Source organism: Populus alba, chromosome 6 (assembly GCF_005239225.2).
Source record: "Populus alba chromosome 6, ASM523922v2, whole genome shotgun sequence".
Lineage (NCBI taxonomy): Eukaryota > Viridiplantae > Streptophyta > Magnoliopsida > Malpighiales > Salicaceae > Populus > Populus alba.
This window is the reverse complement of record NC_133289.1, coordinates 7176228-7247329: the sequence shown is the minus strand read 5'-3', so window position 1 is coordinate 7247329 and position 71102 is coordinate 7176228. Positions and strand designations below refer to the sequence as shown.

The 71102-nt window shown below is 33.8% G+C and overlaps 7 protein-coding genes across 9 annotated transcripts; 4 read left to right on the top strand and 3 right to left on the bottom strand.

The window, feature by feature from the left end:
* The first annotated feature begins 10729 nt into the window (after positions 1-10729).
* Positions 10730-13639, top strand: LOC118053388 (suppressor of disruption of TFIIS). 2 transcript variants are annotated; one of them, XM_035064634.2, is made up of 9 exons: positions 10730-10885; positions 11775-11850; positions 11937-12002; positions 12090-12187; positions 12284-12321; positions 12444-12531; positions 12626-12973; positions 13084-13149; positions 13285-13639. In XM_035064634.2, the coding sequence occupies exons 2-9, from the start codon at positions 11790-11792 to the stop codon at positions 13435-13437; spliced, it is 918 nt and encodes a 305-aa protein (XP_034920525.1). In that variant the 5' UTR covers positions 10730-10885; positions 11775-11789; the 3' UTR covers positions 13438-13639. The 2 variants fall into 2 exon arrangements, with proteins under 2 accessions (XP_034920525.1, XP_034920527.1); XM_035064636.2 differs by lacking the exon at positions 10730-10885 and adding an exon at positions 10959-11204.
* A 2298-nt stretch (positions 13640-15937) lies between these two features.
* Positions 15938-19063, top strand: LOC118053387 (uncharacterized protein At5g02240). Its single transcript, XM_035064632.2, has 7 exons — positions 15938-16295; positions 17083-17351; positions 17444-17480; positions 17570-17667; positions 17880-17941; positions 18517-18640; positions 18784-19063. The coding sequence occupies exons 1-7, from the start codon at positions 16034-16036 to the stop codon at positions 18901-18903; spliced, it is 972 nt and encodes a 323-aa protein (XP_034920523.1). The 5' UTR covers positions 15938-16033; the 3' UTR covers positions 18904-19063.
* Positions 19064-30134: 11071 nt separating this feature from the next.
* LOC118053386 (scarecrow-like protein 9) lies at positions 30135-33421 on the bottom strand. 2 transcript variants are annotated; one of them, XM_035064631.2, is made up of 2 exons: positions 30566-33421; positions 30135-30410 (listed from the first exon to the last, which is right to left on the bottom strand). In XM_035064631.2, the coding sequence occupies exon 1, from the start codon at positions 32875-32877 to the stop codon at positions 30628-30630; it is 2250 nt and encodes a 749-aa protein (XP_034920522.1). In that variant the 5' UTR covers positions 32878-33421; the 3' UTR covers positions 30135-30410; positions 30566-30627. The 2 variants fall into 2 exon arrangements, with proteins under 2 accessions (XP_034920522.1, XP_034920521.1); XM_035064630.2 differs by having other exon boundaries at positions 30135-30475; positions 30566-33409.
* A 4512-nt stretch (positions 33422-37933) lies between these two features.
* On the bottom strand, positions 37934-42776 carry LOC118053385 (telomere repeat-binding protein 2). The gene is given in 11 exon segments (XM_073409675.1): positions 37934-38451; positions 38769-38832; positions 38924-39238; positions 39351-39534; positions 39537-39588; positions 39969-40048; positions 40155-40217; positions 40331-40522; positions 40594-40643; positions 40757-41568; positions 41659-42776. Coding segments are annotated over 11 exon segments (2040 nt in total). The 5' UTR covers positions 41740-42776; the 3' UTR covers positions 37934-38304.
* Positions 42777-47767: 4991 nt separating this feature from the next.
* LOC118053384 (oxysterol-binding protein-related protein 3B) lies at positions 47768-55374 on the bottom strand. Its single transcript, XM_035064625.2, has 10 exons — positions 54970-55374; positions 54381-54474; positions 53542-53658; positions 53386-53458; positions 53170-53288; positions 52877-52998; positions 51528-51704; positions 50918-51062; positions 48394-48572; positions 47768-48180 (listed from the first exon to the last, which is right to left on the bottom strand). Exons 1-10 carry the CDS (start codon positions 55089-55091, stop codon positions 47934-47936), a joined length of 1395 nt encoding a protein of 464 aa, XP_034920516.1. The 5' UTR covers positions 55092-55374; the 3' UTR covers positions 47768-47933.
* Positions 55375-59669: 4295 nt separating this feature from the next.
* Positions 59670-63577, top strand: LOC118053383 (RHOMBOID-like protein 1). The gene is made up of 6 exons (XM_035064624.2): positions 59670-60205; positions 60353-60516; positions 61766-61929; positions 62039-62298; positions 62613-62739; positions 63197-63577. Exons 1-6 carry the CDS (start codon positions 59844-59846, stop codon positions 63317-63319), a joined length of 1200 nt encoding a protein of 399 aa, XP_034920515.1. The 5' UTR covers positions 59670-59843; the 3' UTR covers positions 63320-63577.
* Positions 63382-70279, top strand: LOC118053382 (ribonuclease II, chloroplastic/mitochondrial). The gene is made up of 15 exons (XM_035064623.2): positions 63382-63505; positions 63610-64108; positions 64221-64374; positions 64463-64576; positions 64656-64733; positions 64817-64948; positions 65692-65913; positions 66113-66295; positions 66465-66527; positions 66641-66747; positions 66839-66988; positions 67569-67728; positions 68350-68745; positions 68913-69137; positions 69500-70279. The coding sequence occupies exons 2-15, from the start codon at positions 63825-63827 to the stop codon at positions 69620-69622; spliced, it is 2391 nt and encodes a 796-aa protein (XP_034920514.1). The 5' UTR covers positions 63382-63505; positions 63610-63824; the 3' UTR covers positions 69623-70279.
* The last annotated feature ends 823 nt before the right edge of the window (positions 70280-71102 follow it).

Here is a 71102-nt window from a genome sequence, read left to right as displayed (position 1 = left end):
CCCAGAATGACAGACATAGAAATAACAAGGGTCAGCCTTGCCACGATATCGTCGTTGTATCATCGTAGAATCCCATTTGAGTGAATTATAACAGCAGCTAAAAAAGATAAGTGTTTCACTTTGTAAATTATACAGTGGCTATTAGTTTGTTCATGGTTGGCAAGATCAGTTGACTTTATTTTAGGGGCAGGGAGATTTTTTCACAGGAGTCGTTGATCATGACGACAAAAGACAGGGTTAAATCATTACTTTATTGCCCAGCAAAAAACATTAAACTTTCATCAAGGGGCTTTCTCGTCTTCGGATTCAATTTTACAATAGTTAAATTACATTATTAATCTTGAAATTTAAAAAGCTTTGTTTTTGCTTTAGGGGTTATTTTATCTTTTGTATTTGGTTACTTTATAGTTATTAAATGTCATTAGGGGTGGGTAGTAGAGTAATTTTGTAAATAAACAAATAATAATAATAATAATAAAGTTGGAAGAGAGGGAACAATGTTTATGGGTTTCTAACGGCGCATGTGTCTCTATCTAATAGCCAAAACTTTGGTTCCAAGAAGGTGGTCAAAGCATATTAAATGAGATTTGTTATCCTTAAGATTTCATCCATTTTCTCTTTACTATACTTTTTTTTATTTAAAATAATTTATGAAATTAATTATTTCTTTCAAATCCATCCCTATTCTTTTTATTATAATTTTTTTATTTAGAATAATTTATGAAATTAAGGATATGTTTTCAATTTCATCCCTAATAGATGTTTTTATTTATTAGATTTGACTCTGGTCCTTTTTATTACTATTTGTTTTATTTTAGATGGTTTTTTTTTAATTTCACCATTCTTGAGTTATTTTCCTATTAATCTATTTTTATTTTTATTTTGTATTTTTTTCCTTGCAAGGTTTTTTCCTATTAAATCTAATTTTATGAAATTAAAATTTTTTTAAAAAAAATATTTTTAAAATGTAAAAGTAAACATGTTTAAAATGCATCGCTAATTCCAAAATAAAAAAAAAATTATATTACCTTTTAAATAAGAGGGCTAAAGAAGGATCCTGTGATACAAGTCAGAGAGTGATAGGCCCCATGAATTAACATATAAAAGACCCTTTAAATAAGAGGGCTAAAGAAAGAAGGAAGGATCCTATGATACAAGTAAGAGAGTGGTAGGCCCCATGAATTAACATATAAAAGAAATGTGATATCATTGTATTAGCTGGTTTCGTGCTTTTGCTGCGGGACCATTCATCACTACTCCATGAGAAAAGTTTTTTAAGGAAAAGTTTTGTTGATTATTCAACTTTAAGGAAACCGCAAGGAATCAAGTGGTGAAGCGAACCGATCAAACAACAACAATTCACCGAGGGAGGAGGAATTTGTCAAAATCAAACTTATTAATCTCGGTTGAATTCATGATTTAGTTCAAGATCTATATTAAAATTGAACAAGTTCACTTAGATGTATTGATTTTAAATTTAAAAAAAATTATAAAAAAAATTATTTTAATATTTTTATATAATATCAAGTTTTAATCGGATTAACCAGATTGCAAATTAATTTAATCAAATGATTGAGTTAAATTAAATTAATTTTAAATTTAATTTTTTTTCTAAACTTGAGTTGAGTGAAGAGCTGGGTTAGTCAAATCTCAAATCTACCCATGCAGCCAGGCCAAATTTTATATCTATGAGCAAGGTCAAAAGGCACCAAGCTGAGGAGGTGCAACGTGAAAACAAAAAAAAAAAAAAATCCAAACACAAGTTAAGAAAGGAACAGAGAGAGCTAACCGTGTCAAATAAGGGTGTGAGCAAAACAACTACAAGTTCCAAAAGAAAACAACGAGGAAATCATTAGAATAGCATAAAGGGAAGCCAAGTAAGGAATCAATTGAAGAGGAATCAGATCACAGAAAGGGGAGCAAGCCGCCAAATAGAATTTAACACTAGTCATGTGATATTTTCTATATATATATATATAAACAATACATGCAGTGTCAACGCATTTTATAGTTTAAAAAATTAAAATATAAAATTAAAATATATATGCATATATGTATTCAAGTAAATCAAAAATTATAATGTGAATAAATAAATAAAAAGTCATTAACGATAGTTAAAAATATAATTAAAAAATAGATATAAACCAAGATATTTAATCTTGAAAGATGGTTCATTTATCCGGTTATATTTACTAAATTTTTTTATTACAATAATTTTTTTATTCAAGCAAACAATATAAATTAAATTAATTAAATAAAATAAAAAGAAATAAAAACATCAAAAAGACTGCATATATTAGAAATGTTATTTGAAAAAAAAAATTTCAAATTTTCAAAAATAAAATTCATCCATACAAAAGATTAAAAAAAATTATAAATGAATCAGAAAAACTCAGCCTTTAATTTTATTTTTTTTATTTGCAACCCCAAATGTTTTTTGAAAAACAAACAAACAATGCATCTTTTTTTATCCAAAACCCTGTTTGTCAAGCGTTTTTTTACCCTAAACATTTATAAAACATTGTAAGAACCATGATAAGTATATCTATCACCTCAAATAACTAAAAAAAATACCTCAAAAAAAAAAATTCAACCAGAGCTCAAATATAGTTTTTCAAAAACTTTAAAAGTTTTTTTTTTTTTTTAAATATCTAATATGAACTCCTCTCATCAAAAGGAACCATTTGACACAAATATTATCCGTTTTTGGTGGCCTAAATTGATGTCATGACACTTTTTCTCTATTTATGGCCTGAATCTATGTGACCTCTCTCTTTCTTCTTTGAACTAGGGACTAAAAATAACAAAAATAAATTTTTGTATCAAATTGAATTACAAAAAAATATTGAGACGCTGAAATTGTATAATTTATGTAATTTTTCAAGTTCAAGGATCTAAGTGCATCTTTTAAAAAACTTATGGCATGCCACTCATGTTTGGTGCCTTTTTCATTCTAGTTCTTCTTTCAATATCGCCCTTTCATAAGAAATCAAAATTAATTGATCTTCAATTAGAACTATCATTAGAAAAAAAAAAAGGCTGATGAACATATTGAAAAAATAAGAAATTTTGCATAGCCTATCCACAGTAGTGTGAGAGGATGAACAATGAAGCTTGTACAGTGAAAAAATCACGCCTTTTAGAGTTATACTAACTATTTAACCCACATTTTACTTCAGGTTATATTGTTTTTTTTTTTCAAAAAAAAAAAAACCAGGAATGTAAGTTGTTTTAATGTGTTTTTTAACATAAAAAAATTTAAAATGTAAATCAGAAAGCTTATGCAAGCATCTAATTAAATAAATAGATAACCATTTATGTAAATAAATGAAAAAAAATGCTAACAATAACCAAAAGATAAATTAAAAAAAAAAATTAAGAGATGAAAAGATATTTAATCATACAAAAGAGACAATCACCCGATTGTGTTTACTATATTTATTTACTTAAATCAATAAAAGATAAATTTACACCCCAAAAAAACTCGTGACTAAAAGATAAACACAAATGAAATTCACTAAATAAACCCATGCTCTAAAAACAATTATACAAGGTCAAACACATCAACGATATTATTTAAAAATAAATATTTTTATTTTGAAAAATAAACATCATTTGTATAAAACCAAAAAAAAATATAGAAATAAATTAGAATAATATCTAGAAAAATCAAACACAAACAACACAATTATATATATAAAAAACTTATATTAAAAAATGACATGCAAAACATGTGACTTGGATTATGAGATTAGGACAAACCCATATAAAAAATTTTAAGTTAACACAAAACCAATATTTAAAGAAAAATACAGGATGATAAGATCATAAAAGCTGAATCCCCAACAAATCAAATGTCAAAAGATAAAATCATGAAGAAAAAACAAATCAATTACGAAAAAGCATCTAAAGAAAATGAGGGCAAAAAAATAATTTATTAGAGAGCAAATAAAAATTTGATTTGACTCAAGTTTTGTAGTGGGCCATAAATTTTTGTTAAGAAAAAAACTTAAGTACTGAGACTATTTCGATATGTTTGTTTACATAATAAAACTTATAAGTGTAAATCAAAAAGTTTATCCATATATCTAATATTCATCTATGTAAATAAAATAAAATAAAGTCATTAATAATAACTAAAAGAGAAAGTGAAAAAATTGAGAAATAGACGTAGATTAAGATATTTAATCTCGTAAAATGAGATATTTACATGCTTGTGATAATAGAAATAAAAACACATTGAAACTTATAAGATTAACAAAATAAATAGAAATTAAAAGAATTAAAACTAAATTTAAAATGAAAATTAATTGAAATTAAATGTTTAGGGAAAAATGAAGTGAAATTAAAGGTTTAGGGATGGAATAAAAAAAAATTAATTAAAAAATAGATTAAAAGAATTATTAGGGATGGAATTGAAAAAAAAAAAAACAAATCAATCAAGAAAATGACTCAAGACAAAACAAATAGAAATTAAAAGAATAAGAATCAAATTTGATAAAAATAAAAATCGAATAACCTAGGATGAAATAGAGAATAAAATCAAATTAGAAATAATCAATGTAATTAAAAAATTACAATTAAGAGAAAAGGGATTAAATCAAAAGAAAAAGAAAATTGAAAGGCTAGTTTAATTTTTTGCATGGTTAGCATGCAACCTGAAAAGGAAAGAAAAGGAAAAGAAAACAAGAGGAAAAGCAAATTGGTGTCAAACCTAACTAAACCACCACACATGTGCCACCTAAAAAGAAAGAAGATATCAAGACAAATAAAATGATATGATAGAAACACAATTACCACCATTAGAGTCAATCGCACGCACCACCCCTAGACGGCGGAGCAACTGACGCGTGCCTCGCATTATCTTTTTTTTATTATTATTATTTTTTACAAAATTGAAAATGTTCTTAGGACAAAATAATAATAATAATAAAAACATTATGAAATTACAACCAAGCTTATGCAACCAAAGGGTAATGGAATAGTTATATTATTGAATGAGAAACAACATTACTATAAGGCCCTCAACCAAAAGTTACGACTATTTACCTTTTAAGGTCAATATTGTAATTTGACTATTAAAATCAATGTAAAATTATTATAACACCCTCATAACCCTTGAAAATAACAAATAAACCAATAGAAAAAGATAACAATACTCTATCTCAAGCCTTCAAAGCTGGAAAATTCTACTCTACAAGTTCAAAGTAGAATGTATCCATAATGCATATACAATTAAAACTCCACACAGTTTAGAGTTTTATATAATACGTACCTAGTTATACTTAATAGTTAATAAGACGTCGAGTAAATGAACCAATAATAAATGAGGAGGAGATCATAACATAGCAATGGCAAAATAACCGGCCCAACAAGTTAATTTACTTAATATATATTTTTAAAAAATATACAAACAAATGATGGAATTTTTGTTCAAGAGTGCAGCTCAAACTTAAATATCTCCAATAAAAAAAAAAAAAAAACAGTCAACAAAACAACAGGAAAGGAGCGGAATGGTCGTAACGTAGATGAAACACAAACACAAAATAATTAATGGTTAAAAAAAATCCAACCGAGCTGAAGGTCAAACAGGAAGTGAGAACGCAGACGAAAGGAAAACGTGCTTGGAAAAAGACAACCATCGAAATCAATGCTTGAAAAAGCGCGTGTAAAACACACAAATCGAGATAAATAATAATAATAATAATAATTGATGTTGCCCAATGCCCCATTTTAAAAAAGGCAGAGAAGGGAGATCCATGGTATGGGGGGTTGAAAAAATAAAAGAAAACGACGACGGACGGAGGGATAGGGAAGACGTAAGGAAAAACATTAAAAGATAAGAGAAAATGACAAATTAACAGTCCGATTAGAAAACTTGACAGAGTAAATAAAACGGTGATGCAAAAACAAAAATAGAAACACTTAGATTAAAAAACTCGAACTAAGAATGTCATCAAGCCATCTTATTTATATAGAAGCATACTTAGTACAGTGCATGCAATGATATTTCTTGTTACTATATTCTAAAATCTCAAATTAATAAATAGTGTTATTTACAGGCACATAACATTATTGGTCATCAGCTGGAACTTATCAAGGGAATATATATATAATGAAGTGGGGCATACTTTGCTCTATATCTATATGCCAGAAACTATGGACAGAGAAACCTTTCACTAGATAATAGATATTTCCAAGTCCATGGCATTAAATATAGATCACACTCTTGCTCCACAATACGTCTAGTCGTCTACCATCCGAAAAAGTTGTGGGAGAAACCAATCCTGTGAGGCCAGGCTCGCGCATGTATGTACAGTTATTTTATCCATGTTTTTCCAAAATTCACAAATAAAATTAGACAGGAAAAATATTTTTAAATTTATAAATATCTAATATAATAAAAAAATAACAACTTTCAATCATAACAAAAAGACTAGCATGTATATATATAAACTTAAACGTTTAGAACCTTAACCTTAAAACTTTCAATCATAATAAAATAAAGTGAATTTTAGCTCAAAACTCATTTTATTTAGAATCTTTCCTTTCTAAAAACTTAAACGTTTTTCAAATCTAATTTTAATTTATTAACTTCTCACGTTGTAAAAAAAAAAAAAACAATTACATGATTCATAACTTGTGTCTGAATCTAATTTTAACACCTTAACTTTCCACGTTATAAACAAAGAAAAACAACCAGACAACTCGTAAGTTACTCCTTGACCTCTCTCATAGTTTGAATAAATGTATAGCTTTATTAGCAATAAAAGTATGTAGTTTTAAGAGTTAATAAATGTCCCTGACACAATAGCTTGCTTTTAAAAAAACCGCACAAAATGGTTTGTCAGCAGTTGTCGAAGCACTCAAAACGTGAAAAACATAATTAAAATATGGAAAAGTTTTATTATCTCATGTTCTTCTTGTTGTTTGATTGCCTAAATCACAACATCGAGGATCTCTCTCCGTTGCTGTAGCTTTCTCCGTCAACCGCCCTCACCTAACAAAAGCTAACCCCATTAGAAGCCAAAATACGAATTTGACGAGGCACAGGATGCGGTCATGAGTTTAATTTAATTAATCAATATTATGAGAAACATTAACAAAAGAATGGTCATAGTCATGGCCAGCCCAGGGGTTTGGAATTATTGAGGGAAAGAGTTGGAAATGGTTCCGTCAAAAGACCCCCCAGCCCACCACTCCTCCATTTATAAATATGCTCCTTTCATGTAACTATCTACTCTATAATTTAAGGATATATATATATATATATATATATATATATATGCCAATTTGGGCAACATCACTGTAAGATCGCTCTAGCCTCTATGTATTTCCCATCTCTAGGCTATTTAATTTCATACCTCCAGCCCATTGAATAAATAAGATTAGTTTGTCGTGTCATAATGCACACTAGGCGAGGCTGCCGGTTATATTTATTACCGGCGGCACGGACTCCAATTATACATTATTCATTGTATTTTATATATCAAATTACCTGGAAATTTTGAAACAAAGGCACTCTAGAACAATGCGTTTTCTACGATATTACAACCACCCAAACTTTCGGTACTGTTGTCATGCAATCAAGTATTATATAAACTTCTATATGCCAGCCAGCCAGCCAGCCACCCAGTCCCGGATAGGAATCTTGCATGCTTTGACATGCATCCAGCTAATATTTAATTAATTACCCTTTGATTTTTTTGATTTTTTTGATTGAAGAGTTTACATTCCTGTTCAAAATTGTAACAATACGTGCCTTCTAAGAACTTCCCAGCTATGTTGCTCCAAAATTAACCTTCGTCTCGGAGATACCATAGCAGGTAATCATGCAATAATTGAGAAACAAATTGCGTGAGTGATTTCTTGTCTTTGCATTCATTTATAGGAGCCACCAGCTAGCATCATAATTATAAAGTCTTGGATGAAAGCCAGACGAAGAGAGATGCAGACACGTCACCCGTTATTGCTTGAGGGATTAGTGTTAGAAATTTTGATTGAAAGATAAGCTCAATCACATGTCACTATCTAGTTTAATTATATGCATTAATTAGAGAATTAATGTCAAAGACACCAAAATTAAAGTTTATTAGACAAATCCTACATATATGCTTTAATTAAACTAGTTTTATCCATGATGTTTTTCTTTTTGAAAATTGATTGAGAAGTATTGATTGATCATGTATTGCGCCACAAAATGTTATTAACATGGGAAGGAATGCTTAACACTCTAATAGCTTGATTAGAGCATCTTTGTTAAAGAATATCTTATCTTAGAATAGTATTTATACAGATTAACGAGGAATCATTTTTATTCATGAATATAAATTATCAAGTTATAAATCCATATTCATCTAGTACTACCTTAATTTTTTTGTTTATTTGTGGTGGCTAATGTATCTAAAATTCGTTTTGAAAATGTAATATAAATGGTTTTTTTAAGTCTTTTTTTTAAAAAAATATTTTTAAAATTTTATTTTCAGTATCAATATATTAAAATAATTAAAAAACTCAAAAATTCATTAAAAAATAGGATTTAACACAATCACCACCACCACCCATGTAGAACACAAAATCTCCTTTAGATGGAATCATTGATTGGGGGGGGGGTGATAACGAGAATTCAACCAGCCACGTGTCACTCACCCAATGGAATCCTAAGCTCTTTTATCCTTTGGTGAAAGGAAAGAGTCATCTTGAGTGTACGCACACACGACCTCCAATGTAGAAGCATTAGGACACACACACACACACACACACACACACACACACACACACCGCAACTTCCCAGTAGATGCATATGATTGTCGTGTCGTGTTTGGGGGTTGAACCCAGAAGTAGCATTTTACGGGCTTTTAAGAGACAGACGAAAAATGGAACCACAGACTTTTGTTAAAAAAAACCAAAACACAGAGGATGATGGTCGTATTCACATCTCTTAACTGCTGTACAGCACTACACAAGTGTTGTATAGCCTAATAAATACAGCACTCCTTGGACAAAAAAAATAATCTAAAATTAAATAAAGCACCTCCCTAGTCCCTATAACTTCTTATGAACAAAAATTAAGAACTGCTACTGCTATTCTTTTTAGGTCAAAGTGTCTCCACGAGAATTATTCCCTTCCTTTTCCTGCCCTTTTGTACAGCTGTGATCCCTAAAATAATCTACTATTTTGGCACGTGATAAATTAGTTACAGCATTCGTAGTGAAATATTGGGGTTCCTTTTTAAAAAAAAAAAATTTGGGAACTAGCATACCTCTAAAAAGAATGATGTGAGAAAACAGCACGTTGTTAAGAATAGCGAAATCCAATAAATTACTACTGTTAATGCAACTCCAAAAAATGTTATTTTTTTTAAAATATACATGTTTTTTTAATTAAAAAAAACTAGGATTATTTTATTTTTAATACTAATACATTTAAATTTATTCTTTAATTTACTAAATTAATTCATAAATATTATAATTATCAATTAAAATAATTATCAATAAAATTAAAATTATATATATATTCCCATAATTTTATTGATAATTATTAATTAATTAAGAAATCATGGGTTTGGCAGGTTTGAAAAATTTTATTTCGATCTTTTTTTAATTTTATCATTCTATATTGAATTATTTATGATGAGCTTCATATATTTTTTCTTGATTTGTTTTTTTATTAGGTTATACCAGTCTTACAATCCGAGTCACAACTGTGATAGACTAACTTAAATTGATTCAAGTCAGGGTTTTGTCCTGTTTTTATTGATTTTTTTTAAATTTATTCTTTAATATTGAGTTGGCTAAAAATCAAACATTATATTTTTTTTTAACTTTCTTTCTATGGAATATCCTAATCTCATTATCTGATTTGCGTATTTGATATGTTAACTTGGATTTACTAATATTGTATTTTATCCTTTTTTAATGGTTAAATATTTTTTTTATTTAATTTTATCCTTTAATATTATGTTGATAAATATTATATATATATATATATATATTCTTAGATTAATTAAAAATGTATTTTTAGATGTTATTTTAGAAATTATTTTTGTGTATGCCATCATGATTAGTTTTTATATTTCAATTTATTTACAATGATCGTTTTTTTTTTATCACATAATTGAAAGAAATGAACTGAAACTAGTCAATTATATAAACCGGAATTGTATATTTTTTTTCCTTCTAAAAACATGCTAGTGGTGTCTAAATATTATATTTTCCGTTAAGAACATTAACATTTTTGGCCTAGCCTATGGTTAACATTTTTTAGGATGACAACTGGTTATCTTGCAAAATTATTTATGCCCATTTGTGAAGGAAGCCAGAAGCTTATAGTAGTATTTTAAAGATTTTTAATCTAGAAGCTTCTATTATAATGTATTAAGAATGAGGTAATGGCAAGGCAATCCCTTTCTTGATTTCCCGGTTACATTTTAGAATTAATATTTAAAAGAATAAATTTGTTTGAAATCAAATTTATTTTTCGATATCCTTGAAAAAAATGAAAAGAAGAAGAAGAAGAGAGGGTTTAACTTGAAAAACCGAGAAAATGCTACCCTGCACGCGGTATTAGGTTTCTGTTCTTAAGTTCGTAACCAAAAGAACTACTATCTTCTAATGTCGGAGCCGTGAAGCCTTCTCCTTCTTTGAAATGCAGAAAGTACAACTACCTTTCAAATGATTACTCTATTTTTTTTTTGGGATTAAATTAATCAAAAATCAATTTAAAAATACAATCAAAGAGAGAGGAGGCAATGGGGTTTTCCTATATAAACCCGTCTCTGCTCTTCTTCTTCCTCCCCCTCTTCCTCCTCTCATCTCTCGCTTCTTAATCTCTCTCTGTTCCATTTGCTCTTCTTCTCATTACAACCAGAAATTTCATACAGAGGTATGATAATGACATTCCTCAGTCTTAGTCTTCCTTTCTTTGCTTCTCTTTAAGATTCTGGCATCTCACTGATGGAATTTTAACTTTCATTTGACATGAGCCTCTTGTATTTCTTCTTGTTTAAGAACCCCAGAATTCTGGGTTGATGTTTGTTGATTTTAGGAAGAATTTTATTTTCATGATTTCGTAACAATCCACATTTTTCTTCCCTCCAAGACTGATAACATACCAAATATCAAAGAACTGGTTTTGGTTTCACAATGAGTGCTGTGATCTTGAAAAGCTGTGAACTTTCTTGCGATTTTTCAGTTCTTTTCCGGTAACCCTTTCTAATAGAGTCACTTTTTCTTATTTTCTAGCATTTGTTTTTTAACTCAATGGCTCTCTGTGAACCGCGTAGACTGTTAATTCAACTCTTAAGAAAGTAGTATGAGTTGCACGTTTTTATCAAGTGTGATGAAAGGGTTACAGCATATGAAGTTGGCTATAAAATTTGTGATCAGGAGGACTTTATGCCTTTTCAGTGTCAATGGTTTTATGCGGTTGCCACAGAACTTCTAGCCTAATTTACTAGTCCACTCACTCATCATTCATGTATATCCTGTTCTTGTGGTTGTGTAATGTCCACTCATGAACTTGACAAGGATTTATTATCTCATCTACTTGGGATTGGACATGGACTTGACCACCCATCCAGAGTCTTGACTAGACCCTTCTTTCAATACGTGTGGTGCTCAAAGGAGTTGATAAGGACCTTAAAAAGTTTCCCCAGGCCATAACCAATGAGAATTTATAATTTGAGATTTAAATTGAATCTTCATCTTAGCTTGAGCAGGTTTAAGATATCGTGGAGGTTAGTACTCACAACTTTCTATTGTGTGTTTTAAAGGTTTCTTGGATAAAAATGGAGTACGACGAACGCTACTTGCAGGCACAAACGCCAAAATATAGCTGCCTTCTGTTTGGTAAGCCTTTCATTTCTGGACATTTGGTTTACAGAGTCTAACATGTCCTGAGAGCATCTAATTGACTAGCTTGCTTGGAATTGCAGATCTAGATGATACCCTTTATCCCCTTAGTTCCGGCATCGCAGCTGCATGTGGCAAGAATATTAAAGGTAAAGTTTCAGGATTGTTTATTCTGGATGCTACCGCCTTTTCTTTAGTCAGGATATCTTAATTCTAACATCGGTGTCCTTCCGTAGATTATATGGTCGAAAGGCTGGGCATAGAGGAGAGCAAACTCACTGAGTTGGGTAACCTTCTGTACAAGAATTATGGGACAACAATGGCTGGCCTCAGGGTATGGGATTTGAACTTCTTATCTCCTCATTACATCCCTCTTAAATCTGAGAGGACCGTTTTAATGGAATGCTTTTGGGTGGTTCCTGTTTTGCAGGCAATTGGCTATGACTTTGACTATGACGAGTACCACAGGTAGCAACATCCTTCTTTTTCTGTTTTTATTGACAACAGGTCTTATTGATTGAAATAGATTCTGCCTAGCAAAAATGTGCATTCGATACGGTTGATTAACCGGTAATTTTCGTGTCTGCCAGTTACGTCCATGGAAGATTGCCTTATGAGAACCTAAAACCAGACCCTGTTCTAAGAGGTCTCTTGCTTAGCTTGCCAATTCGAAAAGTCGTAAGTATTTCATCGTCGTCGTCATCAGTTAATTAGCATTTCAGAGGCAAGCCATTTCCTTACGAGATCCCTCTCAATATTTTGTGCAAAACAGATCTTTACAAATGCAGACAAAGTACATGCTCGTAAAGTTCTTAGAAAGCTTGGCTTAGAAGACTGTTTTGAAGGGATCATTTGCTTTGAGACTCTGAATCCTACCCATAAGAACACTGTTTCTGATGATGAGGATGACATAGAATTTGTAGGGTCAGTTGTTACTCCCTCTGCAACTAATGGCTCTTGCACAACAACAACTAGTGCGCCTGAAATTTTTGACATTGTTGGACATTTTGCTCAACCAAACCCCAACTCGGTATTACCGAAGACACCTATTGTCTGCAAACCATCTGAGGCTGCCATCGAACGCGCTCTCAAGATAGCCAATATTAATCCCCAGAGAACTGTAAGTAACAGTTTTCAAGAATCAAAAGTTTTGATCTTACGGGTTTATTATTGATGTGGTAATTTACTAATAATGTCATAAATCTCTGTTTTTTTTTTTTTTTTCCCCAGCTGTTCTTTGATGATAGTGTCCGGAATATACAGGCTGGAAAACGTGTGGGTCTCCAGACTGTTCTGGTAAGTCCTTGAAACTGATCATCAATACAGGTTATTCATTGCTCGAGTATCTGACACTGCAACTAAATTGTTTTTATTCACCTCTCTAACTTAATAATTGAGTTTGATTCGTGTAATTTGGTTAAACGAATGCAGGTTGGCTCTTCGCAGAGAGTTAAAGGTGCAGACTTTGCATTAGAAAGCATTCACAACATCAGGCAAGCACTGCCAGAGCTTTGGGAAACTGACATTAAAGCAGAAGTTGGTTATCCTGGCAAGGTTACAGTGGAGACACCTGTCACAGCTTAGATTAGATGTATGCTGTCCTTATTAGACAGAGAAAAGAAGGAAAACAAAGATGTGGGATCATCTTACGAGCCTCATTTCTCTATCTCATGTTTAAATGATGTAGATGTTTCGTTCTTATCATAAATTTGTTAATAAAAGAAGTGGGAGGGTGGGGATGCCTCTTTTCTTGGCTGTCCTTAAGTGCCACACATGCCACTGTCAATCGTCTCTCCTCTCTTTTTGGACGCCTTCATCACAGAAGCCATATTTAATTTTCAACCATTAATTCAAGCTTGGAACTCTATGCTTATCGTGCAAGAATAATAAAATAAAAAGGCCGTTAGGTGCAGTTTTATCCATACATGATCTAGTAACAGATACTATGCTCAAGATACCGCTGGAACAAGACTTTGTTTAACTAGTTTAGTGCCAGTTAAGATATGGGTTTCTCGCATTATTCAAAGACTTCCGATAAGATAGATCAGAAGAAACAAGAAACTTGTGAAGCTTTTAGGCGAAGCAAGCTTAAGGAGTTGAGTTTCTAATGACAGCAATTTGCATCCTTGTATGAGCGGATGGTCCACTGATTTTGTGAAGTTGCTACAGAACAAATTCAAGCTGGCAACGACCTTGATGCTGTAAAGATGCAACCAAACAGGATTCAAGTAGCCACGGATATGCTGGATGGTCCTCCATTAATTGTGTAAAGCACCAAATTTTGGTGTAATATTCATGGTGTTAAAGAACCATCTCAACCCAGTAACTTAAACTGTTAGGTAAGTTTTCAAGATATGATTTGGTTTATATTATGTTATACTTAATTTTTAATACATAAATAGGGATAATAAGATTCGAACTCATAACCACTTGGTTCATTAAAGCTCTAATATTATGTTGAAAAAATCATATTAATCCAGTAACTTAAACTATTATATAAATTTCAAGATATAATTTATAGTATTTTTTAATATGTATTTTTTTTTCCAGTTTTATTTAGTAGCTTGAAGTCTAATGAGTATAACCATATTCGGTTTAATATACATATATTTGCACTAGATAGACATTAATTCGAAGAAACTTGAAAAAACATGTTGATAAACATTCACGAAAAAACTTGATTGAGAAAATATTTTTTTTTAATATATAAAATCTAATTAATAACATTTATAGAATTTGTACTAAATTCAGAGTTGTTTTTTGTATGGATCTTATCTTTCTGCCCACTATTTTAATCTATATTTAGCTTTTTTATTGATTTTCATTAAATCTTAACAATTGGATACTTGATCATCATTCAAAACCCTATTTTCATCATATGAATCTTGTTTAGTCGTTGGTGAATGAAATTAAGTCTTAACAAAAATTTTGAGAGCATAAGAAATTGTAGGGAAGGACTGATCTCTTATGAACAAAGTTCAAATGCAAATCCTAACCTAAAAAGAGCTATGAATTAAAAATATAACAAAATCATTAATTATAAAAATGATAGAAATATTAGAAAGGAGAAATCAACAACTTAACTCAAAATTCAATAGAAGCACTAATAATAAACAGCTGAAGCAAACAGCTTTGAACTACCTCTTAAATTCTCATCAACCATTTTTAGAATTTTACGTTGATTAGAGCCTGATTACTTTTATTAGTACAATAAAAATATTGCATACTTTGAATAGTAAAAAAATTTAAGTTTTTTCAAGACTGCTGGGTTAGTCGTGTTGCATGAAAATTAATCTGGATATCATATTAATAATAATAATAATAAATTGCATACTAGAGAAGAGTAAAATGCATATATCCCCATAATAATAATAATAATAATAATAATAATAATAATAATAATAAACTTAAATTAGATATAAAAATAATTTGTATATATATATATATGCATAAAAAAATATTTTAAATATAGTAAATACAATAGATCTCTCATGGTAATGATGATAATTAATGCGACTAGACGGGTTGATAAAAAAAAAAAAAAAAAAAACCTCATAATCAGAACTTAATGATTGTAATGATTTTAGTTATAATAGCATTTACTTAATGATAAAAAAAAGAAAAGAAAAAAAAAGCAATAGTGAATTAAAAATAGGTGTTGATGTGGCAGCAAGAAGACCACAAGTCACGTTGATTTTACGTCCCCCCCCCCCCCCCCCCGGGTAACGATAAGATGAGTTCGTTGAAAAAGAAAAGAGTCAATTATTCTTTAGTCCCTGTTTTTTAATGTAATTATAACTTAGTGATTAATGTTATTGTTTATTATTCTTAACTTGAGGTTCTTCTCTTATAATACAAGAAAGCTAGATATCAGATTTGGAAATAATTAGAAAAAACCAATGAATACCCTAACAAGATGAAAATCAACAAGAATGATGGGACTAATTTATGAGATTTATAAACAGAAGGGACTGAGTTATAATATCGTTAAGAAAGAGGGACTAAAGAATAATTGGCTCTAAAGGAAAAAAACGAATTGCTACCGAAGTAAAGGATAAGGAACAGGGTTTGGTCGGCAACAAGCACAAACAATTTAACGGCCCAAAATAATTAATTGAGCTGTTCTCCGATGGAAACAAACTCAACGTCTCAAAGCCAGTACTAGTAATATAAAATCGTTATGACAACCACCGTCACCGTGACACGTGTTCCATTGATTTTCTCCGGTCATTTTCCTAATAATAAAAACGGCTGTGCTTCACAATCGACCGTAAACTTTTTAGGTAGCATAAGCAATAGCAATACTAGCAGTGCTAGTCGTAGCTCATTTTCTTCGTCAGTAACAGCAACATCGCGCATAAGGAGAGCAGGGTTCGCTGTATTAGCTTCAAATTCAATGGCTCCAAGCGTTGTACTTGTCACTGGAGCTGGTGGCAGAACTGGTACGATCTCTCTCGCTCTCTGTTTACTTCTATATGTTCTCTGTTTGGTTACTGGGATAGCTCTGGAAATGAAAAGGGATAAGGATAATTGTATTTAAAAGAAAAAAAGAATCGGGTGCATTTTCTGGGAACTTTTGAAATTCAGGAGTTTCTAAGAGTTGGAAAATTTAGGAATTGTGTGTGGTGGGTGGTTTTGGGATCTGGGGTTTCCTAGGTTTTGTTTTGAAGGTTAATAAAATAAAGATTATGCTTTTCTTCACTGTTACATTATTATTATTATTATTATTATTATTATTATTATCAGTTTGTGGCTTAGAGGTAAAGATATGTTTTGGGATCATGCAACCAGTGTTTTATATATTGAATTCTGTAATATTTTAAAGCAAATATTTTGCGTTCAAAATGAATGAGGTGATGCTTCTGTATAACATTTTAGGCGATTGAAGGTTTTTAGGTTTTATTATGGAGTGCGATCATCTATAAGGGCTCTTAAATTAATTTAGTTTTGTATGAAGATTTTACTCTGTTCCCCTTTTCCATGCTGTGTTCAAAGACATTTGTGATTTTCAAATCTCCAAAGGCAATGTCTATGAAATATTTTCAAAGAAAGCAGAACCACAAATATTTTTCCCTAATGTTAAACAACATGAAATGCACAATGCCAATTGGGTTAGTGGAAATCTGGATTCCTGCAATTATGTTTTGGAAAACAGTTAACTGCTATGAATTGTTTGTCACTATATGAATGTGTGTATTTCGCTTGATTTGATCTAGACACCTTTGGCAGGTTCCATAGTTTATAAGAAACTGAAGGAGAGGTCTGAACAATATGTTGCAAGGGGTTTGGTAAGAACTGAAGAGAGCAAGGAGAAAATTGGAGGAGCTGAGGATGTTTTTGTTGGGGATATAAGGGAATCCGAAAGCATTGTTCCTGCGATCCAAGGAATTGATTCTCTGATCATCCTGACAAGTGCAGTGCCAAAGATGAAACCTGGGTTTGATCCATCCAAAGGCAGGCCTGAGTTCTATTTTGAAGATGGAGCATTTCCTGAGCAGGTAATCCTCATTTCTTTCCTCATAATTGGATCTTGATATTTCACTGGTTTCTCCTTCTTGATGTTATTTGATGCTAGATTTTTTCATTTTAGGTTGACTGGATTGGTCAGAAAAATCAAATAGATGCTGGTGAGACCCTCGTCCCCTCTTGCATGTGATTCCATTTTCTTTACTTGCATATCTAGTATCTTCTTGCTGAATTAGATTTGTGTGAACAGCTAAGGCCGCAGGAGTTAAGCAAATTGTGCTGGTTGGATCTATGGGTGGAACAAACCTAAATCATCCCTTGAACAGTTTGGGTAATGGGAATATACTGGTTCGTGATCCTTTTCTATATTATTTCTAAAATGAACAACTCAAATTTTAAGTCCATTGTGTGTGAGCCTTCCACTCTGCAGCTCAAGAAAGATAGTTCTCTTTCATTTTGTTAGAGGACTTATCTTTGTTTTATGTCTTCTCTCTTTCATTAATTTGTTTTTATTTTTGAGCCATCACAAGTCTAACTTAATTCATTCTATAATGTTTCAGGTTTGGAAGAGAAAGGCTGAGCAGTATTTGGCCGACTCTGGTGTTCCATACACAATTATAAGGTAGTAGATAAACTAGCTATCTCTGGTTGTTTAATATCAATCTATGTGGGTATATAGTATATTATGCTATATGTGAAAAAATTTCTGATGAATGAATGTGTTATGATGGAAGTAGGTGGTCTTTAAAAGGAAAAAAATGGAATCATCCTGTAGAGGAGCACGCCATTTAATAGTTTATGCTACATGTCTCATTTTGTTTTTTCAATGCAAGTCTGTAACCTTATGAGAGAGAACACCCGTATTATTCCATGACTATTTTCTTCATCCATTCAAAATATAGGATGCAAAACACAACTGCCATCTGTTCCCCAGGCAATCTGCCGGTGTCCCAAATAAGTTGTTGTTTATTACCCAGTTCTCATCGGAATTCTAAACATGGTCAAGTTCATAATCACATTCATCCCATCCTAGCCAAAATGAATTTTATCACTGATCATATTTTTGTGCAAAGTTTAGATTGTTCATTAATGATTGATAGAAACTTTAGCAACTCCTTTGCCAAGTTGTTACTTTGTTGTCCTTCTGGTTTTTCTCTTTGCTGTAGCTTGCCAATTGACATGAGCTTCCATAATTAGGGCTGGAGGCCTGCAAGACAAAGAAGGAGGTGTCCGAGAATTACTTGTTGGAAAAGATGACGAGCTTCTTCAGACAGAGACAAGAACCATTGCCAGAGCTGATGTTGCAGAAGTCTGCATTCAGGTACTAATAATAAGAAATTGTCTACTTTAACTATGATGTTTCCTCAAAATCAATCTGCCTTTCTCCCTTTGTAGGATTGATTTGGGTTTGTTATTTCAAAGTACTGAGTCACATATGTTTTCCCCCCTTCTACTTACAAACAGGCACTACAGTACGAAGAGGCTCAATTTAAGGCATTTGATCTGGCCTCAAAACCAGAGGGAACTGGCACCCCAGCCAATGATTTTAAGGCTCTCTTTTCTCAAGTCACTGCTCGTTTTTGATTTGTGAAGGGCATTACTACATGAGATTTATGAGCCTAGTTTCCTTCAATGTTGTTCGTCAAGTATTTTGAATTATGGATAAGTGTGTTTCCAAGGATTTTAAACTGTAGATCTTTTCCTTTCCCTTTGCAATAACGTATGAAAAGAATCGTTATATGGATTTTGTTTCAACTATTTAAAGCTAATGAGAATGAAAAATCAAAGGTTAATGAGAATGAAAAATCTAAGGTTGTCCTCCATTTTCTTCTTATTTAAGGTATGAGATATTAGCCTGGATTCACATCGTTTTTCTTTTATTTTTTTTTTATTATTTTTTTAATTTCAATCTTTAATACAGGGTTTATTAAATATTAATTTTTTTTTAAAAAAAATTATATATGTTTTCTATTAAGATGTTTGGTCTTAAGATTAGAGTTACAATTTTGCCATGCTTATTTATATTAGGTAAGGTTTTTTTTATTATTATTTATCTTTTTTTTTTTAATCGTTGTCATTTATTAAGGTTTATATCTTGAGTTACAAAATTTTCTTTTGTTTTAGAATATGTTGGCAACGCTTTAACATCGTATTTTTAGATTATGAAATAAATTGATTCGTCCATGGTGAATTGCAGAACACCTATATAGTATATATAGTATGTTATAACTTAATTTTTTATCATTTTATTTACTGAAAAATAATAATGAAAAATGATGAAAAACAAATAAAAAATAAAGAATAAATTAAAATTTAGATCAAGAGCAACATAATTGGAAATTTTGGGGTTTAATTAAACTTTGAATTAATTTAATTAATCAAATCAAGGGCTTAATTGGAGAATTGATAAGTTTTGAAACTTAATTGATCTCGGAATTAATTTAATTAATGAAATCAAGGACTTAATTGAAGAAATATCAAAGTTTGGGGTTTAATTGAGGTCCAAATTGTAAAAATTAAAATCCAAGGACTAGCTTGAAATAACACGGAAATGCAAGGATCCAATTACATTTTAACTAGGGGCTTGATTGCAAAATTATAAAATTCCAAGGACCAAATTGAAAGAAGTCTTTGGAATTGGAAAAACAGAGTCGTTTTGGAAGGCAACTGTTCGCTCGTCTTCTTCCTCTGCAATGGCTCCGCCATTAAAGGCAGAGACGTTTCTCCATTGAATGGAGCACCCCACGCCATTACTGCCGACCGTTACAGCACTAATCGATCTCTGGCCTTATAAAAGCTGGACAAAGACAACCTTGCGGAGGGGAGGGAGAACTGAAAAAAAAAAAAACCGAGGAGCAGAGACGAAGAACCAGAAAAAAGAGCAAAAAATATACACAGTAATATAGGAGAAAAAATAGAAAACCGTGGTGAAGACCAGAGAAAGACAAGAACGAACTCAGAGGAACAAGACACAGACGCAAACGGGAGGGCTTGGAAGTTGAGAGAAGTCAGAAGAAAACACAAAAAAACTAGCGAGGGACAGAAGACAGAAATAAAAGAAATCAATACCACAAGAGAAAGCAAAGGAAGGAACAAGGCGTTGCCTAACCAGTGCACTAATCACCCGCAGCTTCGTCTTCGTGGTCAAGCACGCCAGACCAGTTGAGTTCATCCTTTCCCATTCTGCAATTTAATTAACTTGACATTGTGGCTTTGCATTGTAATTAACCTTCACTGTACCGCACGCGACGTACGTGCTGTGATTTAGCCCAGCTAAGCCCAATCCAAAAAAATTTAATAAAAAACAAAAATAAAAAGTGTAGAAATAAAAATTTTCATGTCTTAGAAAAAAATATATTTTTGTCAATTTATTTACTGATATCAGGATCAGGAATAATAATAATAATAAAAAATATACTGATTTTTTCGTAGCTATAAATTTTTACCAAAACCAGAGTTGGAATTATTCGTGGTGGAATTTTTACCAACACTAAAGTTGGAATTATTCGAGGTGGAATTTTACCAACGCCAGAGTTAGAATTATTTGAAAACGAATATTCACTGACGCCAGAGTTAGAAATATTATAAACAAATCATCATTGCATAAGCGAATAAATGTTTAGCAATTTAAGACAAAATCAGCAATGCAGTCTGCCTTAGACATAACTTTTAAAGGGTGATAATATCTTATATTTTACATAACCAGTCCCGTATCATAGAATCTTTGTTGATTAGTTAGGGTTTTTAATGACTATAATATCAGGTGGCGACTCCTTAAACAAGATTTTTTTCCTAAAAAAACAAGATGTGAAAAATTTGTTTTGTTTTTTTTTTTATAGTCGAGAATTATTTTAAAAATTGCCGCGACGTCCGGGTGCGACATAGTATATAGTATGAACTGTGAGTAAGTTGTCCGAAATGAATTACGGTACAGTATGCTCCACTGCTATGGAGTTTTGCCACTGCTTGTGCTATACAAAGCGATGGAATAGTCCATTCTTTTCTTTGATAACGACATGTAGCAATTTGAGCGGCCCCGTGATTGTGACTAAGGCATCGTATAATTTCTAATTAGGTGGGAAGGAAGAAGCCAAGCAATGCAGCTGTAGCCTGTAGTTTATGCCACCACTCCATGCTTAAACATTTGAGCAAGGCTACATCTTCTGTTTCAAGAATTCATTCTACAAACAACGAGGTTAAACCGTGAAAACACACACGGTAAAGTTTGCATTTTTAAACTTTGACCACTAACCTTCATTGTGTAGTGTTTTCTGGGCATTTTAGACTGAAAATGGCAGGAGAAGGAGAAAAGATCCTCCAGACAAACCACTGAAGTTTCTAGTAGGAAGAAGATTGGGGTAAGGTGGAATGAACAGTGAAGATTGCACCGCGAGCTAGCTCCACCATGTGGACGGTCCAAACTCAACCAACCACTAGGCATTGACACATAAGAGGCAGCCCAACAAAATTCTCAAACGACAGTGTTTTTTTATGAAAGGAACTAGTCAATCCAAGTAGCCTAGTTCAAAATTTAAATTAATTTTCTTATCCTATTTTGGTTATTTAAGAAAAATAAGGTAGAATAGAGAGTTATTTTAGGAGTTTTAAATTTCTATTTTAGTTCTCATAGCTTGGACTACCTCGACATAAAATTTTAATCTCCTTTCATTCTAGCTAGTTCTTGTAATTTTCAGTTTCTAATTCAATCAATAACAGCTTCTTTTCCTTAAATTTTAATTTCTGGGAATTGTTACATTTTGATTTAAACCCTTCTGTAAGCTTGAACCCTGCTTGTGTTAATGAGCCTTGCCTTCGGATGTTTTGCAATTTCCCGCCATTTTAATTAAAGAATTAAAAAACACTCTTTGACTTCGCCTAATCTCAGATCACTATCTTCCTGAAATCCAAAGAATCCAACACATTTGCTTGAATTTCTTCACCACCAATGAACCATAATCTCGTCGTCTAGCTAGAACCTCTAAACTGCATGCTTTAGACTTTAGAGGTGGTGATGGTTCCATTTTTCGAGAGAACAGAGGAGAGGAAGGGAATTGGCTTCTGCGAACGACAAGGTGAGTTTTTCTTGGGCTTGAATGATAAGGGAAGGGGTAGTTGGGCCAGGAGTAGGGGGCTAGGGTTAGCGTCCGCTTAGAGAGTGTTTCTAGGGTGTGAAAGAGTGGGAGGTTGTTATGAAGAAGAAAGAAAAGATTTGAACTTGATATTTCTTAACATTTTAACAGCAGATACTAATGGAATGATCATAAATTTTTAATTTGTAATGGTGCAAATAAAAAGTAGTACTTGAATTTTAGCCCTTGCACGAAAATTGAGAGCAGTGACTACGGAATTGATCTCATAGTTCCCTAGCAATTCTGAACTACATCAAAATTCCAATTACGTAATCTTAACTTTGGAGCTGTCAGCTGAGTGAAGGTGATTGGTTTGTGCTATGAGCAAGTCAACTCACTTTGAACTACGAGCATCATGTAATAAAGTTGTTCCACTGCTATATTGGTTTTGCCATTGGCAATGCTCGATCCATGCTTGCCAAAGCAAAGTAATGGTATCCTCAATTCTATTTCTCTGATGACGACATTAATTTAGCAATTTGTCAGGCAAAAGAGGCATCTTATAAACGCCTGTTAAGTGATAACATAGCTCATGGACGAAACCGAACACTGCAACCATGGTTTGTGGCACCATTCCATGCTTGAACAAAACACTTGAACAAGTTGCATTATACTGTTTCTTTCTTTTCATATATGTTGTTTGCCCAACCATGGATTGCTGATTCTTACTCTAGTTAAGAAGATTCTGCCAACTGGATTTGTGTGTTTGGTATTCTCGTCCAACAACTCCAAATTCCAAAGCATCTTTATTGATGATTAATTGTATTCTTTGCAAGTTGCTCTACCTCGTCCTGTTGGTTGTCTGAGAGGAAAAAACAAATAAGGTGCTCTTGGAAAGCATTAAGATTTTCTTTATTCACATACCCTTTGTTTTTTTCTTTCCAGAAATCCTGGTGCCAAGGGCTTTTAGGTCTCTTAAAAGCAAAAGACAGAAAACACGGTTTGAAGAAGAGCTTGAGAGGGTCATAACGATATGAAAATGGATAAGATGAGGATAGAAGATTCTGAACTCGTAGAACAAATTGTCTCTGATGATGATCATGACCTTCCTCATTAATATTCTGCTGTTCCATCGTGCGTGGCTCAAAGTTTGTAGTTTCTTCAAACGCAAATGGTCCGCAGGAGATGTATTGTGCTCGTCTAGTGAAATGCTAATTGACTGAGCAAAAGAAATCGCAAACAAAACAACGAGAGTAAGAGTACAAAAGGAGGATCTGGAATGGAAAAGTGAAGAGGTTGCATGTGAATGGCTCAGTTTGCTTGACCAATCAACCATTTTAATTCTATGGTGGTGGGACTGCAAAGTCTTGTCTCCATCCCAATGATGTGTGTTCCACTAAAAGAGGTGTCAGTTAATTAGGACCACCACTATCAGCACTCAACCCTATTTCAGATGCCTCTGGAACCTTGGCTATATATATATATATATATATATATATATATTAACCTAGTATGGTTTTGGAAGGACAACGTCTTGGTTTTGTTTTATCTCAGGAATTACATTTCGTGCATGGTGCTCTCTGCTCATATGGCACTAAGTCAGGAGATGCATTAGCATTATCAGGAGTTTTGTTGATATACTCGAAAAGCAAAAAGCTGGGGTTTGAGGGACACTACCGCAGATAAAGAAATTGGTTGCGCGTTCTCCGATTTATAGTGTGTGTATGAGTTGCGTGTCTGGTGCCCGTGAAAAACAGAGCATTAGTTTTCTAGTAGTTAACAAAAGCAGTCCGTCTTTTCTTTTCTTGTTGTATTTTTAAACGTCAGTCAGGTAAATAAAGCGAGGAAACATGAAACAAAGAAAAAGCAAAACGAATAAAAAATAAAAAATAAGAAAACAAAATCAAATTCCCAGGTCCCCATCAGCTCTTTCCGATATTAATATTCATTAATTTTATCTGGGTATGAAAGGTTCACACAAGATTTGTTTGTTGCTTATTATGATACTTCTTGGGACCATTTTGGACAGGAACTTGAACTGAAAAGACTTGTTTACATTTAAAATTAATATCTCCAGATTTCCGCCACCAGTTCACCAAGATATCAGCAGACCTCATGAACTCAGCACCCAACTCAGCAACCAGCAAGAGAACATGATTTGTGGGAGTTATAAGTGGAGTGATAAGGCAACCTCAACCTATCGGAGGAATAAGTATTGCTATTCCCACAAATCTACCTATTATAGAGGGGAGATGTTGGAGGATGAAGAAGATCCAGGAGCAACAGATTGTGGTTCAACAAGACAAGGAAACTGCAGTGAGAAATGGTTCAACAATCTTGGATTTAAACTTATATCATATCCCTATAAATTATCACTTTAGACAAGATAGGATATTTACTATCACAGCTAAGATCTTTCCAGATACACTTGATTTTAATTTTACCATGTTTATCCATGAGTTTGGTACCACCCTCTCTTATTTAAATTGGACAGTACTGTATTAGATTGTTAGTTGTGCAGTTCACGTTACAAGTTACAGTAAAAGACAGTATTCTACTCAAACACTTTTCTTCCTCTACTTCTATATTTTTCTTTATGGTATCAGAGCCTGTGTGAAACACATACCACAACGCGGCACCCTTTTTCTGTAACCATGAGCTCATTATCTCTCAATGTGGGAAATTTCATTACCCTCAAATTCAGCCCCGCAAATTACCCTCTTGGCACTTGCAGAAAGCCAAGAATTGGTTGGCCATCTTACCAACGAAGATTTTGTCCTCATCAAATATGACATACCAGATCCAAACAAAACCACAGATGCAGAAATTTCTTCGCCAAAATTAAAAGAAGAGTTCATTGTCTGGCGAAAAGGCAGATCATCTACTTCGTGGGTGGATAATTGAAACTCTTTCTGAGGAAACTCTTGGCCTTGCTATTGGTTTAGAGACTGCCTGTGCAGTTTGGGATGCACTAAAAAATGAATATGCATAAAATTTACAAGAATATAAGTTTACACTCAAACAACAAGTTACATATCTTCATAAGGAAGATGACAAAAATGTTGGCGAACAATGTCGCGCCTTCAAGGGTTTATGTGATAGCCTTGCAGGCATTGAAAAACATGTTCCAGACAAAGAAAAGGTCTTCTACTTGCACACCGGTCTTCGTCTCAAATATGAAAATTTTAGCACCACCATCCTAAAACCACCAAGACCAACATATTTTGAGCTTGTCTCACAACTCCAAAGCCTTGACTAACGATGTAGTTAGTTCTCAAACTAGACAAACAATTCAAACTCATTAACTCCGCAAATGGCGTTTTATGGACAAAAACAGTAGCGGTACAACCAATCTCCCTCAGGTTTCCATGGGAACAAACAAAGATTTACATCAACTAGGAGAGGATTTCAGACACAACAACTATAAGAACAAAACTATTCTTATCCTACTAGCTCCACCACAGGTTCTCAACAAAGACGCCCTCCACCACTAGGTGAACATATAATGACTCTTGCAGAACAAGATCAATATCGTGAAGAAAAATGTCAATATTATAGCTTAATGGGACATATTGCAAAAATATGTTGATGGATGCCAAAAAAAAACCAACACAACAAGATGACATGCCTCAAGCTCTTGCAAAACTCACCTTAGACAACACCATCACCGAGGCATAACAAACCCCAGACATAGAAGCTTCCAATCACATGACAGGTAAGTCGGGTATTTTAACCATATTCGAAACTACTTTAGTGTAGATTCGGTTATTATTGGTGATGGATCTTTTATACCAATTCATATTATTGGAGACTCTAGTATTAAGCACAAAATAATAATACTCTACCCCTTTATAATGTTCTATTAGTTCCAGATTTTTTTAAAAAAATCTATTTTTCATAATTATGCTAATTGCTCAATTTTCTATTAACTTTAAATTCTTTGATGTTGATTTATGTATTAAGAAATGACAAACATGACAACCCTTGATCAAAAGGAGGTACAAGGGTGACCTGTGTGTCCTGTCAACATCACCAGAAATTCTATTTTTCTAATCGGTTCAAATCTGGTTTAACAGACTTCTAGCATCAACTATTAGGACATTCTCAATTTTTTTCTTTACATTCATTAAAAATAAAGAATTGATTAATGTTATAGGAGCGGTAAAACCAAAACATATTTATGATAGTTATTAATTTAAAAAACTTTATGAGTTTTTTTTTTCTTGTTCTAAACACTCAAGTTCTTCTATCTTTGAGAAAATTCAATGTGACCTATGGTGACCTGCTCCTATTCTATCTATTGGAAAGTTTAGATGTTATGCATGTTTTGTTGATGATTTTTTAAAATATATTTGGATTATACATTTGCAACATAAATCCGACTTTATAAACATTTATTTGGCTTTTGAACAATATGTTACTCGACAATTCAACAAACGCATCAAGGTCTTTCATTACGGTGGAGGAGGAGAATTCATAAACTCCAAACTATCCTCTCATTTCCTCTTAACCGGTATCCACCATCAGGAATCATGTTCTTATACTCCAGAACAAACAGATAGGGTTCAAAGACATCATAGGTTAATACAAGAACTTGGTATGACAATGTTATTTCATAGTGGTTCACCTCTTTTTTTATATAGGTAGAAGCATTTACTATTACAGTATACCTTATAAATCAATTGCCTTCATCTGCTCTTACATTTGAAACCCTATATTTCAAACTTTATGGTAATCACCGTGATTACTTTTCATAACATGTATTTAGTTCTAAATATTTTCCTTGCACCTGGGATACACGGCAACACAAGTTTAATCCAAAAATTGTTCTTTACATCTTTGTAGGTTATAGTGGCACACATAAAGGTTATACATGATTTCATCCCTCTAGCAAAAAAAAAATATTCATCTCAAAACATGTGGTTTTTGATGAATTATTTTTTCCTATAAAAATACTCTAAATCAAAGCACTAAACCTTCCACTTTTTATGTCAAATAACATTTTTATTCTTGGTTATCTCAAATTAACATCAATTCTTTTATAGAGATTCAGCTACCAATAGTGTCCACATCATACAAAATCTCTCTACCACTAGTACCAATTCATACTTTAGATTTGCAAGCCACTGCTAATTTTTTTTACTAAACAGAAAACACAAGTCAACATGAACCTCAAAGACCTAGGTCTAAACATGAACTTGAAATTGAGTTGACATTAATTGAGAGTGACTTTGAAATACATGAACTTCCCATCCAATTTTCTTAATATATGCTTGAGATCTCTCTGATTGCCTCTACCAACTCAGAGTCAACAGATTAACAATCCATAAACACCTTCCTCACACTTTATGATTATTCACTAACAAAGAGGCATTATCAAACTCAATCCTAAATATGTCTTAACTTCTCTTACATCCTCATTTGATATCCCATGTGATCCTTATAATATTAGATCTATCTTAGCTCACCCCGAATGGAAAGCTATAGTAGAAGAAGAACTTAAGGCTCTACACAACAATAAGACCTAGGAAAGTTTTCCTCGCATACCTAATATATATGTTATTGGATCTAAATGGGTTTTTAGTCAAAACTTAAACTTGATAGGTCTCTAAATCACCTTAAAGATCGAGTTGTGGAAAAGGGATATCATTAAGTTGATGGATTGGATTGCACCAAAAAAATTTCTCTTATTGTCAAACCTGGAACTATTCAAGTAATTCTTACCATTGCCCTTGCACACTTGTACGTCAACTTGACATAAAATATGCCTTCCTACATGGTTAACTTGACACATACATGGACCAACCTCCAAGAATGGTAGATACCCAATATTTAACACGTATCTATAAACATAAAAAGATTTTTTATGGGCTCAAACAAGCACCTTGCGCCCGGTTTGATCAATTTAATGCTTTTCTCTTGACATATGGCTTCTTTTGTTGTCCAACAAATCCCTCTTTATTCATTTTTCACACTAATTTTGGTATACTAACTCTTTTTTATGTAGATGATGTACTTCTCACTAGGTCTACTATTGTTCTAGTAAATGATTTTATTCAAGTTCTGAGTTCAAAATTTGTAATGAAAGATTTAGGACCAATTCATCACTTTCTTAGAATTGAAATCACTCAAACCTGTACTGACATTCATTTGTCACAATCACATTAAGCTTTTACCATCCTTGAACAAGCTAGCATGATTGATTGTAAACCAATGAGTACACCACTTGAAGTAAAGACCAAAAACATTTCCAATACGAGCTTATTAAAAGATCCAAGCTTTTTTCATGAACTTATTGGTGTTTTACAATATCTTACTCTCACATGGCTAAACATCCCTTACAATGTTAACTTTGTATCTCAATACATGCATTCTCTTACTGTGACACACTTAAAAATGGTTCGTTGTATCTTACAATACGTTAAAGGAACAATTGATATAGGTTTACTTTTTAATTCCAACACTACACTTGATTTCTATGCTTTTGCTAATGCAGAATGAGCATTTTGCCCACATAGAACGCTTCACTAACACATTTCTTGGTTGAAACCTTATCTCCTGGTGTGTAAAAAAACAACATATCATATCTCACTACAACACTAAAATAGAATATCGAGCCATGGCAAGTATTGCAGCTGAGCTAACATGGATAGCATTTATCTTAAAAGATCTTCATGTTTCACTCAGCTTTACTCCAATGCTATATTGTGACAATCTTAGCACCCTTCGTATGACTATTAATCTAGTATTTCATGCTCGTAGTAAACATATTGAATTAGATTATCATTTTACACGTGAACGAGTTGCATTTGGACTTCTCACAACTCAAAGTATCTCCATAACTGATCAAGTAGTAGACCTATTCACTAAACCAATGTCAAAGGCAGCTCTCAAATATTTCCAGACCAAACTTTGCTTCCAGCCCCAGCACAATTCGCGAGGGAGTATCAACAGACCCCATAAGCTCAACACCCAGCTCAGCAACCCGCAAGATAACATGATTTGTGAGGATAAGTGGAGTGATAAGTCAACCTCAACCTATAAGAGGAATAAGGATTTTTATTCCCACAAATATGCCTATGTTAGTGGAGAGATGTTGGAGGATGAAGACGTTTCAGGAGCAACAAATTCTGTTCAAGAATTTGGTTCAACAAGATAAGGAAACTACAATGATAAATAAGCATATTCTGGATTTAAACTTGTATCAAATCCCTATAAATTAGCACTTTATGCAAGATAGGATATTTATTATCACATCTAAAATCTTTCCGGATACACTTGATTTGTTACCACGTTTATCCATGAGTTTGGTAACATGCTCTCCTATTTAAATTGGAGAATGCTGTATTAGATTGTTAGTTGTGCTTATAATAAAAGATAGTACTCTACTCAAAACACTTTTCTTCCTCTGCTTCTTACAAGACACCCACTTGAAAGCTCTAGAAAGGTGTACTCTTTGAGAAAATCTATTGGCTACTCCTCATTAACTTTTCTAAGTTTTGCATTGGTATCCTGTCCAAAGCAATAAAATAATATAAAGTAAAGACTAGATGCAATCGGATAGAGTATTATAATTGTTGAGCTATAGCATTTATCAAGGATAAGAAAGTTCACTAGCATTTTTGCTTATTTGGTGGGCTTAGAAAGCTGATAAGGATGCATATATAGAGCATTCCATGATGCCTTGTCCTTTTCCTTTCAAGGACCAAACTTATGAAACAGTAGTAAGAGAGGGAGTAGACAAAATGGAGAAAAAGAGAGATGCGTCTTGAAATTCACAAGATAAAATTCCAGCTTATAATGTACAAGTGATTGTGAATTGAATGCATTTGCACCAGTTCATTTTGTCAGATAGCCTACTGCTATGAGAACTCAGCCAAAAAGACAAAGCGCACCATTTCCCAAGTAAACTAAGCTTTCAAGATTGCTTTACCAGATGAAAAATGGCCCTGAGTTACCACTACAAAGAGCTCAGTCAAAATACAAAAATATCTGGTAAGTCTGCACCACGCGGCCTTCATTCTGCAAGCAATGATGTTCTTAGCATTCCGCATATCAGTCAACCATTCATATCATCTACCAGCAAACTGTAATCACATGTAAAACAACAACGGTAATAATAAACGGGGATGGAGAGAGTCAATTTTCAAGTATCATCTAGGATCATAAATTCTCACCAATTCTCCAATAGAAAACGCAAGAAGTGAGAAGCAAATCCCGAGTACCAATAAGGATGCACTCAAACTTTTTTAGCAGGTTTCCAAGCAGAAAGGGTATAGATGATTCGTCCCTTCCATCCTTGCAATAGCCACCGGCTATCTTCATCGATCAGAAAATCTTTGTGGTAACGCTGCCTCACTTTAACAGTTGCTTGCTTCACTATCTCCCGGTCAAAAGGCAACTGCACAAACCCAGCCCTCAAGCAACGGACCTGCCATTGCTTGTATGTTTCTGGCCTCTCCACTCTCTCCCAGCCTTCACAAGCTATAACATTCAGAGCCTCCCAGCCAAAAATCTCTTTCTCAATCACCAACCTCTCTAATTCTTCACGGGGAACAATAGTTTCAAGCATATCAAACATTGCAGAAAAGTGAAACAGTGCCTCTCGAAATCGAGTAACATAGAAAGGAGCATTGTATCCCCCATTTGTAATCCCATGAATGAAAACTTCAGGATTTATCTTCCTTACCAGATCAAGAACAATGTTCCTTGGACTGTCCACTGCCACTGTTTCATCAAGTAAGTTCTCAGAACGATACAGACAGTTAACAACAACAACTTCATCCCGGTCAATCTTGAGTTCCTCTAGTTGTATGGTTTCCCATTTCTTTGCAATGGCATTGTACTCAAAGGGCACTTTGAACTCCTTAGCATAAGCTGCTAAGCGACGTCCAGTTTCCTCAACTCGCTCTGCTGGCCGAAATCCAGGTTGGGGAAATTCTATTCCAGTCATCCGAAGCTTTGGCGGTCCACCTGGTCTGCATGACAGCCGATGAATAAAGGTGGGCCATTGGAAACCATAAAGAATACCAAAATCGATAACATGAAGCCTCATTGAATTTTTTGCCGTAATACTTATTGTCTTGTTAGAGACAAAATTAGAGACCTTTCTAAAAGGGCATGCAGCAAGATAAAGACGGTATGCTTTCAAGAGATCAGCCGCAGATGTTCTCTTACTAACAAGGCCTTTGTAAATCTGACTTCCAGTACCTGCCAAGCGTGCCTCAAGACCATCAGCAAAGCAATGAGCCAATCTCCGATTTCCATCCCCAAAAGGAGAGGAATGCAGCCTAATCTGCTTTAGCAATTCATTTGCGCTCTTCCGGTCATCAGCCGCAATAGCTTGGGCACAATTTATTAAAAGGGTTCTCAAATCCACCACCTCCCTTTTCCCACTTTGTTTCTTACCACGACCCTTCCCACCACTGGATCCCTTTGCCTGTCCATTCTGCTCATTTTTTATCGATGCACTCTTGAAGGCCTCGCGAAGAGCTGTCAAATCAGGCTGACCTTCTCCTGGCATACAAAGTAATACCTTATCAAACATATCTGATCGCAAAGTGGGTTCGGTATAAACAGCCAGTTGTTTGCTGCTCCTCCCTTCTTCAACATCCCCATCCTCCCTATGAGGATTCTTCTTTCCCCTAGGTCCATTAGGTGAGTGCTCCCCCCCATCTTGTTTCTCCACCTTGATAGCAACTTCACCGATCCTCACCTTTGGCTCTTGAGATAAAAACTTATTGGCCTCAATATTAAGAAACAAGTCATTACCACAGGGAAGAAATCTGCTAGCCTCCTCAACACCCTTCCTGAAGTGCAAAATAGATCGGCTCTCACCGCTCCAATCAGGGACTTTAAAATTACTGCTAGGAGAATCCACCAGCCCATCTACAGTAGTGATTACACTGTTTGAAGAGCTATATGATGATTGGGATATGCTAGAAACATGTGGAATCTGTAGTTGAAAGGGATGGTAATCGCTTGGATTGTGAATCCAAGCATTATCATCTACATAGCCACTATCACTACGACTACTACAAATGTAATTGCAGGGTAAACTATCAGGCAGGTTCCCACGATTTTGACTGATGAAAGTGGGGTTTGGTTCTGGTGAAGGAGGGTACTTCTTGCCAAGAACATCATAAAAGGATTTCTCGGCTACTTGAAAATCTAAAGAGTCTTGAAGCATGCAAGTCTTATCTTCAGTATCTTCTTCCATAAGCATCTGGTTTATGTACCTCAAAGTTCCATCTGAAAAGTCAAAATCTTCGGGAGAGTCTTCTTTTTGAGTCGGATTTGAATATGGGGTTACATCAGTTGGCTTTGGATAGGGCGGAATATAATGAAACTCCTTACAATTATGATCAACGAAAGTATTTTCGAATCTGGGTCTGGAAACAAGGTTCTGATTCGAAAACACAGATATAGGTTGGTTTCCCAATTGGGTTCCATTAATTGAAATTGAATAACCTCTTAACCGAGGATCCATTGAACTTACAAAAACAAAAACAAAAATCAAAGACCTCCCCAACCCCAAAAGTTATATCAAAAAAAGAAAAAAGAGTTCCCTTCTTGTTGTTATTCAAAGAATTTAAAGTGAAGTCGCAAAACCATAAAAGAGACAATAAGACAGACAAAGAAACCTCCAAAAAACAAGAATCACGAACAAGTACAGTGCATTTATTAATATGCAGACACATAACAAGATTATCAGATAAATTTCGGTAGTGAAATTCTTTTTCCTCAAAAACAAAAGGAAGGAAGAATGACTATTATTAAGCTTATTGCTATTTAAAACTATATCGAAATCAGGAGTTGTTAATTTAATTAAAGGTGGAAGTCAACTGATAAACGACGATTGATTAAGTTCAAGAAAGACAGCTTGAAAATGATCAAATTTCAACTGTCAAGAAAAAGGGATAGGCTTAAGAAGAAAAGGAAAAAAAAAAAAAAAAGCATACCTCATAAGAACCCACAGAGAGAGAGGGAGGGAGGGAGGGAGGGAGGGAGCGTTCACTGTTTAAGTTGTTTGAAAGAGTTTAAAGTTCAGATAGCAGTCGCTAATGCAACGACGAGAAAGTAAAGTCATCTTTGGGTGTCCTACAAAGTAACCGGTTAGAGTCTGTTTGCTTTCATGGTTTTTTTCCAATTACTAAACTACCCTTTAAAAAATAAAAAGCTAATGGAATGGACCGTGGACTTTTTTTTCACTTCTTTTATCTTATATTATTTTTTCTATTTGGATACTTATTTTTTTATTTTTTATTTTTTTCTGTGTTTTTTTTTTTATAAATTTTATTGGTTTTTGATTTTATCCTTCAATTTAAATTTATAGTTTATTATTATTAACAATTTCATATTAACTCTTGATTTTTTAAAAAATTTTTCTCTCTCGAGTTATTCCCTATTTTATGATCTAGAACACAGATTTGAAGAATTAACATGGACCGGCTCACCCTTAACCAAAATTACATATTTGTAATGCTACTTGGGTTGACTCACACCAAGTTTTTTTTTTGTTTTTTACCTATTTTTTCCTTCCATATTGTTTATGGGTAAAGTTTTTTATTCATGGTTATCATAATTGTGTTTTTTATTCATTTGCTAGCGTTGTCTTTTTTTCCTATTATTCAAATAAAACCAAATTATTTGGTTGGTCGGAACTATAACCTAGATTATTGGATTTGTTTTTAAAATGTGTTTGTGGCACCTAAATATATTTCTAAAACAATAACTCAAAACTAAGGCATAACGCAGCTTTGTCTAGTTAAACATCTATTCAAACTTGAAATTGATATAAATAAAGTCTTAACATGCATACAACTAATAAAAATAAATATGTTTAAATGAAAACAAAGAACGGTACTTACTTGTTGAAAAACTTTAAAGTAATGAAATTTTTATTGTTGTCAATGATGAATCATTTGTTTTTAAGGTTTTATTACTTTTTACGAGTGCAACTATGATGTTTGCAATATACCTTCAAAGATTTCACAACACCACCTAGGTTTAGGTTTAGATGTATTTTTAAATAAGATCTCTGAACCAAAAATTATGCAACTTAAATATCTTTCAACAAGATGAACATAAGCTTTATATTTAAGAGGAAAATAGAAACATAGAAGAAAAAAAAAACACTAAACATGAGATATCGAAGAATGCATAAAAAATTTAAAAAATATTGTTAGAAACTCTTTCTTAACCCCCCCACCCCCAACCCTTTCCCCTTTAGATTTTAAAAGTTGAAAGTTGAAAAAATAATTTTGATAATAAGCATAATTAATTCTTATATTATCAATATTTGATTAGTCACCATAAATCTATATAATTTTTAACTAAAAAAACTATTCAGATTTGGAACAAAAACTTCTAGAAGATTCTGTTAACTTTCATATGTTAGACTGGACAAACAATGCACGAGAAGAAATAGTTCTTCATAGACCAAACTCAAGTCTAAATTTCAATTAGCAGAAATTAATCTTTTGTGACTCAAAATATTATTTTACAATAAACTCAACCACAGGCCCGATCCAAAGTCCGAGCAAAAGTCAGGCCGACACACATCTAAAGCCCACTTTGCCTAGGATCTAACTTTAAAAGTTTAAGTGCTCTTTAAGGCTGGATTTAACTTTTTGACTCTCCATTTTATAAACACCAATAAAGTTTTGTTCTTTTTCTACGTGAAATAGAGTTTTTTTAAAAGGGTTTTAGGTTTCACCAATATATATCAATCAATGGTTTTTTAAGATCAATTTCTCATTTATCCATAATTTATTTAAAACATATTAATATTTCATGTTAAAAAACTTTTGTTGGGGATTAAATTTTAATAAAGTTTAACCGAAAAAGGAAGTGGACTCTTCTTTTAATTTGGCATAAAATATGTTCATTGACCATATTTTAACAAATTTTCCAACAAATGATCACAACAACTCTTTTGATATTGTTGCATGTTTTCAAGATAAATTCTTTGTGTTTGTGTGTAAACATTTCTCGATTTAGAAAGAAAAAAATATATCCACTTTTGTATTTCTATTTATAAAAGGTTAATAAATGGTTGGCTTTTTTTAGTAGTCCTATCCGTCTTTGAGCAAGCCTTATAACTACATTCCTCAATGATATTATCAATATTTTTTCAACAACTTTTTATTGGCCTGAGCCTTTTCTTACAACGATCTGGCCCCTAGAGAGGATTCGTAAGCATTTTTTAGCCCAGCATCAAGCCTACTAACCTGAAGCATATAAGCTCAGATGTCACGACTGGGCCCAACACCAAGCCACTTGCTTTGCTGCCTCTTAGGCTTAGGATCACTATATGACACCCCTTAAGCTCAGACGTGCGGTATAAGCCCAGCACCAGGTCCACATCCTAGCACCAATAGAACGCAGCACTCGCAACCTGAACCTAGTTTCAGGCATTGTTTAGGCCCAACACTTGGCCCCCTAGGATTTTTTACTAGACTTGGGCTTTTTAGCCTAAATCTAAAATGTTAAAGGACTTTATGCATCCTATCCTTGGAGAGTTGGGTATTCTTTGACTTATTGCATACAATACAAGTAACTTACTCATCAAGTCTATACTTCACCTATACCACTAGGTGTACAAGAGTCTCTAATGAAATACCACATTTTCATTTCATCAATACATGTGTAAGAGATATTTGTTTCTCATTAATGCATATGTAAGATATTTAACCCTCATTAATGTTACAATGATGGAATGACTCTTCAGCTCCTTTATCCAAGCACAAGAACATGATTCATAAGATATAAACATCTCCTGAACTATCTAGATAAAGGGTTCATAATTTCTCCATTTTTAAAATATTATTTACACAAAACATCATTTTCGTTAAAAAAAATAATAATTAATACATACCAAAACAAGAACAAACAACCTAGTTCTTGAGATTTAATGTTATTTTGAACATTTATTGTGATCTCTTTATAAAAATATCAACTTAAGCATTTGAGGGTTTTCAAATTCACCCAAAATAGGTTGTTTTGTAGTTATTTGACTTTTTACATCAAGCTATCACCTTTTTTAATTATGAAAAATGAATCAAATAATAAGAACACTTGATTAAATACATTATTCAACCATCCAAAAAAATTTATTTCCGGGCATTTTAGATTTTAAAATATCATCCCTAAATTATGTGTATTAAGAAAAATTTAAGTAGATTTTGAAGTTGGAATCCCCACAAGAATACGTCAAACCTATAATACAAAATGTTGTGTGTTAAATCATTAAAACCACGAGAACAATTTAAAACAATAGTAAAATTAACTTTTAATCTCATATTGTTGCTACTTGTAGTTTCTTTTACATGGTAAAGAGAAAATAAATTGATGGAATTTTTATTTACATTGTATAAAAGTTGGGTGATAATTTTTTTTTATTTGAAGATGGGTTGGGTTGAATTTATTTTCTCTTAGTGTTGGCTCCTGCTTCCAGCCGGATCCAATAGCGTTGGGTCGTGCTTCCCAACAGAACCCAGCAACTTTTGAACTTCTTGACCGCCAAACCCAATGCTCTTGAGTCTAGCTTGATCGTCAGATCCAAGGATATTGGGTATGTCTTTGTAGCAAAACCCAAGGCTATTTTAGATCTATCTTGGTTGTCAAACCCAAGACATTTAACATATTCTTTATATTTTTCATATATTTTCTTACATTTGAAAAAACATTATTGTTGACTCGTTGCAGAGCGCAAACTAATATAAAAGTATTTGTCAATAAATTGAAACCATCCATTAAACCTTTTTTTCAATCTACCTACCTTCCATCTCTCTCTTTGGTTCACACCTAACTTAGAAGATGGGATAAATTGAAATTTGTTAGCGTCATATGGATATGTGTATGTGTACAATATAATATTACTCTTTAAGGTTTTATGTTCGTAAATTTCCAGCAGCATTTTGGTGGCATTCTCCATTTGGAGTTCTTGAGTTAAGTACTTGTATTTTTTAATATTTTTAATTTAGTCGTTACGTCTCAAAATGTTGTTCGTAATTGAAGTTCTTTACTTGAGAAAAGGATTATTTTTGGAAAAACAACTCAATTCTGGATAAATTGTCACTTCAATAATGAAAAAAACAAAAGGAAAAATAATTTATTAACGAACATGAAATTATAAAAATTATTAAATTATTTCTCATACTGAAGGCATTGATTGATTCATTTCGATAAATCAACGGGACTAATCTATAATTAACTCTCAAAATTGAGAAGAAAAAAAAGATAAAATAAAGAATAATGGTAGATAAGTAATGATTAGGATTGTCAAAAAAAATATATTGATAAAACCTAAGATTTTAAAATATAGTGTTTAAAAAAAGGGGGGTAATAAGAACAGAGGGACAATAAATCAGATAGAGCTCTCTGTTCTTTAAAGGTGGCAAATCCATTTTTAAATCAAAAAAGAATAAGCTTGCCTATATTAGATATCTCTTTATACATTTCTACTAAGCATGGAGCCCCTGAAAAACATCAATTGTGTGCATAGTTGCTTGGTGCACTAGCAAATTAACAAAACTAATGCATGAACCACAAGACGAAATGCCCAGCAACATTATCATACAGAGCCCACAAGGTCACATTTTGATGATCTATCATACGATGCAATTATTTTTACATGGATTGCATATTTCAGCTAATCATATATTGTTAAAACATTGCCCCCAAGCACGACGCCTTCTATCCTATGGAAACAACCATGTATAAATCACCAAGCTCCTTGCAAGCCAATGCAATCCAATTACAAATCAATGTCAAATTAACTTAATTTACATCAGATTTACTTTCTATCATTAATCTGTACACCATTAGAACCACCACAACAACTCTCTTTCTAACCAAATTTGTCCTATCTAAGTCTTACTGGTGTTCTTCAGGAAACATATATGGTAAAGCATCAAACTTCAGCTTTGACCAGTTGCCTCCGATATGACCAGTAGGCTTGGGCAGCTAGGACCTTGTCTAGAACCTCTTGCGGCACCAGTTCTACTCTCCTTTGCTGAGGGGAGATTCTTGCCGTGTGCACCAATGTCTTCCATTTATCCTACATCATCCCAAGACCAACAAATGATTAAAAGAATAAGAACAGTTTTATCAATGTCTTCAATCTTCTTACTGTTAATGTAGGGGTCATCAGAAGAGGGGAAAACGCTTAAGCCTTCAGCAATCAAAGAAGAAAACACTAATCTTTTGCATTCATCCATATTAAAGCAGGATTCCCCGGCCTTCTTATATAGCAATTGAAAGAAAATTAAAAATGCCTTCTTATTTAGCAGTGGAATCCAAATTAAAAAGATCCTAATAATTAAAAATGCTTTCTCAGAATGTGGACTACAAGGCATATAGTAATGAATCACTCACCTTCAAATCAATATGAGTTTGATGGTTTGCTTTGTCAAAAGCATGCAATTTAACATCACGCCACCTACAAATCAATAATAAAATCAAACAATCCAAATGGGTCAACTACGTGTTCAACAATATTCAGGGATAAAAAGGGTGATCATGGAGCAAACCTTCCAGTTCCAAGTCTCTCAATTGCTTGAACTAGGGCTTCTACTTCTGCAACTGTAAATGGCCTCCTGATCCGGCGCTATCCAAACTCAGGATGCGTAGATTTGCAGTTAAAGGGAACTACAGATAACTCACACCGGCCGATTGCAGGAACTGGAACCAGAGCTCGTGAATCTGACATCTTATCAGCAGTCGAAGCCTTGGCAAGAGAGCAAACTGCACCAAGATCACTTCCAACAGAGCTGTTAAAATTAGTCTCTGCAGGGATTGAGAAAGCATGGGAAGTCCCTGCCTGTAGCATCAAAAAAGTTGTATGCCTGCAAATAAATCAAAAGGAAACAAACTTAATAAGACACAAATAATAACAATTTGAGAAACTTGTAAAGAACACAAAGCAAATGCACAAAGATGCACCAGCTATTTGCTTACCTGGTTATCCCACCAGGTGCACTGAAAGGTAAATTTGAAGGGTTTTTAGTGTGGGGAGGTAACATCATTTTTGCATGTCTAGACTCCAACATGAAACCCAAATTACTATGTTTATCATCTTCAGAGATTCCAGTCTGGAGCAAAGTTTTGTTATTATCTCTAACCTTCTTTCTTTGGAGAAGATACCAACATGTAGTCCATCTCCAAGTATAGCAGTTATTGCTTCCATGACTATCCTCTAAAAAATGTACAGTATTAGATGTCACCAATAGACAATAATAGATATGGCACCCTACCAGATTGAAGTCCCGTACCATGTATTTAACATGAAAGACGCCTTTCTTAGATAGGATTATGTATTACATTGACAATAATAAACATAAGAAAGAAAACGAAAGCCCCATTTGTTTCATAATAACTAAAAGGGTATTGATACAGGTTGTATAACTTGATTTAGTTCTACTAAATTGTCTAAACAGAAATTATAAAACTGCATCTTATTTTCTCCTGTATGTAAGATTTCCTCACCTACATGTTGTTTTCTTCTTCCAAAAGGAGAAGGCATGAAAATAATTTACGTTGTTAATAAAACAATATGCAGAAGGCACTATTGGATACCTTTAATGAGCCAACAGTTGTTGTTGTAGGGATCTCAATAAAGAGTTCTGGAACCTTAAATGATTTAATACTTAGCTTCACTGGATGATTAAAAAAAAAAAAAATAAACATAAGAATGACCTCAATTAAAATGGTCCACCAGTAGATCAGATACCAACAACAATCATCCATTATAGGCTTTCATACCATTATAGTCTCTTGAATCCAGAGATGCATGTTGGCTTGTTACTGAGGATGATGATTCGGTTGCTGCATAAACGAGCTAGGATTATTTACCTAAACCTAAATGCAACTGTAAAGCTGAAACATAAACAAAGAATAAAACAAATTAAATAATAGCTAGTAACCAGACAATTTTTCACCTGAGACCATGTTATTTCCATTGGTCCTCTTATTAGAAGAATTAAAAATGTCTTCACAATGAAATGCTCCATCAAATGTAGGTAATGTACTTTGATCAAAGAATTTCCTTTTCTTAAAAGGAAAAATCTTTTGAGATCTTTGACAGCTATAGATGGTTCTTTCATTGCGAAAAAGTGGTTTTGTTTTCAAGTCTGGAAACATATCAAAAGCCATGACTAGTTATACTGACATGGAACGAAAAATTATGGATTCATGAGCTAACACAACATGAGATGAAAAGACCATTCCAGAACCAAAGAGACGCTATGAGAACTTTACCGATTCATGACATAAAAAGAATGTAATTTCCATTTGAAGCTAAATCATAATGAAGGCATTTACCAGTTCTGAAGTAACCACTACTCTTCGAATTTGGAGCAGCTCGCTAATGTCTAGAAGCAGTTAGATTACTCATTCTTTGAGTTTCAATATATGACAATGGCTTAGAAGTCTTTGGCATGGCACCATATTGAGAACACCCAGAAGGGTTTCTGTCATCATCTCTACTCACTACTTCTACATCAGCGCAAGGCCTAGAAAAAGGACAAAGGCCTATGCAATCCTTAAATAAAGATGACTTTACATTGCTTTTTAAACTAGCATGTCCAATAGAACTTGCGTCAAGATCCATTGCATCTTCTAAACCATCTTTGACAAAGAAAGTTCCACTTTCAATACTGCTACTTTTTACTAATTCAGTTTTTGGCTTTCTCTCAGTTAAACCTTCTACCTTGCCTTTAAAAATTTTCCTTGCATGAGAGGATTCTCCATTTATTTCACAAGAAGAGCTTCCACCAATATTTTTGCTATTAACAACAACCAACTTTTCAACAACATATATTGTTTCTGGATAATCAAAATGCTCTGAAGCAAAGCTTCCCTGAGAGTTGAAATTTTCCTGGTTATGCAAGAATTTATTCAATGCATTGCCATGCCAGTGGCCTTGCAACTCAGGAATGCAAGCAAAGGCTTTCTCATTACAAGGTTCTCCTAGTAAAGGTTCCATTATAATAAACTTTCCTCTATCAACTTGCTCCTGTTGAATGGTATTTTTAACATTACAAAGATCTTTATCGCAAGTAGTATTAGTTAGAGCAGAAGTTTTCTCCTCTTGCAAGATTTCTCCAGCTACACTAGCTAGAATTTCAAATGCATGTTTCCGATTATTCTCACTTTTCTTCCTGATCGGTCCCCTCCCCTAAAACCAGTAATAAAGACTTTATCAGGTCACTGACTATTTACAAAAATATAGACAACAGGCAACCTTGGAATGGTAGCATTTGATTACCCTGGCTAATCTAGATGCTCAAGGAACCACAGGAACCTGGTAGCCATCAAAACCATAGTCCAACCTTCTTTGGAATACCATATCTCAGACATTCATTACAAAAAGTGGTCATTAAATTAAACTAGCCAACTAGCTTGAATTTGCTCACCTCAAGAGAAGACCATGTCAGCAAACCAAATTTAGTTGGGATCTGGATAAAAGACAATGCACATTCTAGAATCAATTACAACAATGAAAAAACAGTAACTATGAGTAGATCAGTGATTTGGGATATAGCAATTATCCCAAATCAGGTAGTGGAGATTGAAAAATCAGCATTTACTCTATTCCTTGTCTATTTATTTCCAGGAGAAGGATGATCACTTTTAAGTAATCAAACAACTTAAACATCCAAAGAATATTAAAATAAAAAATGCATTTGCACCTGTATATTAGCGTATTTGTCTACACATGTATTCTCACTTATCATTGTTGGCCAATCAAAACATAGTTGAAAATTCAGTTGATGCCATGAAAGTTATGTTTTCCCCATTTCTCCAATAAATGCATCCATGGTCTTAAAAAATAAGAGAAAGGAAAGGAGAGGAGAAGAGACAATCTAGAACAAAAACCTTTTTTATGTCATTGTGTAAAAGATAAAGATTCTTACATTTAAAGGGACATTTAAGATACCTCCATTTTACTCCATGACAGGTAGTTTGATCCTAAAACATGCAGCCTTCAATCCCTGTAAGCTCAAAAACTAAAAGAAAAGAATAGCCTTTTTTCATTTTAACCCAAGATAAAAATGTAAAAATGAAAGAAAATAAAAATAACAATATAAAATTAAACCCTGACTGGCACAAACTAAAACTGCAGCTTTAGATATTCATGTTGTGTCCCCATAAGAATCATCCAATAAAATATGGTAGGCCAATTGGATTTCAAATCACAAAAACAGAATAATTACAAAAACCAGTCTTTAACAAGCCTAAAACACTACAAGGTTCCTTAGACCAAACATAAAAACAACGTAAATGGAGTCAACATAAGAGAGAGAAGCTTTAAAAAATTTTGTGGAAAGAAGAAAGCTTTCCAACGTAAATAAAATCAAATTAGATCAAAACAAAATGGAATCAATAATATACATACATACATACATACATACATATATATATATATATATATGTATATGTATATAATGCATAGCATCTTAGATTTCAGGCACCCTTTCTAATTACCTGTCAAATTCATGCAAATTCCTCAAAAAAAAAATGAAAAATGCATTGGAAAAATGAATAGTGGATTGATGAACAAACTGACCTTTTAAGATTGTATGGTCATCAAAACCTCCTGAAAACCACCACACTTTATATCCTTTTGGTCTTTGACTCATTTCAAAAAAGTGAAGGGTTACCTAGCCGGTGTTGTTTACTGGTTATAGCAGGTCATAAGCAGAACCACTGAGGACCAGTTCCTCATCCGCTCAAACTTGTAACGAGTTTTATAGTTGACACGTGGAAGTCTCTCCCTTCATATAGGTTTAATCTTATCTCGTCCACATAAGAACTAAAAACTCATTGATTAATTCTCTTATATTTTGTTCTTACTGTGTGTTTAACACGTTGGTTAATTAATTAATTAGCTTTGGAAGAATTGTTTTTTAACAATTTGGTTTTTTCGTGCAATAAGTTTTGCCGTGAATTTAGAAGGCTCGGAGTTGACTTTCTTCTCATGTCTATATATAATAATCATGTAGAAACCAGTTTGCAGCTACCTATTTCCTTTTTTATGAAAATAAGGAAATGAACAATTTAATGATACTACTTCAAGAAAGAAAAGATATTAGTAATAATAATTTTACAAATAAATAATAATACATAATATAAATATTATGAGACGTAAGATGCTAGTAAGAATAACTACTTTAATTAATGAATTGTGAGATGGCTCCTCGTGGTCTCGTAAATCTAAGAGCTACCATAATTCTTGTTTTTGTAAATTCTTAACCACGGAGGACTAATTGCCCAACAATAAAACCTTCAAATTCTTTTACTTTTAATAGCTATATAATATTATAAAAATAATAGAAATCCTTCTTTAAACTTGAACTTGTAGAAGGATTGTTGGACAATATAACTTTGTTTTTTATGTTTATTGAATCCACTCTAAAGCTATAATCTATAAATCATGTAAATAAATTAATATATATATATATATGGTGGTCGGGCAGATTTAATGTCTACGGACTTACGAAGTCTGATGGCTTAAACTATTGATGGGTGATGTAAAGTGACGACGAAAGATTTTCAAGATGGATTTAGCTTCGTCCATCGTAACTATTGATGGTAGACATATTTGGGTGCAGATGTCAGTGATGAATTACTGATTTCTTGTCTAAACCTTTGATGGGAGAGACGAGAAAGAAAAATTTTGGTGAGATTGAATCCAAATATATTATTGATGATGGATGGTCAAACGAGAAGGTAGATTTTTTACTATTACTCTTTTAATAGAAATTAATTTGTGAATGATTGTTTAAAAAGAGAGAAACTTGACAATGTTAATGTGGAAGATGGTGTTGGGGAAAATTGCACGCTTAGATTTCATACATGTGCTTTGCAACTAACTTAGGTGCTTGATAATATAGCCAGCCTAATCGATGGAAGAATTGGTGTGTGGTTGTTCAATCTTGGTGGAGGCAGAATCTAAGAATTTTGTGCATCTTGACAATGAATTGTTTAAGGTGATGGAAGAGACTTGGTCATATAGCCAAACTACTATTCAAGGAGGATTTGCTTAGCCAAATTGCCTAGGGTAAAGGCAAAATTGATGTCTTTGAAAGGAACCTTAACAATGGACAGTACGATGTAAAGAAGACAGAACTAAGGACTATATTGCATAAGATTTAGTAAAAAAAGGACGAGCCTTGTGGTGGTGGAGATGGCTTGGCCGATTACCTTGGGTGAGGCTAATTTGGGAACTGTTTTGTACACTTTGTTGATGGACAGATCATGGTGATGGAAGCAAGATAGTTATGCTAAAATTGTAGCTAATGGAAAAGCCATACAATGATGAATAATCGGAAATTGAAGACACATTAGCGATGGAGACTGATTGGGGTAAAGAATTCGACAACCAAGTTATGCAAATATTTAGTTTAGGAACCATACTAGATGGATTTGGTTTAGTGTATTGCCTTGGTATGGAGTTAGTCCAGTGGTGGTATGGTATTGGGAGTCTACACTTTGACAATGTACAGTTTGGGTGAGAGATTTGGCAGCCAAGTCAGTGGGTTTGGTTAAGGAGTTAAAATCATCAACAAAGAGGATTCGGTATGTTGTCTTTGAGAGGAGGTAGTATGAGTGGCTATTATATGCATTATAATGACAAATAGTTCATAGTGATGGAAGTAGAATGGTATACACCTTTGTTGGGTTAGCATGTTAGGAATTCTCGATGGCCAAAATATGTGACAAAGGTTGGACAGTAGAGTTGTTGCGTCAACAAAATTTTATGGCCAATAAGAAAATGTCTTGGGTGCAACTGTGGTGTATGAAAGACTAGGTCAGATAGATTTAATGTTGGGATGTTATGTGTGTGCTTGGGCAGGATTTGGGACTTGTTGAAAGAACTTTATATGACTTGTAGGAATTGCATATAAAATTCAAAAGACATGACAGCTTATGATAGTGTGATGTTGCAGTTTATCATTGTCTAAACTAGATTGATGGGATTGATCTCGATAGTTTTTTGTGGGACTCAAAAGTTTATTTGACTATGTTGGGAAACAAGTAAGATCTTAGAGAAAAGCATAGTTATGGCTTAGTTTGGAAATTAGTTGACGATGGGACTATTAAGGCTTCCTAGGCATCGGAGATTCGATGTACGTCAACTTTTTCTCATGGGGGAGATTTGTAACGGGGTTAAATTTATCAAGGGTACACTGACGAAAACAGTGATGGAACGACATAGTGGGAAAGGGGCAAAATCAACAGCACTAATTTGATTGACAGCGTCGATAAAATCAAAAGTAGGGGATAATGATAAGTCTAAATGATGGACAGTTCAAGACTTGATGAAAAGATTACTGGCACGAACGATAGCATGCATCGATAGTGGCAGCGGCAGCGTTCATAGGCATTGACAGATTCAGAAGTAGTATATATCTAATGATTTGGTTAAATCAGCTTGTTGGCAGAGTGGGCTAACATGAGTGGGGACTTGAATGATAGACAGTTCAAGGCATAATAAAGCAATATTTGCTTATTGGTAGAGTGGGTTGACAGGAGTAGGGACTTGGACGACAAACAATTTAAGGCATGATGAGACATAATAGGACTGGCAACAAAGGTGTTGGTTATGGGAGTTGGTTTGTGGGAGGCAAGCCAAAGAAGTTACGGCAATTTGGGACAATTAGTGGTAGTTTTATGTAATTTCTTGTATGAGAAGAAATGTTCAGAACAAAGAAACATGTATCTTGAATTGTGCTGGAACTTTGGGATAGTTTCCTATTGTAACTTCTAATATGTTTTTGTAATAAGTAGGCTATAAATTTATTCTGTAACATGCAATGCATTGTAGGCTATGCAAGTTCTATGGGTAGGCAGAATCATTGTGCATAGCGAACACACAAACAAACTTATGTATATTTTGAGTCAATGAAAGGTTGACTTCCTGTAATAACTTATGTGTTTGTGCATATTGCATCATTTTTACTTGTGTGTTCTGCTTGTCTCATAACAGGAGAAAGTGTGGGGAAACCTCTTGGTGAGGGGAAACACTTGGTTGTTAGACAAATATGAGTGAATCGATGGAGGGAAGGTTAAGTCTGGCAGAGTGCTAGGTTGTCGTATAGGGGTTAGGAAATTTTAACAAGAAAAATCCAACCATGTGACAATTTTATATATAAAGGGCGTTGCTCTTTTATTGTATCAATCATTGTCGATGTAAAGACATTACACTATGAATTGTGGTGAAGTAGTGACAATTTTGTCCTTTAAAGAGAATTTTGGTTGCCCAAGTTTTGAGAGTAATTTTATTTTTTCAAAAAAATCAATTGGTCATTAAAGAATTGCTAAGAGTTACTTTCATCTTTTCAATTTTCTCAAAATAGTAATTATTTATTTGCCTTTAAGCTCAAAAAAACAATTGTTGGGCAAGGGTCTTTATGCCTTTATATTTTTTGTGAGGTTGTGAAAGGACCTTTTTATCCTTAAAAAAAATAAAAAAAGGGTTTAAGGGGTGATTTTATCTTTTCATATTGATGTTTTTTTATGAATGTCAGAATCACAAGGGATGCTTTGGACTTTTTTCTTTGATTAATTAATTTTTAAATCAAAAAACAATTGTTTTGTATTAAAAAACAAATAACATTCAAAAACAAATCATTGGTTTATCCCGGTATTTTTTAAAAAATTATTTTGTATTTAATTTTTGAATGTTTTTTTTTATTTTTTTTTGTTGATGAGCTTTATTTTATAAAAATAATTATTATTTTAAAATAATATTTCTAATATGTCTAGCCTTGCATATTTTTTTTCTTTTATTTTATTCACTCAATTTCATGTGTTACTATTTCTATTATCTTTTATCCAAAGTTTTTTTATAAAAATAATAATATCAAATATCTAATGTGCGTGCGTGCAAGGGCGTTGTTGTTTTTGATGTACACTTTAAATCAAAAGTTCTTCTACCTAGATGCTTGGGAGAAAAAAGCTTATGGTGCCGTAAAAGAAAAAAAAATTTTGTGGTCTGCAAAATAAAAAAATAAGATTATAAAGAAAATATGTATTAAATATGTTGTATAGAAAGAAAAATGAGATTGGGTACTGGATTAAAAGGGGAAAAATATAGAAAACATGGTATAAACAAGATAAAACTCCGATATTGTTAACCATTGTGTGAATCACGGCCATGATTTACCTACATGTGTTGCTAGAATCACTGACTTTACGTTCCTTGAAGGCAATGATGCTACGTATCCTGATCACATCCTAAATATTTCTTCAAAGCTGTCATGGAAATTTCTTCCCTGGTCATGATAGAGAACCCCCCCCCCCCCCAAAGAAAAAAATATATATAATAATAATAATAATAAATAAATAAATAAATACTCCGATCCTTCATATCTTGAGAAAAAAGATACTTCAAACTTGTCTCGGAAAAGAGAACAAATAGTTAGATATCAAAAGTGAAAGTCAAATTTGAAATATTGTCAACATTAAAAACTACAATACCGAACAACGAAATAATTGAAAAAAAATATGATACAGGTAACTTTATCTCAGCAAAGCTCATTCAGCTGCCAAATTTTCAAACTGCCATGGGTTGAATTCCATAGATCGAATGTCAGTCTCTTCAATGCTACCTGAACTATCTATAGCAGCCCGGTGTTCAGAATACTTGCCATTGTACTGGTACACTTCCAAGTCCCCCCAAGGTGTAGGGTGAATCTCATCAGTTCGGTCAAACCATCTTGGAGTAAACTGGTGACCCTTAACCTCTCGGTTTCGCTTCTCGGCTCTCTGTCTCTCCTCCAGACTAAAAACAAGGTAAAACACAATAATAGTATTAATTCCCCTTTTCAACGACCAGAATGAACTCAATAGCATGGTCCATGTAACCATGAATTTTCCTGGGGAGGAGCCTTTCCGGATTCAATTTAGCATGCAAAACTGTTGGCATGGACTAACCCTATTTTTCTAGTGTTTAAGACACATGCATGCATGCATGCCTAAAAGGGTGAGATGGTACCTGCTCTTCTCATAGCCAGCCTTGGATATATCACCCTGTTCAAGAGCATATCTATCAGGGCGTAAACGGGAATCTGATCCTAGTAACTTCTTTGGAGCAGTGTCAAAGCTGTTGATCTTGTGAGCAAAATGTGTATACTGGAATTTATCGTTCTTTGGAGCTTCTGCGACCCTCCATACCTGAAGAATGGCAATAATAGAATGATGAGCTATGGGCCCAGTTAACAAATAAGTCTCGCCATCACTCAACCCAGAAATAGTGAAACCCTATAATTACAATTCAATAACCATATAGCATATTCAAGTGATTTAAATATTTAAATAGAAGTCACAAATCCTTTCAGCTCCTGAAAAAATTACAAATTAATTAATAAGCAATTTCTTGGAGAAAACAAATACACGAACTATTGTCCAAGAAAATCCAGGTTATCAACAAGTACAAAAACTTGAACAAGGATCGATGAAAATCTTCCCATGTCAAGAGCTTCCCTTGTCATTAAATATGGTACTAAGAGAACACAGGTAGCTGCTAACTTCCAAAAAAAGGTTTTTTGGGCAAAGCATGCAACATTACAGTTTTTCATCAAAAAATTCCCTTACACTACTATCTTTGGATTTATTTTTTTATAAATAAAATATGTGAACTTTATGTCTTCTATCAATTCTCTTGTTTCATAACAGAAAAATGTCTTTTCTTTTGCCCAGAACAAAAATTAAAAAGGCAAGATTAATTGATTCCACAGTATTAAAGTCGTTCAGAAATGGATGAGGTGTTTAGATAGTCTAAACAAATTGCACCTTTTTATTACTTGCAGGAAGTCCAAAAAAGAAGAAATGGGAAAGATTATGAGAGATGTAAAGGAGTGAGTAGAATAGGACCATGTTCTACCTAAATCAAGCAGATTCAAGACTCAAGAGTACCTATAATAAAATTTGAAATTCAAAATTCTCAAATTATTACAGCAATTAACTACCACTTAACTACAAAACCAACTCCTTAATGAGTGCCCTAAGAGCACCCACTAGCTATTCCCTTTTAATATTAGAATCAAGTGGTTTGACATGTACATCCTCAAATTTTTTTATAACACGTGACAACAGATGTTTAAAATAGGCATATTGCTAACTTGGCCAAAGGTGGGTAACCTTGCGCCAAAATATACTAGTTAAGGACCCTTGCATTTCTTCATGGCACTATAATTTTGCTTTTTTTCTCAATTGAGTACTTTTCTATTCCTTAAACTGGTATAACTCAATTCTTTGTATAAATTACAGCAAACTTTGATAATTAGAGTAGATGGACCTTTTTTGTGATATTCTTTTTACTTTTCATGATATTTTTTTGTTGTTAATATCGCAGAGGCTGCATATTAAATTTGAGAAAAAAACCATTTTTTAAAACTATAATCATGAAATAATTTTTAAAACTATAATCATGTAATAATTTTGTTAGCAAACACTAATTAAACAATTCTGAGAACTTGGTGAGAAATCCAACAAGAAAACATTATTAATCAAAGCATAATTTAATACTGATATGAAGAGTCAAGACTAGCTAAAAATTTGTTTAATTTGTCCCTCTTAAACCCAAATGACATACTATTTGATAAAAAAATTCGTATTCCTAACTATAAAACTTTAAGCCAATAATAGACTACGTCAAATATGTGATTGTATACTCTTAAATAAAAATTAACAAAATTTAACATGGTGTTGTGTTTGAAATGTGCAAGTCTTTTTTTTCTTTTATTATGAAATGTAGATCTATATGGATTAATTTGTCAAAATTATAATGAGATTTCATAAACACTTAAAATGTTAAAAATAAAAGTTGAAGAGGCAGGTAATTTAAGCATTTGAAGTGTTAGCATAGAGCAACTACATGAAAGGTTAATAGCTTGGGGAATAAAAAACCTATAGGATATCATAAATTGGTAGGAACCTAACTAATTGAAAGATAACTTTCAATGAGGAGAAACAATTGACACATCCAGTGATTTACTAGAATCTCCATTGGATTTAATTATTAACTTTTATGTGTTGATGATTTCCTATTTTATCCAGATCTTTGTAAGATAAATAGTAAAATCTCATTCTTTTTTATTTTGATAATAAACTCAATTATTGTTTGATAATAAAAAGAGGGAGGGAGAGATCATTAAAATTTGCAGACAGGCTGTAAAACTTAAAAGATTCAATTTTGTAAACAAGAATACACATCAAACCAAAGACGATTTTGGATTTGCCTAAGCAAAGATAAACCATTTCCATAAGAATTAAAAACATTCTGTATATTAAATAGTCAACCACCAAGAAACATTAGACAGCTTTAAGCAAACCTAACTACAAGATAACAATAAAGAAAGATATGGTCTAAAGACAATCAATCAGCTACTCATGGTCTTACACCAAATATAAACAGGACCTGAGTAAAAAGGTTGTCATACATGGGAACAGCAAGGTTGTAAAATAACCAATAGAAATTTCTAATTAGAAAATTAGAAAAAGAAAAAAACAACACTAACCTCCTTCAGTTCAGTGCCTGAACATGGCTCTCCTTCCATGTCACAGGGTTGATAACTCATTGATCCATTCCATTTCCCTGTCATCAGTATCTGGGGCTCCTCAGCAGCATTGTATACATATCCATCCACCTCATAGCGACCAGCTCTGCAAAAGTCTCTTAAGAGTTAAAAATAATTTATATAAAGATTGAGATTATTCAAATATGCAAGTGATAATCTCATTGAATGTGAAATTGAACTTTTAGACAAGATTCATCAACCTAAAACTACACTGTACAATTTAAAGGCCTTTTAGTTTGTTGATACATGATCATGTAATAAAATAATGAATTTCCATGGTAGCATTTACACACAATATTCAACAATGGAATACCATAACCAGATGAAGATTTCAACCATACTAAATGGACTTAATAAGAACCATATATAAATGCTGCATCAAAAAGGCACCTGCACCCATGGTGGAGGTAAACTAAGTGGGAGACATAGGATTTGTTAGATGGATCAGCAACCTTATATGAAAAGAGCTTTCCCCAGTCTAGCATGCAAACAAATCATAAATGTTCCAGCAGAAGCATCCAACACTATCTAAAAGGTGAAGTAACCATACCCAAACCAGCCACATGGTTGAAAATACAGTACAACTTTGTCCCCTGTTGTCATGTTTGTCAGGACCATCTCCCCTGGTGAATCAATCCAAGTTCGTCCAAAGATTAAGTTACTCACTTTCGTTGGAGGAGGCACCAAATCAAGAACCACACCATCTCTTTTGAGCGTCACACGTGTTCTGCATGCACATTGCAATGTTAGATATACATTTGCATATTTTCTACAGAAGTAAATTCTTGGTAAAACTAGTTGTAGACAATAATCACTCTGAAAGCATCTCAAAAGGACTGTCCCAAATGAAAAAAGGTAAGGAAAAATACACAGCTTTACTAGGAAAATATCTTATGTGGCATTATGATACATGGATGGAGTTCCAAGCCAAGTGATATTTGAGGTAGAGTTCTACAGAACTAAATTCTTGGTAAAACTAGTTATAGACAATAATCGCACTGAAAGCATCTCAAAAGGACTGTCCCAAATGAAAAAAAGGTAAGGAAAAATGCACAGCTTGACTAGGAAAACATGACATTATTATACATGGTTAGAGTTCCAAGCCAAGTGATAGTTGAGGTTAGAGTCCCAGCCCACTTTCTGTGAAAAGGTGGTTCAAAAGAAAACAAAAGGAATCATCTAGTATAAGTTTCCTTAGGAAAATATTTATAATTAAAAAAAAATCAAGGAGAAATATTATTTTAAAAAAATTCAAGGGGTGAAACCAGAAAAGATAGTTACTGGTTGGTACACTAGTTCATACTATTGTTACGTAATTTGAATTAAAGCTATTGTTAAGAGGAGGAGGAGGAGGAGCCATTGTTTTCTAGTTTGAAAAAATTGATAGTACAGTTTTATAACCAAAAACTAAATATAATAAAGCCATTGTTTTTTTATTTAAGAAAACTAATGGAGCCGTTCTATTTATTTAGAAAGATTAATAATACATAAGCAAAATTTTTATTTTTTTATGAAATACATGAATAAAAAGAGAAGAAAAATGAAATTTATTTCCAGAAGAGGAAACACATCCCTGGACATCACCATCAACCAAATGATTTTCCAATAATCCAATGATATTAAATGTCGCCCTCATGCCAGAACACAGCAAGAAGAGGACACAAGGGGGAAAGTTCATCAGTTCAGTATACCTCCGATCAAAGGAGGTTAAATACACAGGTAACTGTATTACTTTAAAAAAAAAATTGCAATAGAGATTTCTGCATGTTGCCCCTTCACCCTTCAGCTTACATTCGAAATCGCAACAAATAAATGAAAATAAAGATATCCACTAAACTGATTCCAAAGTTCTAGAATAGCATATCAAAGGAGACTACAAAACCACGGATGTTTTTTTACCTCCCAAGAGGATAGATCTCGATTGAGTTCCCTAAAAATTTAGTTTTGACCTTGGAAGTGATATCATAAGTAAAATGCTCATTTTCAGCATGTGCGGCGCCTATTGGCGGATGATGACTAACCTGTGAGAAAAGATGTATTACAATGAGTTGAAAATTTGCTACCATATACGTAAATTCAACTTAAAGACCAAAGAAATGAAGGACAGGAAAGCAGTAGAGTTTGACAACTATCCTTCAAAGAAAAGGTTAAAAGATAAATCTCTAACTGCTAACATTTCACATGTATCTCACCTGTTCTGATATAAAAGTAAGGTCTCCATGATTTGTCATTTCATAAGTCTCACCGAGAATCGGATTAAACGGCTTCCATGTGCGTTGAAGGGCGTAGTATACAGATATGAAAAACGACGCTGCAATCACCACATCATCAGCCTCATACCACAAATGCATGGACAGAGTAAGTGAGTGAGTGAGAGAGGGAGAAGGAGAGGGAGAGAGTGATCATACCACTATACACCAAACGCATGTAGGGATCCTCGCATTCATCTGCAAGATCTAACAGGTGCGAGTACTCCATCAACTGTGACCATACAGTGCCATCAGTCTCTTCATAAAATTACATAGGATGAACGTTATAACAAGTAATAGCCTAATGAAGCAAACCTCTGCCATTTTCTGCAGCATTGACATTGGCTCGAAAATAAGTACAGGAAGTGTAACCATAGATGTAACATCAGATCCTACATAATTTTGCATCATCTTCCAATAACTGTCCCGATCCTGGAGAAAAGCAAGAAAACAACAAATGAATATAATCACATGCACATGTTTCTCTGATTTATTGTATGAGAATACTAAATCATTTTATTCCACCAAATACAAAAGGCATCTTCTTGCTACAGGAGGGTTCATTTAAGCATCAATGAAACTAGATATTGAGTTTCTAAAAGAATATCATTTCTATCTTACTATGTCAGACACGCACTGCATATAACTTTGCATGAGGAGCCATAGGATATAGCCAATAGAGCTTTGACTACATGCAAGCTAAACTGATCTAATATATTGTAGGCGGACTACAGTTCAAAATTACATTCAATTTTAAAACATCAAAGCCTTGCCCCTGATGGAAGATGTAGAGTTTCGGCTGGTGCAGCTGATATTTAAGATAATATTGAATATGAACATGCGCCCCTGTAAAGCTAATCAAGAATTGTAAACTATGCTAAACAGGTCTTGAGCTGATGTGTCTTTTATTATTTCCTTGCCAGCATCATGATGTTCCAAACTAATTTGAAGTCAGAACTCATCCTACAGATGCACAGAATTGCATGAACATATGCACTACAAAGCTGATTAGATGCACTGCTGTCCGGAACATGTTCCGGAAAGACCCAGTATCGTGTTTCAAATCCATCAACCGTATTCATTCGATTGAACCAGCTTCCTGCACTAACTTTATCTCGTCACCACACACAAAACACAGAAGAACAGCAGTGTACCTCTTGTTTCCATCTTCCTTTACTTGCTTCCTCTTCAGCATCTTCTGTGCCTCCTTCAGGATTGACGACTTCCAGTCCTTCATATGGCACTAAACTGCAGAAAAGAAAACCGAGGTAGCTTGTCAACAACCAATCAAAACCACGAAACTGTTAAAAGTGTCAGAAATATCCTCCGCCTGGCTTACCAAACATATTGACAAATGCAAAAAAGTGTGGTTCCCAGAACATATTCAATATTAATCCTGCCAGCTTGAGCATGACAGGTGCTTAGCACAACTAAAATTAACCCAAGCCCGCTCATCATTTCACAATCAAAATTCGAAACGCATCTCAAAGATATAAATCACGCTGATATGGATCCTTCATAAAGCTATATTATAATAAAATCATTGATAAATACTAGTAAAAAAATTGATTTCAATTCGAGCAAAACAAACAGATCATCAATAAATCCTGTTTACATCCAAGGCACTATACTAGAGCATAATTACATCGGGCGATGAATCGTTTGTGACCAAATCCAAATCCATGAGCAACATATATCAAGAACTGGAGAAAAAAAAAGAAGAAGAAGAACGGATCTGGATACCCGTTGACTGATCTGGTCATGGCGGTACCAAAATTGGACAAACTGGAAGCGATCGAAGCGAAGAAGCCACCACCGCTACCGCTACCGCTTTCGCTTTGTTTGGGATCATTAGGAGGAGCCATTTCTTTGGAAACCCTAGGAAACAGATGCCGAGCGACAACTAGAGAAAGAGAGAATTGATGATGACGACGGTGTTCGTTTGAGATTTGTTTTTATAAATTAAGAAATGATAAAGGAGGGGTGATAATAATAATAATAATAATAATAATGCACTACGGCTATTTGAATATTATTTATTATTAATACTTGAAGGGAACAGCGATAAAGAGCCCAGATGGAAAAGGATGCTTTGGCTGGCTAGTTGGCGCTTAATTGGTTTCAAGTCTAAAGAGATGAGAGATTTTTCCGAGCTGGAACGGAAAAAATATCTTTCATCATTTATAATTGAAATCCTCTTGGTAACACACTCGTTTATTCAGCGCGTGGGTTCTATAACACCAACTGATAAGCAAAACTCCAAAAAAGTCCCCTGCTAGTTATCTCGATTAAGCTACAAAACCAACTTTTATCTCAATTAGATCCCTATTAAACCTTATTTAATATAAAAGCAGCTATATCGGATAGATCCTTAATACTTTAGGGTTCAATGGATACAAAAACATATATTAAGGACTTAATCGAGATAAGGTTCATGGTTGGAGGACTCTCTTGAGGTTTTCCCTAGGATTAGAAAATCCAATTTCCAAATAGGCGGCTTTAACGGTGGACTTGAAAATGAACAGGTTGCGTGCCGGCTTGCCAGCATGGTTCCCTGGTCCCAGCACCCTTCACCGCGTTTAAAAACTTTTCATGAGTACGTGGGCCTCACTTTTTCCTCAGCTTTTGGTGGTGTTGTGGACACGTAAATGCACATGGTAGGCACGTGGACAGATTTTTTCACGTCCAGCATATGTACTCTTGATTGGAATGCATGATTGCTGCGGGAATATTCATTTCGCATGATTCAAAAATACAGTTATGGTGTCCATAATCCGTAAATTAATATCTTAGGGCTGTTTCTTTGATTTTTTAATTTTTTTTCTTGAAATAAAAGCCCTTGATATTTTATATAATTACATCCGCGCTATTGTATTTTATTTTTGAAAAAAAATCATGATATTTATTATTTTTCACGTTTGAGACCCATGATAAGTGGGTTTAAATCAATAACATGTAACAAGACTTGATTCAGTGAGGGATTGGATTGGGCATCAATAATAAGCCCAAAAGGGTTGTATTGGTCTTTTCTCACATGCAATAACATTAACGATCCAGCCTATACTACATGAAGAGGATTGCTTGTCGTGCTAGGCCTTGAGTTAGGTAAAATGACGATGAGCGCGTTATTGTTTACAGAGAATTAGCCAATTAGGGACTAGATCAAACGGCATATATAGAATATTTCCATTTTCGTTATGCTTGGATTCTACGTGTCAAGTCCAATTTGTTGTTATGGTAGTATTAGTCCACAAATTCAACACATATATTTGACCATGACTTGGTTTGCTAAATTTTGAATTGTCTAACCAGTGGTTAAAGGTTGCCCCCAGTAACGTTCATTTAAAATGGTTGGGCATTAACACTTGTACCTAATAGTTTGAAAGATGACACGAGAATATCAAGATTAGAAAAGACATTTCAATTTGAATTTCATGATATCAACTTTACTTATTCGAATAAGTAACATTTTTTAGACCTGATAAATAATAAGTAGAGTATAAATATTGTCAAATTTGATATAAAACTCGCTTGAACTGAACTTGCAATATAAAAATTCTTTTGACAAATTGGTTTCAATTTTCGAAGGTTTGCACATAAACCTTTCTAGGGAAAAAAAATTCTCTTAAGAAAAAAACCCCTCGTATTCTTGAAAGGTGTCAATTAAAATATTTTTTTTTTACCAGGAGGTGAATTGAGCGTTGAAATATATGTCCAAGAAATTTTGTCCCTTTTTTATGGGTTTTTTTAGTTTTTCTTTTAGATTTTTAAATTTAAAAAACATGGGCTTGTGAAGAAGGCTTGAGTTTGACGTGTGTGTATACGTGTCATGAGATATCTAGAGTATAAAGAGATACCTCTGCATGTTAGGATTAAAGGACTACGAGATAGGTCACTTCAAAGGCAATGTAAATAAATAACTTGTAAATAAAAGGAGCCAGACAATAATTTAAAGAAATTATAGATAGAGAATCAAGTACAATAATTTATCCTATTTCAATCGTATCTTGGTTTATATTTGATCCATAAGCTCCATTTAATATTTAGAATCCACTATCAATCAAAATTCAAGAGTACTCTCACTTTTTTATTATTTTAATTTGGTTCGATTTTTATTAAAAAAATAATCAAATTAAATTTTAAATAAAAAAACCGAAACTAGTTCAAACTGATCAGATCGGTTCGGTTTTTAGAACAAAAACCGGTACAAATCGGTTTGGCTCGGTTTTTTGATTTGGCTCGGTGTTTTTTTGTTTGGGTTCGGTTCGGTTCGGTTTTTTCGATTTTAAACTTATAAACCAAAGCCAAACTAGTCGTTTTTTTAAAAATTTTATTCAATTTTTTTTACGGTTTGATTTTTTGATTATTTTTTTTTTATTTTCTCAATTTCATCAATTTTTATTTTTTTTGTTTACCCTTAATCTCTTCCAAATTCAAGAGAAACCTAATACTTTTATCTTATTATTTATAATGAAATAATACTAAACACTCTCTTAAAAAAGTAGATAATATGAGTAGGCTCGCGCATTCACAACATCTTTTTTTGAACTACAATGTTTATTTTATAAAAACTAAAATCAATTAAAATAAATATCTATATTTTAACAATTTGAAATAAGAATAAAAAAAATATATCTCTTTAATAAAAATATACAATTCTAAGAGAAAGTTTTGATTAAAAAAATAATGAATGGGTAATCTTTATGTCAATATATTAAAAAAATATAAGAATAACAAATTTAATATATATACATATAAAATAATTTATAGTAAAAAAAACTAAAAAAGATATTTGATATGCATTCAATATTCAAGGTTCATGTACAATTATTCCGAAAGTAATTATTAATATTATGATAAAAGATATAAACATTATTTCAAAAATTGGATGATTGAATAATTATTTAAAAATCATTTTAATAAATTTATTTATAAAAAAAAATCTAATTGTAAAATGCAAGAGAAAAAAATAAAAATAAATTAAAGGGCTGGGAACATATAGGTTTGAAGTTTGGGCTTGCATGTCCGAGCTTGAAATTCCAAGCTTACCCGCCTGAATGTTAGTTTTTTTTTTTTTTTTTTTTAAAAACAAAGACAACACATTATCCATTATTTATTTATTTATTAAAGTGAACAAACAATGCATCGTCCATCTACAACCTTCCTGGTTATTAGAGATGGCTCTATTAATTAAGAAATCAAAACTCAAGCTCTTGGACTCTAACAACCTAAATTTTCACTCTTCATGAGCCTTCAAAACCTTGTTTTTAACAATGAAATACATTCTAATCAATTTAAAAATTCAAAATCAAATCAAATAAAAAAAATATTTAATTCTGATCTTTTTTTTTACATCATTAAATGTGAAAAACCACCTCATTTGAATTCTCTTTAAAAAACAAATATACAAAACATCAAAATTAAAGTTATTGGTAATCAAAATGAGGTCATCAAAGAGCTTTTTCTCTCTTTAATTCCTACAATGATTTTCTTTTTCATCTCTAAAGATCTAATAACTGAAATGCAATGATTTTCTTTCTCATTTCTAAAGATCTAATGACTTAAACGTAAAAAAATGATATTTTATGTGAAAATGAAAAATCTAAAAACAAAAGGAACCAAATATAAAAACTAAAAATGTAGGGACTAAAGTATGTTTTATGTATCCCTTGAGCAATATTTATGAGAAAAAGGTTTTAAATTTTTATTAATATCAATTTTAGTTATTGTTCTCTTGATTTTATTTTTTTACAATAATTAGAAAATAGGTTATATGAAATTGACCTGTCGTTTAGCTCCTGCACGATCTCCAGTCCAAGAACAATGAAAACATAACACGTGGGGAACAGATTGAAAAGAAAAGTTTGACGAATACATTGAAACAGATCAAAAATGACTTGCCATTTAAATCTAGCATGGTCTCTGACACACCGGACACAAGGAAAAAAAATTCGAGTGCAGTGAAAATAAAACTTGTGAGGACTAAATTGAAAGAAAAACAGTTAGATAATCAAATTGGAACATGTAAAAAATACGAGGGGCCTGGGATGGAAATCTGCCTAGCGAACATTGCTACTATCATGCAATCCAAAGAGAATAAAAAATCCGAGAATAACAAAAACACACCAAGGAGTTAGATGACCAAATAACAAATTTGAAGGACTTAAGGATAAATCTGCCTAGTAAACAATGCCGTGAATAATGAAACGTGAAAGTATGAAATATGAATAGAGAGAGCACAGTAAACAACCAATCCTTTTTTAGTTTATTTGTTAATGTTAATGTTAATAATTAATTAATTTTAATGTCAATGTTAATGTAGGATTCTTACAACTTAATCAGGAGTGGATTAGGTAATTGATGGATTTTAAATGCTAACTTGTTGCAACGAGGTGGGCAAAAAAATAATATGTTGACAAGCAAGGTGTCGTCTCGTTCAAAATATAGGAGTTGGTGAAACCGCTTACTAAGCGCCCTCATTACATGACCGTAATCGCTCCCTCCCTTTTCAATTCACACCCTCTTGAATCCTGCTTGCATTCTTTTAGCTAGTCATTTAGGTTGACTATCATCTCTAGTTTCTTCTACGACTTTTTCTTCTTCTTCTTCTTCTTTCAATGGAGAAAGAGCAATATCCAGTTCCTCCATCAGAGATCCAAACCAGGGTGAATTCAAGAAGAGGAGGAAACAACTCTATTATACACCCAGTAGAGATAGAAACACCTAATCATCAAGTGTCGCTGGCAATGGCATCATCGTCATCTCCAAGTCCAGTGCCGTATGGAAAAGATAGGCCTTCCAAGAAATGGTGGCCTTGGTTAATACCTGCTTTTGTGATTGCCAATGTTGTTATGTTTATTATCACTATGTATGTCAACAACTGTCCCAAGAACTATGTCTATTGTATTGCTCGGTTCTTGGGTAGGTTCTCTTTTCAGCCCTTCAAGGAGAACCCTCTTCTTGGTCCTTCATCCATTTCGTAAGTTCCTGTTTTATTTATTTATTTATTTTTGCGTGTGTGATAAGACTGCTTGCAGTCTACACGACTCATGGACTGGTAAGTTTAAAAATCGTTGAGATATAATAAAGTACTGGTTCTGATTGTACTTAATAAATATTGTTTCAGGCTACAGAAGATGGGGGCTCTAGATGTACAGAAAGTGGTTGACGGACATCAGGGATGGCGGCTCATCACCTGCAATTGGTTACATGGAGGGGTTTTTCATTTGTTGGCGAATATGCTATCTCTTCTGGTTATTGGCATTCGGCTCGAGCAGGAATTTGGGTTTGGTGTGTTCTTCTAACTTGATTTTTCATCATCATCATCATTATTAACATTTGCATTACTACTGCATTACTGTGCATAAATAGCATATATAGCAATTACAGATCTGAAAAATTACTGATTATCAAGTTTCAGCACCTGCTAAATTCTTTCAATATGATTTTGTGGACATTAAAAAAGATTGTAGTAGAATTAATTTTAAATCACCGTAAACGCTCTCAGGGAAACGATGTTGCTTATATGAGTAAAATGATTAAGAGTAAAAAACTTTCTGTAGTAATATTTGTGCTTGACAATTCCAAAGAGGGGAATTTGTCTTATTGGTGAGGATTATTAAAAACTTAAAATTTCAAATTATCTGAGTGAATAATTATTTTGAACAAGCACAGGATATTGGAAAATATGTTGAGTTTACAGCAATAAAAGACTATGGTTACTTTGGGAAGCATCATGATGCACATAGCTAGGCACATGCACAGTTCTGTTGACAATTTTGCTTTTCTTCCTCTTGATTAAAAAATGGATGTAGTGTGCTTAAAAGAATAGAACCAAAAAGGGTAGAGGGAGAAGTGAAAGGAGAGGGAACTATTAGCATATTTTGTTACATATTAAGTATTTTAATGCTAAAGCAGTGATTTGAAAAGGAGTGATTTTTGTTATTCTGTTCAATGCCTAAGGCCTAAAACTCGTGGAATGTTCAAATTGCTTTGTTGTTCATACCAGTATCATCTTTTTGAAATGATCGTTTGGTCTGGAGGTGTCTGATTCCCAAATTAGTTTCAAGATGTTTTTCATTTTGGACTTTAAGCTGGCAAATATTCTGTTTTCTGCATTATTGAGAGGTAACACTTGCAGCCCTGTACATGATGGCGTGCATTACCACTAAGTTTTAACTCCCTTTTTTAAGTTGTTCCTCCTTAATACCATTTTTGTTTGTCTGCATAGGAGTGTCCATATCTGAAACCATGCCTTTTTTCTTCCCCCTCCATTTGTCTTTTTTTCTTGTCGATATTGTTCTTCAATTGGGAAATATGCAAGTGGAAACTTTGATCTATAGGTATAAGTCTGATGTAGTCTAGGCTAACTGCCATGGACGTTGGCAATGCATATATGATACTTTTTGAGTGTATCACGATGTTTTCTGCTAGTTGAGAACCCTCAATATATGAAAAACAAGCTGTTCACAACAAACTTTTTTTCCATTATTATAAGTTAATATTGTTGGCTCATTTCTGTTTAATTGGTGGTTTACAGTAAAGGTTGGTTTGCTATATGTCATCTCTGGATTTGGTGGGAGTTTGCTATCGGCTCTTTTTATCCAATCGAATATCTCTGTTGGTGCTTCTGGTGCACTTTTTGGTTTACTTGGGGGCATGCTCTCTGAACTCATCACAAATTGGACTATATATGCTAATAAGGTACCTTTTGCACCACCTTTAGTTGAAGCATGATTTGTAAAATGGTAGCAGAATTCTACTAATTTCTATTTTTGAGCTCATTATCTTACAATTCTCGGCACAAGCTCAGGTGGCAGCTTTCATTACTCTCGTGGTGATCATCGCTGTCAATCTAGCATTGGGAATTCTACCACATGTTGACAACTTCGCCCATATTGGAGGTTTTCTTTCTGGTTTTCTCCTCGGCTTTGTGTTCCTGATCCGCCCACAGTTTGGATGGTTTAGTCAAAGACATGCTCCTCTTGGCTATATTCCAGCCTCAGTAAAATCTAAGTTCAAGACCTATCAGCGTGCATTGTGGATCATATCTCTAATCCTTTTAATTGCTGGGTAAGCATTTCAAAGTCTGTTGTCTATTTTTAAGCAAATTCGGTTCCTTTGATTAAATTATTCTTAAACAAAATCAAAAAGGAAAAAGTATTTCTGACCTCGACACCCCAAAAACTATAGGAGACGTCAGGTAATTTGTTTGGCAACTTAGTATGCGCGAGATTGATATCCCATGGTCAACATTACAACATCCTTTGTTTCTATCTCTTCCCCATCCAGCTATCCCCTTTATCCTGATTCTCAGTATTCATTAGTAATGCATACAGTTACATATAGCATGCTTCACCTTACGCTAATCTAATTGTAATTTGCAGGCTTACCATTGGCATGGTTCTGCTTCTCCGGGGAGTTGATGCAAATGAACACTGTTCATGGTGTCATTATTTGTCTTGCGTCCCTACTGGAAAATGGAGTTGCAAAACCGAGCCTGCATATTGTTTGGTAACAAAACTAATCCCCCCTTCCCAACACACACCCGCTCTCCTGCATGTAATATGTATACACACACACATCAGAAAGTATTGTCCATTTAAAGGTGGACCATTTCCTTTCACAAATCTGGATAACTTTGTCAAATGGATTCAATGGCCTAATTTATTTGTTTATTTACCGAATGCTGGATGGGTTTTAAAAATCTGGATGGAAACATTGATGTTACGTTTTTTGCCAATGCATCCTTTTAGATCAGGTGGTAATGATTATGCAAGTTGCGGACATGTTGACAATGCTTTGTTGCAAAGCAAGAGTCACAATTGCAGACAGAGCGTAGGGGCTAAATGCATCTTCGCCATGCATAGGATTAGCCATTGAAAATAGTTTGTGATTTGCATTTTAATTTGTGTTTTGTGAAATATACCATGAGCTTAGGCCTGATGCTGCAAATATCTCAATATTGCAGTCCACCCAAATAGGCAACCAGCTGAACTTAACGTGCTCAAGCAATGGAAAATCCAGCGTGTACTTATTGCCTGGCGCAACGAGTTCTCAGATTCAGGGGTTGTGCACCGGGCTCTGCCGTTGAATTATGCAAGTTGTGTGGATGGAAGTGGACGCTAGCCAGATACATGTACAAATCAGCTTTTCGAAAGCAATTCCGTTCATATTTTTGGACAGTTTCTATCCCCTCCTCGTCCCATGTTCCCACTTCCCGACACTCCTTTGTATTGAATCATTGTGTAAATTTCCCTGTTACCTTTGTAACTAGCAGGTGATGTTTTTTAAGACTATAAACAGCTACAGGGCTATTATTTCGTGAGAATATTATAATCATTTTATTTTATAGTGAATATTTTACGCGGCTTTGGTGGCCAGGCAGGAGCGCATACAGTTTATGTCCGAGCATTAGTGGTGCAGCCTGTATTTGATTGTTGAGAATTATCAGGCCCAGGCCCAACAAGAGGTTTTGAACGCAGCGTTTCAGCAACTCTGAAAGAGTAGACAGTAGGCTCAGCTTATCTAAAGAAAAATAAAAAATAGAAAAAATCTGTAACCGAGAAGAGAGGCTTCTTCTTCTTCTCTTACATAAAATGATTTCGGTTCGAGCCGTTAACACTTGCTCTATATTTCGCTCATCACCTCCCGTCTCTTCCTTCCGCTGCCGTCTCAATAACCATTTGAGGACCACCTCCTCCTCGCACCATGACCGCTACTCCAAATCAGGCTTTGGCTTCCCTATGTTCCGGTTCGACCTTCCAATTCTCGGTCATGGCGATGTACGAAGCTACTCCCTTCAAAGTTTCGTTGACACGGTGTTGGAAGAGCTGTCTTCTTATCGCAAACGCAAACGCCAAGGCATTTGCTCTGCTATCAAGTTCCGTCTCATCTTGACCTTCCTAATTTATTATTAAGAAGAAATATCTGTAATTATTATTATGTGATTTTGATGTGTGTAATTGAAAAGGAAAATGATAATGACTGGGCAGATTAACGACGGGGGGAGAGGCTTTAGATGATAAGCTGGTGAACCAAGCGGTGGAGAAAGGATTATTAGTGGAGTTCAAGAAGGATTCAGAGAGAGTATTGCTGGCAGTGGTGCAGAGACGTGATGGAAAGAAGAATTGGATGGTGTACGATCAGGTTCAAGTAGAAACACAACTAAGGTTTTGTTTTTGTTAGACGCTTGAGATTAAATGACTGATTATTGTGCTTTCTCTGTGTAGTTTAGAATGGTGTTACTTCCTCGATTAAACCCCAACAAATTACTTATATTGTTCCCGGTGTTGATAATTTTGACCAAACCCAAATCTCAAGCTTTATTCAGAAAGCTCAGCAAAACTTGGTTAGTTCAAGTCTTTATGGGCCACCGTTTCAAATAAGTGTGAGTGTGCATAAACCTAGCATGGTTTAATATGGTGCAGGACTCCTCGTTGCTTGAGTTTGCTTGGATTGAGCTTCTTGAAAAGAATAAGTCAGTTACACCAGAAGAATTAGCCGAGGTACTCTACTTTAGAATTTCCAATTTTTGTTATAGCTTCATGTCTCACTTCTCCACTAATGATGTTCCTGCCCTAATTTGCAGATGATTTTTGGCAGCGTGGAGCCTCTTGAAAGTTATTGTGCCCATCTTTTGCTATCAAAGGATGATCTATATTTCACTGTGCTGGAGACAAAAGGTTCTCGCTCTCTTTATGGGCCTCGGTCTACTATGCAGGTGGATGCTTTTTATTTTTATATTTCATTAAATTTTTTCCATAGAGGCATAAAATTCTTGCTAGCCTTGATTTATGGATTTTGTATGTTATGTTTCATTTGATGTTACTGTGGTTTGAGAAATGGCAGCAGCTATGAATGATTTAAAACTGCTACCATCTGAGCAGTTGCATTATCTGGTTTTTGCTGTGGTAGTGCATAATTTATAATGAATCCTGGTAAAACCATATCTTGTTTCCATTGCTTTCATAGTAGGAAATTCATAGCAACTATAACATAAGAAATCAAGGAGCTATATCTTATTACCTTTTTCTTTAATTGTATATATAATTAATTTGATCATATATTACTAAGGCACTTGTCCCAACAGGATTGTGATGATTTACTCCTGGTCTGAAGCTTTTTCTATCTTTCCCACCTCAAAACGATTTTAAACTTGCAGAGGCATTTGTCTGGACTTGGACTAGGTTTCTTACTATACTGGCTTGATATGCCTTTAAGGATGAGATCAGGCTTTTCTATGTTTGTCTTGTTTAACTGAAACCTGGTTAATTTTCATCTTCTTCTTTGTTAACTCCTGCTCCTAGCTGGCGGTCTTAATATTGGTAGTTAATAAGTTGTTTACACTTTAAAGTGGATCTATTACTAATGCATGTTTTTTAGCAGATCACTTTTTTCAAATTCAATGTTATTAGTTTTCTTCTATTTAATGGTAAGCGAAATTCCATTTATTTGAAAAGCTAGGTAGAAGAACTTATGCGTAGGAAGCTTGCAAAGGAAGCTGCTGAGAAAGAACTTCAGGAGTTTGTGCAACTACTAAAATCTGCCAAGGCAATGCCTTCAAATGCAAAACCCCCCAAAACTTCATGGGTGGTTGAAGAGAAAATCCGATGCAAAATTGAGTCTCTTGAAGCATATGCAATTGATGCATGCAAAAGCAATGACCAAAAGAAAATTGCAGGGATGGTAATCTTTCTTAACTTCACCAAGTTTGCTAGGCTGAACAAGATGAAACCTCCTACAAAATATTTCAGGAAGCATTAGTTTCATGAAAAGAATAAAAGAAAACATGATATCTTTTCGTTGCTGCTTGTTTGTTGTCTTAAGTATTCAACATCTGCTATTCTGCATATGATTTTCTTTTCCCTTTTATTTGGTGGGTCAGATCCTCACAGCAATGGGAATGGGGAAAACAGCATCCTCTGCATTAAACCTCCTCATAGATATTGGATACTTTCCTGTCCATGTCAATCTTGATATGTTGAAGCTCAACATTCATACTGATCATCCGGATGAGATCATATCAGCTGCTGAAGATCTTCTATCAGAGCCGGGTGACCCTGACAAGGCAGGTTTGCTTCCCTTTTGGTTTTAATCTTGTGTATGCCAAGTTTCGAACAAGGGATACAATCATTTTCCTGGCTAATTTCAAGAAAACAATATATGAATTGTTCTCTTATACTATTTTTTTTTGGGACTGATACTCTTCTTGCTCGTTTTGTGTTCTTTGTGTTTAGATTAACAGAAAAGGTCTCACTCACTTGAAGGTCTATGCCATTGATGTTGATGAGGCTGATGAGGTAACTTCCATTGCATGTTTATGGATTACATCTTTTGTGAGACTTCTAAATTGCCCTTGATCTTTTCCTAATGTATGGATATTTAATCTCGAATAGTGTTGGTTTTCCTATAGCTTGATGACGCATTGAGTGCAACGAGGTTACAGGATGGGCGAATTAAAGTTTGGATACATGTTGCAGATCCAGCGCGGTACGTACAGCCAGGGAGTAAAGTAGACAGGTATTGTTTGGGATTTTGTTCCATAGATGAAGAGCTACCTTTTGTTTATATTAGTCATGTTCAAAATGTTGAGGCATTTCCTAATGTGTAGAGAGGCAATGAGAAGAGGGACTTCTGTTTTCTTGCCCACTGCTACTTATCCCATGTTTCCAGAGAAACTTGCGATGGAAGGAATGAGTTTGAAACAGGGAGAGGTTTGCAATGCTGTTACTGTATCTGTTATTCTGCATTCTGATGGCTGGTAAGTGGTAAAATAAATTTCTTGGATATGCTTTCCGTGAGATTTAATTTGCAATGCTCTAGTTTGTACAAGTATAAATGGAACTTCAGGAATGCTGTGCAGATTAGGATCTCATAAATAATATAGGTACTTTAGATATCTTGAGACTTATCTCTTATGCTAGCTCTGAAATGGCTTTTGATTTTACTCAACTAAGGTTTTACCTACAAATTTACAATAGAGAATTTTAAATAAGTGTGTTGTAGGAAGCCATCAGAGACATTATCCCGTACTTTGTTGGCTATTTGGAAGTCACTGTAGTGTAAACCCACATCTATTGAAGTTCTCTAGATTATTGACCTGGCCTCTGGGCCTGTAAAAAATTGGTAATAATTGCTTGCCAATTTCATTCCATATTTTGAACTTTGGTGTTGATAGGAGAATATTCTCTTAGGTACCACTGTCTTTGATTCATCAACATATTGATCAACAGTACTTTTATTTTAGATTGGTTGTAAAAATGCTTATGAACTGAAGTTTCAAGACTTGTAAAACATGTTATTTTATTAATGAAGACCATTTTATGCCCTATGCTGGATAGCATTGCAGAATACTCTGTGGATAACTCAATCATTAAACCAACCTATATGCTGACATACGAGAGTGCATCTGAGCTGCTTCATATGAACCTGGATGAGGAAGCTGAATTAAAACTTCTTTCCGAGGCTGCATCTCTTCGGTTACAGTGGCGTTGTGAACAGGTTGGTTTGAATACACAATCAAATTATATTCTAAATATGTACAAAACTGTTAAGATTGGATTTGATCAATTTTTTCCCTCTTCCTTTCTGTACCTTTTATTTTTAGAATCTTTCTTGGATAATTTTCATTTTATCATTGAAAGTTATTCTCACTGATTATGCTAAAAGGACTAGCTGTTTTGCAATATGTATTCATGGCTTTAGGCTTTCCACAAATTGATAGTTGTGAAGATATTAATGATATCTGATGGATACATTGATGATTAGGGATAACAATAAAAACAAATGCATATTTTACATGCGCTTGTTTCTTAGAAAAAGGTACACCTATCCTTGTCACTTTTATAGTGTCTCTGCATGGAGGGTTGTGCTGACTCAATTAGGTTGCGAACTCTTTTCTTTTTAAGAATGATAATCTACTCTCAAATCACTGATTATGCTTACAGTTACACAGTAATGTGCTTGAGTTCATGATTAGGTTTTGAAGTCTGTCACTTTAGTGCAGAAGGATAAGGCTGTCAAGGCCAATATATTAAGACTTTCTTGAGATAGTCTATGACCTTGTAGCAAGATTCTTGGGCTCTTATTTCTGTGACATTTAAGTGCTCATGCATTTTTCAGGGTGCAGTTGACACAGCCACATTCGAAACTCGCATCAAGGTCCCTAATCCAGAAGATCCAGAGCCTTCAATTAACCTTTATGTTGAAAACCAGGCTGACCCTGCAATGCGACTTGTCTCTGAGATGATGTTACTTTGTGGGGAAGTTATAGCCACTTATGGCTCTTGCAACAATATTCCTTTACCCTATAGGGGGCAGCCTCAGTCAAATATTGATGTATCTGCCTTCGCACATCTTCCTGAAGGACCTGTCAGGAGCGCAGCTATTGTTCGAATAATGCGCAGTGCTGAAATCGATTTCAGGAAACCTGTACGCCATGGAGTCTTGGGACTTCCTGGTTATGTTCAGTTTACTTCTCCCATCCGTAGATACTTGGATCTTCTTGCTCATTATCAGGTGAGTTTCTTAAATTCATGTCAATGCATTAGCTTGTTTTAGTTTATTTGAACATCCCTTTTACTTTCTCATATAAGTCTATGTATTTTTTAATGATATTTACGTTGTCGCCAGAACATGGACCGTACAAGCTATATAAACTAATAAACATTTGTGAATGCATGTAGGTCAAAGCAGTTCTTAGAGGCGACTCCCCTCCTCTCTCTGCTGGTCAGCTGGAGGGTATGGCATCACTAATTAACATGCAAACTAGGGTAATAAGGAGGCTCTGCAGCAGCAGTCTTCAATATTGGATGATAGAATTCTTGAAAAGGCAACCAAAGGAGAAAAAATATCGTGCATTGATCCTCAGGTTCATTAAAGATCGGGTTGCAGCTCTGCTACTAGTTGAGGTAAGGATAGTTTATTACAGTAACAAGTAAAGCCTGTTCCCCAATCCACTTTAACCACTTTCCGTTCTTCTCCCCCAATCCCTCACCCTCCAATCTAAAAAGGAGAAAAAAGAACAGCAAAAAAAGGGAAGATCCAAACGCCCTAAACTCTTTGGATTCTCAGGTTGTTTTAATGCCATGGTGGTTGAGCATGTTTATTAGTTGAACATTAGTGCATTCCTTAAGTATGCACTCTTTATTCCTCGTCTTTCCATATAATATGAAACTCTGAGCTGTTGGCATTTCCATTCCTTGCACATTGTTGTGTGCTTCTCTCCTGTAATATTTGATAGGAGTAACAAGTCGAACATTTAATGCTGTAGGTGGGGCTTCAAGCAACTGCCTGGGTGTCTCTGGGAACACAGATAGGAGATGAAGTGCAAGTTAGGGTAGAAGAAGCTCATCCACGTGATGATATTATTTCCCTTAAGGAGGTTGTAGTATAAGTGACATGAGGTGGTTGTTTTGAAAGAATTTTTATCACTAGAACCACCAATCCCAAATGATCCCAAGGCATCTTGTTCTTGACTATATCCTCTCTGATGATATTGTTATGCGACAGGATGGTCATTTATGCTAAATTGTTAATGCAACCTCTGAAGTCTTCGGAGTGCAGATTTTGGAACAGATCAATTGCACTGTCAACCGACGATCCATAAAGACATCACCATTGCAGAAGTTGCTGTCTGTGCAATAACTTTCAGTTGCCATATATCTGTTCAGTTATGCTCATGGAAGTATATAATTTGACAAGCAGAAATTGCCTCGAACTTGTTGCTTATGTAGCGGTCTATACAGTTCAGGAGATTTTGAGCAACCGGTTTGACATGCATAATTGGCGCATTACTTGGGGTCAGCCTGCTCATATCTTTGTTTAGTTTTCTGAACAGAAAGAAGTTTGTAGTGGTGAGTTTTAAATTTCCAGTTACTATTCATGATAGTCTTGGTAAATATCCTTAATGTAGCAAGATTTTGAGCCATTCCCCATATCTACCATTTGTGTTGATCTCGATTGTTTCGTCTCCAAACACGACTTGTAGTCGAACAAGTTATGTGCTGAAAACTGCATGGTGACTGTTGGTGAAATATTGGATTTGCATGGACATGGGTCACTGTTAAATTAGATTGAACTCCATCCTCCTAATAAACATTGGTTTGGCGATTTCCCTGTTATTGTAATTTTGGGAAAACTGCAAAAAACTACGCGTGATTATAATTTGATAAAAACCGAGAGAATTATTACGAAAATGAGTTCCCTTGTTTTTTTATGCCAAGTTCACGTTAGAGGCGAGGGGATGCTTTGTAAGTTGAAAATGTGTGATCCAATGCAACCCTGGATCACACGTACTTGCCTAAAAATGTTGAGACAGAGATACTCTTATTTAGATTAGAAGGATAGCTACATTGAGAATGAGTGGTTGATTAGGCAACTGCCAAATTAACATTGACAAAACACTAAAATGTGGTTAAATCATTGTACTACTCATTGATACGGTGTTTTGTGTTTTTCTTTTTCTTTTAATTTTCTTTTAATTTCACCATATTAATTTATTTTGAGAATTTTGTATTTCATATTATTTTAATTTCTTTTTAGTTAGGTTACATACTAGCCTCATAAATTTAGTGTTTTTTTTATATAACCTTTAATATTATATCTATTAAAAATGGGGTTTCACATTTTTTTTATTGTTTTATGTGAATTTATCATAATCTCATGACTTACGTTGTGAGTTAAATAAGTTAACGCAAGTAGATTTAAGTAAATTTTTTGGTTGCTTTTGTAATTGATTTTTTTTATTTCATTTTTTACCATTGAGTTAGTTAAAAATTGAGTTTTATAAAAAAAATTTTATGGAGTTATCTTGAAATCATTACCAGGAGCTTAACAAATTAATCCAGTTTATTTTTTAGTCCTTTTTAATTGAA

Bases quoted from the DNA above. Each gene is read 5' to 3' on its own strand.
- LOC118053388 (XM_035064634.2), top strand. From the start codon at position 11,790: ATGGAGTACGACGAACGCTACTTGCAGGCACAAACGCCAAAATATAGC. The intron at 12,974-13,083 runs GTAAGTAACAGT...TTTTTTCCCCAG, and splicing joins ATATTAATCCCCAGAGAACT to CTGTTCTTTGATGATAGTGT. The intron at 13,150-13,284 runs GTAAGTCCTTGA...AAACGAATGCAG, and splicing joins TGGGTCTCCAGACTGTTCTG to GTTGGCTCTTCGCAGAGAGT.
- LOC118053387 (XM_035064632.2), top strand. From the start codon at position 16,034: ATGACAACCACCGTCACCGTGACACGTGTTCCATTGATTTTCTCCGGT. The intron at 17,481-17,569 runs GTGAGACCCTCG...TTGTGTGAACAG, and splicing joins GAAAAATCAAATAGATGCTG to CTAAGGCCGCAGGAGTTAAG. The intron at 18,641-18,783 runs GTACTAATAATA...ACTTACAAACAG, and splicing joins TTGCAGAAGTCTGCATTCAG to GCACTACAGTACGAAGAGGC.
- LOC118053386 (XM_035064631.2), bottom strand. From the start codon at position 32,877: ATGGATCCTCGGTTAAGAGGTTATTCAATTTCAATTAATGGAACCCAA.
- LOC118053384 (XM_035064625.2), bottom strand. From the start codon at position 55,091: ATGGCTCCTCCTAATGATCCCAAACAAAGCGAAAGCGGTAGCGGTAGC. The intron at 53,659-54,380 runs GTACACTGCTGT...GCTTTTCTCCAG, and splicing joins AAGGAAGATGGAAACAAGAG to GATCGGGACAGTTATTGGAA. The intron at 53,289-53,385 runs GTATGATCACTC...TGGTGATTGCAG, and splicing joins CATGCGTTTGGTGTATAGTG to CGTCGTTTTTCATATCTGTA.
- LOC118053383 (XM_035064624.2), top strand. From the start codon at position 59,844: ATGGAGAAAGAGCAATATCCAGTTCCTCCATCAGAGATCCAAACCAGG. The intron at 60,206-60,352 runs GTAAGTTCCTGT...ATATTGTTTCAG, and splicing joins CTTGGTCCTTCATCCATTTC to GCTACAGAAGATGGGGGCTC. The intron at 62,299-62,612 runs GTAAGCATTTCA...TGTAATTTGCAG, and splicing joins CTAATCCTTTTAATTGCTGG to GCTTACCATTGGCATGGTTC.
- LOC118053382 (XM_035064623.2), top strand. From the start codon at position 63,825: ATGATTTCGGTTCGAGCCGTTAACACTTGCTCTATATTTCGCTCATCA. The intron at 64,375-64,462 runs GTTCAAGTAGAA...TGTGTAGTTTAG, and splicing joins ATTGGATGGTGTACGATCAG to AATGGTGTTACTTCCTCGAT. The intron at 64,577-64,655 runs GTTAGTTCAAGT...AATATGGTGCAG, and splicing joins AGAAAGCTCAGCAAAACTTG to GACTCCTCGTTGCTTGAGTT.